The sequence below is a fragment of the Ochotona princeps genome, chromosome 6 (genome assembly GCF_030435755.1).
Source record: "Ochotona princeps isolate mOchPri1 chromosome 6, mOchPri1.hap1, whole genome shotgun sequence".
Classification (NCBI taxonomy): domain Eukaryota; kingdom Metazoa; phylum Chordata; class Mammalia; order Lagomorpha; family Ochotonidae; genus Ochotona; species Ochotona princeps.
Genome location: NC_080837.1, coordinates 86,364,758 through 86,435,135, shown reverse-complemented (window position 1 = coordinate 86,435,135; position 70,378 = coordinate 86,364,758). Strand labels below are relative to the sequence as shown.

Sequence of the window (70,378 nt, the reverse complement as noted above, 5' to 3'; positions counted from 1 at the left end):
CTCTGTCTCGGAGGTGTCACTGTGGCAATGGACAGCTGACATACGGTTGATCAGGACCAAGTGGTGAGGCAGCTGTGCAGGCTGCTGAATACATGTGAGGACTGTTAGTGGCTTCAACACTGAAAGCTGCCTCAGCTACAAGATCTAGTGAACACCACCACCACTGATGGCAACGACGACTGTTTTTTGTCCTAGTGCCACCTGTAGCTTGGTGTAAAGCCACGGTCAGGAGCCTGGCCCTCCAGCAGGCTGTTTCCCTTCCGGCAAGTGAGGATGCTGGACAGGAAGAAGGCTCCGCTCCCTCCCAGCTCCACAGAAAGTCACGGTGCTCTGTGTCTGGGGCCTGTCTTGGACCTGTGTTCATGAGCTCCCAGTTTGCAGTCTGCAGGGTCGCACCAGGAGCACAGGAGGCCCACATTGTCACCAGCAGCACCGGGCTGTGCTGACCAAGGCTGGGCAGGGGCCTGAGCCAGGGCAAGACAGGCAGCAAAGTGGCATCCTTCCTGCTGACCTGTTGGCTTTCCTTTCCTCTCTCGTCCACATGGAGACAATAAATTCATCCCCAGGACAGCAGCGACATGAAAGCGCCGCTAGGCTCACAGTTCAGGCAGCAGATGGCACAGGATCTGGTCTGTCAGTCCTCGCTGCTTACAGTTTCTGCTGGAACCCAAGTCGGTGACCGCTTTCCTGGCCCTGGCCCTTGGAGTCCGGCACCCCTGGTTCCTGGGGGTCTGGCTGGGGGTCCCCTTCACAGTGGGCAAGTGGCAGCAAGGAAGCCAAAAACTCTGAGCAATGCTTCGTCTTCAGTTGGAAAAGGTGAGACTTCTTATAGCAGCCATAGGAGCACTTGCCTGTCATTGGAGGGTGTTATAAACCGGGTTTTGATTACTTTACAAAAAGCAAACACTCGTAGAAATAGAATATTTCCAGATGTTTCAGCAAATAAAAAACATGGAGTTTACACTTCAATGTGCTGGGTCTGAACAATCCTGTTGAGTCAGAAACATTAGGACCTAAGTTCATGTACCTGAAGTGGGTGCTTCTACCACGTCAGGAAAAGCTGGCCAGCTCCCTGAGTCGAGTGTCAGCCATAACGCAAGAGTTCATCTTATATTACTTGCGTTTGTTTTCTCAAGAACCAAATAATTAGCCAACACAGGATTATTAATCAGGTGCCTTGGCATTGCTCCTACATGATGCTGACAATGATTAAAATTATAAACTTGTGTTTAGCCGAGTCATTATTCCAACAAACATTTCACAGCAACAGTAATTATATTTTAACATCTTTAGGTGAATTGAAATCTTTAACAGATATAAAGGTGATTAATTGATGGGTTTTAGATGTTTCTTAAGGAACGATGCCGAAGTGCTAATTACCAAGAGGAACGTGAGGTTTGTGTCGGGTTCTCCTTTGATAGCGTGCACACACTCATCTCTGGGCCCCGGGTCATGTTGACAAGCATATTCATTTTCACGTTAAAGTCACATCTGTGACAGGAAATCCCAGCTGGGCTGGTGACACACTCACTGCATTTGTCCGCTGCAAGGCTTGCGTGTGACCATTCTCGACTGTGGTCCCCAGTGGCCTCCATAAGTTTTTGGCACTATGTGGCTGAAATGTCAGAATTGGCAGGAGCTTCCGGCCTGTGTCAGGAGCCCCGGGAGCAGACGCCAGGCGGGCTGCAGCCTCCCTCCCGTGGTTCCGGGGTCTCATTCTGGCCAGCACGCAGGGAACCTGTCCGCATCTTGGCCCCGTCGTCCAGCCCTAAAGGGTCAGCCATCCGGGCTCCCTGACCCGCAGCCCAAAGGGCCATTCCTGCAGTAGGAGCCAAGACTCCGTGTCTCTCCAGAACAAATTTCTCAGATTTATGCTGACTGCATCACCTCCTTTGTTGTGAATTTTAATCATAAAAGCAGCACAAAGGTTTTTCGCAAGTCCTGTGATTTGAAGATGCTGTCTGCTGTGACGGCCAGGGAAGCCCAATGAGCAGGTGAAATGCGGAAGCAGGGGTCAGACACCGTCATCCCAGCCGCACAGCTGTCTACATCCTGCCTTAGACTAAATCCCAATTAGACAAACAAACAGAATACAATGTTTGATACGTGTTTTAAAAAAAAAATCCCCAATGTTTGAAAGTTCTCAGTAGACTTTTGGAAAAGACCATTGCAGGAATCTGCTCTTCCATTGTGGGAGAGAGATGTCCAGGCTGGACCGCGAGCCTCGAGGGCAGGCAGTGGTCCAGGGGAGAAGCTGCCACTCCAGGGGACCCAGACATGCGCGAGCCTGCAGTTCACGTCTGCCCGGTGAGCAGGCTCCAGCTCGGGGGCCACTGTTCTTGCTCACTGTGAGAAAGGCAGGCTCTGGGCTTCTCCCACGTCTCCAGGCCCACATCTGCTCCCACTGTGGGCTCCCCCCGCAGCCATCCCAGAGCTCCAGCACGTGGTCACCCCAGATCCCTCCGTTCCGTTCACTCCTCCTCTTGCCAGGGGACTCGGGTCCACTCACTCTGTGTCTGGCAAACAATCCCCCCGCAGCCCCCTGTGGTGGCATTTTGATCTACGAAACCAAGTGCGCAAGGTCTGTGCCCCCCTGGCCCTGCCATGGTGGGGCCAAGGAGGGAGGAGTGGGTGTGGCAGGACCTGGAGGAGCAGAGATGTGAGGTCAGAAGAACCCATGAGTCAACTCCCCGAAGTCCCCTCACTGTGAGAATATTCCACAGCAGGAAACCCACGAGGCCACAACCCAGCAAGTCCAAGCCCCAGCTGAGACATGGCACGTGGTTGCTGAGAACACATGGGCCTTCAGCCTGCCAGGTGGGCTGCTCTGCACCTGCCGTGCGTGTCTGCAGCATCCCTGTCCTAGAAGACGGCCCCTAGCACAAGCTGGCATCCCCCAAGGCCCACCCAGGCCATCCCCCCAGGCCAGGAGCAGCTCAGACGTGACTGTGTGTGGCTACAGATTTCAATGAGTCCGCTGCTTCTGACCTGCGTAGGGAAAGCCAACAGTTTTTCTCAGTGGTGGCTTCTCCAAGCCTTCTCCTACCGCACGACCACGTGTGCATCCTGGCCGTGTGTGGTCACTACCAATACCTTGCCACGAACCTCCACAGATGGTGCCGGGGCTGGGACAGCAAATCCAAAGCCACCCTGCGAAGTGCTCCCTCCTGGGCTGTTGGCTGGACAGGGCTGGACCCCAGTGGCCTGGGCCTTTGTGACTGGCTGGTTTTGGGGAAACAACACCCCGATACCAGGTCCCTGCTGGCGGATGCTCACCCTGCCAGCCTCGCCAGCACCTTCAAGCCTAATTAAGCCTAGCATTATCCTTGTTTTTATCACATTAAATTCCCACTTGGCCCCCAGCCACAGAAACCACGAAGTCAGCACTGCATCTTTAAACAGAAACAACAGATTTCGGCTCAATTAAAAATTCATTAAAATGCAAATTCATTCGTCAATTTTCTTCCCTCCTCCTCAACAAGGGTTTTTCATCAAAGCTGCTGGCAGAGAGGGAGCTGGGAGCAGAGAAGGACAGGGTGAGAGTGGGCGTGGGCTCGGGGTCCCCTCCCGGCGCCCCACCCTGCTGAGTCCAGCCACGGCCCCTGTCGTCCCCCTTATTTAAAAGGGCTTGACTGACAGACCCACCACAGTTCCCACCTCCAGCTCACGGCTCCATGTGCGCATCAGGAAACACGCAGGGACAGAGGGACCCTGCGATGGGCCCAGTTATGTTCCCGGGCAGCAGGGGGGTCCCGCCCCTGCACTCAGCGGGGGATCTGCCTGGAGGCTTCATAGCAACTGCACATGATGGCAAACCCTGGAAGGGCTAGGCTGGGCGACCTCCGGCCAACTCTGCCAAAATCATCGGCCACACAGGAGCATCTGAAAGCACAGCCGAAGCTGCGGGGACAGAACCCCGAGGCCTGCCTGCCCTTCCCGCCAGCCTGCACGGCTGCACACGACTGGGAGCTGGGCAGCTGGGGCTGGGAATTCACTGACACAGCCTTGAACTACTGTGGCCTTCCTCACCTCCAGGGCCGAGATCCACATCCCTCCATTCTGTCCCAGGGTTTGGAAGCAGCACTACAGGTGCCTGGGTCAAGAGTGGCGGTTGAACTGTGGGTTACCATGGGAACAGCTTTGTTGGGAAAGAGAGCCCAGTGGAGGCCGGCTCCTGGGTGGTGAGCGGACCCTAGTGCAGAGGACTCTGGGACTTCGTGACAGCCTCGCAGGTGCAGCAGGAGCAGCCCCCAGCACATACCCCAACGCCCCTGGGCCCAGAGCTGAGCCTGCCATCCCCCAGGCATGTGTCTGCCAGCTGAGTCCCCGGCTGGGCTGAGCCTCCGGGACAAGTGGAAGGTATGCCTGTCCACGCTCTCTGGGGCCTTAGCCAAGATGGCTCAGCTGTCCACTTCCTGCAGAGGCTTGAGCGGCCGTGGGCAGGCACTGGGCACCCCTGACACGAGGGGTAAATGAGCTCACTGCAACTAATCAATTTGCCCTAGTTATCTCCTTCTGTGCCAGTTAAGTGTTAACCGCGCCTTTCTTCTCAGGGAAAAAATGATAATATTAGTGTGGAAACAATGGTATTACCCATTTTCACCCTGTAGCCCTTGACCCTTTGTACCTTGATCAACTAAGTAAGATTAATAAAAAAAAAAAAAAAGGATGTTTAAAAAGCAGCGATGCGCCTGAACCCCAGCCTGGCCTCGGTGCCGCCTCCAGGCTGGGCGAGCAGAGGGCAGGGCAAGCCTTGCCTTCCAGAGGCTGCTACTGCTGTGGAGCTGAGGGCACCCGCCAGCAGCATCCCACATCCATCCCAGGGACCAGGAAGTGGGCCTGTCCTGCACTGCCCAGCCCTGCTTACTCTTCTGCAGGCTTCCCAGAGGCAACGCCTTCAGTTTCCACCTGTGCTGCTCAGGGCTGAGGGACCAAGGACTGCACCCAGCGGTGGCACCCCACTTCGCAGTGGCCACCCCGCTCCAGCTCTGTCTCAGCTGTACCCCATGCCAGGCAGGGTCCTCCCTGCGCACCCAGGGGTCCAGCCCTGAAGGCGGGGCAGGGCGGGGCTGGCTTCTGCCAGGCACAAGTCCTAGGGCCCTGGGGGGAGCGGCTCCACATGCTGACCCTCCACTCCACCGAGGGCTTTCACCCCAGGGCTCTGAGGGCGCTAGACTACGGGGGCCTTTCTGCTGTTGTTGCAGGCTCCCCAGGAGAGCCCGGCCAGACCGCGCAGAGTGATGTTTGGGCCAGAGCAGAGTCTGTAAGCAAAGCAGAGGTTTACATTGGGGCAGCAAGTACTGACCTGGGCGCAAAGGGCCAGCAGTCCCGAGCTCAAGGCACAGTGGCAACGGAGCCCGGGGCAAGCTACAGCACCTCAGACCTGAACCTGAAGAGCCCAGAGAGACTACCATGAGGACAGAGTGACCTCCACGGGGGCCCAGAGTGACCACCACGAGGACCCAGAGTGACCTCCACAGGGGCCCAGAGTGACCTCCACGAGGGCTCAGACCACCCCTTGTGCCCTGGCTCTGCTCTTTCCTCAAGCCCAAGTTCCTATTCACTGCCAGCTCAGGGGCAGTGCACCTGCTTGACCACCCTTCTCCTGTGAGATCACCTCTGCCACCTTGAAGTCCTTCTCATTCTATTCTCATCTGGAGAGGGTAGAGCCGACCTTGGCGACACAGGTGTAAAAGTGGCCCCTGGTGCAGCAGACCCTGTGGGAGCCCGAGGACAGCCCAGACACACCTGTTCCCAGCAGGTAAGATGCCCAGCCTCCAGCACAGCCCCCACCCGACACCAGTCCCTCCACAGCTGCATGCTGGCTGCCCGTCCCTCTGCCTGGCTCTATCCTGAGTTTGCACCGAGTGTCCCAAGTCCCAGGAAACCCCCATTCCCTGGGCAGTGGAGGCCACTGTGTCCCTCATGCTCCTACAACCGGCTCCCACATCTCTGTCCCTGCCCTGGTGTGCCCCTGGTATGCTCCCTGACGCCTGCTGCCAGCGTCTTCTCAGCTTCATCACTGACCAAAGGCACAACTGACCGAAAACAGGGCCCTGGGCGGGCTCCCCACGCCAAGGGTGGCCCTGGGCGGGCTCCCCACTCCAAGGGTGGCCCTGGGGGCTCCCCACTCCAAGGGTGGCCTAGAACGGGGAGGCTTTACCTATTCCCTGACAGGCTGGCTTTAGGTCTGACCCTCCTGCTGCGTTTGTGGGGCTGACTGGTAGGAGGCTGGGACTGAAGCAGATCCAGGACCTGAACTTGGGCACTGTGCTGCAGACGCAGGCACCCTAAGCAGTGGGAACCGCCGCCCCCGTGTGCACTATACAGTGACATTTCCCAAAAAGCCAGGCCGCACAGGGGCTGCCCCACAGAGCCCAAGAGGAGCTCACCATGCACGCACCATGCTGACCGCACAGCATCCCTAAGAGGTGGGTGACGTCACAGCCAGTAGAAGCAAGGAAAGCGAGGCACAAAGAACACAGCAAGTCACTCAGCTGCTGGGGTGGCTCTGTCCCTGCACCCCATCTTCCCTCCTGGCCAAACAGCCTGGCTCCACCGCCTCGCGGGGATCACAAATACACAGTGACGTCTCAGAAAGGGCGGCTGGACTCCAGGCAGCACCGCTTCCGGAAAGCGGGGCTACATGTGACTGTTGCTGTCATTATTCCCATTTTCAGGTCTTACAGAAGACGAAGCATCCACCTGCAGGGTGTGGAATGATTGGGCCGCTGGCAGCGAAAGCCCCCAAGGCCACCAGGCCGGCCCTGCCAGGCTGCTTCTGAAGCTGACAATTGTGTGTCCCCTGGGTATGATGCTAGAAACATCCAAACAGCCTAGAGACGAGAACCCCCCCGCCCCAAACCAACGTGCACTCAGAGAAACATTGTGAAGGAACTTTAAAAATACTTTGTCAAAAGCTGGCCCACAGCCCGCCCCATGTGCATGCTCAGCTCCAGCGCCAGTGGTGGGAGAGGGACTCCTCGCCAGGAGGCAGCTCCCACCACTGGGACTTTGAGAAGCAGCGTTTCCCCGACCCGGGAGCAGGGCTGCATTGAGGGTCGCAGGTAGCATGGGCACTGCTCTCCGATGGAGGCGGTGAGGCAGCCAGGGCTCCAGCGGCCAGCTTAGATCATCATGGGTCCTGGGGCTGTGCTTTCTCACAGCCTGGATGTGAGGGCCCACTTCAGGCGCCCTGAGGTCTGCCCCCTCCTGACTTCGCCCACACCTAGCCAGCAACCCCCACCTCCCAGCTCCTTCCTCGGAGAGTGAGCGACACAATTGTGTCCATGCTCTTGCATAGAACACAACATTGCTAAGTCTCAGCTGTGTCATTTGTAAAACTGGGAGACTTACTGAGCGGCTCCCAGAGTTCCATGGGCCACGCGGGCCATGCCTCAGAGCCATCCCACATATGACCCACAGGGGGCAAGAGCGGGGCTCTGCCAGGCAGCTCTTCCTCAGGGTGTCACACTCCTCTGGAATCTCACGCCAGGAGCCAGGACCTCACAGGGCCCTCCCCAAAACCACCACTGGAACAACACCGCTGCCCCTGCTGCAGATGTTTCACTGCACCTGCTGGAGTCCCAGGGGAAAGGCACACATCCAGTCACCCAGGAAGGAGCCTCGGGTCACCTCCACCTCCTCTGAACTAATCGCCACTGCCCTACACTGACCCCAGCACCCCAAGGGCAAGTCAACACTGCCTCTCCAAGCGGGGGTCCGAGCGACCCTCATGTCCCCCTCACAGGATCCAAGCTTAGAGGAGGAAGATGAGACTTCAGAGCAACATTGTGTGCATGTGTACATGTGTGCACACGTGTGTGTATGCAAGGGGTTTGTGTGTACATACATTGTGTATTTGGATTGTGTGCTATGTGTGTGTGTGCATATAACTGTGTGTGTCATGTGTTGTCATGTGTTGTGTGTGGCTCCATGTACACAGATGTGCATGTGTGGCTGTGCATGTTGTGTGCATGTGTGTGTCTGTGTTCATGTGAGTCTCTGAGTGTACATGTGTACGGCTGAACATGCATGTGAGCATTTGTGTGCACATATGTGTCTTAGTGTCTGTGCTGGTGTTGTATGTATAGATATGTGCACCTGTGTGTGTCTTGTGTACATGTGTGTGCATTGTGTACGTGTGCATATTTAGATGTGTGTACATTGGGTTAGTGTGTGTCCATGTTGTGTGTGCCTGTACATGTGACCTGTGTATATGTAGGAGCACACTCCTGCGTCCCAGCACCATGCATCTCGGGTGACAAGCTCACTGGACACAGGGGGCTGCTGTTCCGAGGAGCTGGACATTGGGTTGTGGAGCGCACAGCTCACAAGCTTGGCCTGCATCCGGTCACTCCTGGGTAGGCCTCCGGGACACAGTCCCACCGAGCCTGAGACAAGAGGCTTGGCATTCTCGTTTCCCATGTATTCATCACTTTTCCTTCCCATTTCGTGTTTCTCTAAGTTTGCATCATGGGAACAATTTTGCTGATGATCAAGCAAACAAGAGTTCAGGGCAGAGGCTTGGGGACCTGGGACCAGGTGCCCTGGGGTGGACCTGTCACCGGGGTGGGGGGGCTGAGGACAGTCCCAACAAGGACAGCCAGCCTGTCTCCAGAAACTCCCACTCGTGACGTGCAAATTGGACGATCCCTGGCCCCAGCACTGGAGGCTAGGCCCAAAATGGAGCAGGGTGACCGACCCTCCCTCGGCCAGGGTCCCAGGGACACAGACTTACAGAGAGGGGAGGCAGGGGAGTGCCAGCAGGGTGGCCAGGGCGGAGAGAAACTAGACCCAAATCTATGATCTCAGGCATCAAATAACCAAAGAAAGAATGGGTCACCTGAATGGAATTTCACCCTGAAATTTAAAGAAAACTTTTTCTTTTGCTCATTAGAAAAATCAAGCATGGACATTGTGGGAACAACAAGAGCTTGCATGTGACCCCGCGGTGGGATGGCAGAGCGCACCAGGCCACACCTGCACCACCTCTCCGTGCTCTCCTGCAGCCACAAGGAAATGTTGGTGGCTGGCATGTCTACAAACAAGGCAGATCAGCTGGGCTCACGTTGCCGGAGGCTCTAGAACAGGTGCCAGTGAGGAAATGCTGGTGGGAACATAATGAGAGGAACTGAGAGGCAGCAGCGAGGCCCGCTTGCCTCAGAGCAGCCTGTTCCCCTGCAGCAACTCACTTCACGGCAACTTGCTTTGCAACGACTGTCCGACAAAACCCTCTGTCACAACCTGCTTTACAACCACACCCCTTGCAAAAACAGCTTGTGAGAGCAACCTCTGGGACAGCAGGTGCTCACCTCTGGGAAATGGGGCGGACTCCTCTGGATGCTCTCACCCCTGCTAACGCCACTTCCCTCCCAACACTGCCTCTCTGCCAGTCACAGTACCAACCAGGGAAGCAGAAGGTAAGATGGGCTCAGGAGCCAAGCTGCGGAATCTGCAGAGATGCTCCCCGGCAGGGCTCCCAGCCTATGAAGCCAACTCTGAGGACACGTGAGCTACATAGACCCAGGGCTGTTGAGAAAAGCTACAGTACAGGGCCACCAAAATGGACGCTGGGACAGGGACAGGTGGCCTTGAACAGAGGCCAGCAGCATTACCCACAGAGTCCTCCTGGGGAGTGTGGACTCCTCCTGGGGAGTGTAGACTCCTCCTGGGGAAGGCAGAGTCTTCTTGGAGAGTATGGAGTGTTCAGGCCAGAGCACTGCCCACAGACAGTCATTCCATGCCCAACAGGCCCTCTCCAAGAGGACTCTTCCCTCCCCAGGAGGACTCCACACACTCCTCAGGAGGACTCTGCCCTCTCCAGGAGGACTCCACACACCCCAGGAGGACCTTGTGCTCCAAGGCTGGGGCGGGAGACCAGCCCCACTACAGCAGCAGGAGACAGTACCCTCCTCTCTCTGTAGAGTGGCAGGGCTGACGTCAGCACGCGCAGCAGATGGACAGTGAGTGCTGTGGGCAGAGTTTGGGGTGGCATCCAGGGAGGCCTTCTGTATCTAGAGGCAACATTCTATGATGTGGGCTTGTGCTCCTCTCACTAACCTGCCTTTTCTTTTTTTTTTTTAAGAGTTTTTTTTTTTTTAAAGATTTATTCATTTTATTACAGCCAGATATACAGAGGAGGAGAGACAGAGAGGAAGATCTTCCGTCCGATGATTCACTCTCCAAGTGAGCCACAACGGGCCGATGCGCGCCGATCTGAAGCCGGGAACCTGGAACCTCTTCCGGGTCTCCCACGCGGGTGCAGGATCCCAATGCATTGGGCCGTCCTCAACTGCTTTCCCAGGCCACAAGCAGGGAGCTGGATGGGAAGTGGAGCTGCCGGGATTAGAACCGGCGCCCATATGGGATCCCGGGGCCTTCAAGGCGAGGACTTTAGCCGCTAGGCCACGCCGCCGGGCCCAAGAGTTATTTATTTTTATTGGAAAGGCAGGTATACAGAGAGAAGGCAATACAGACAGGAAGATCTTCTGTCTGTTGATTCACTCCCCAACCGGCCACAATGGCTGGAGCTGAGCCGGTCCAAAACCAAGAGCCAGGAGTTTCCTCCGGGTCTCCTACATGAGTGCAGGTCCCAAGGCTTTAGGCCATCGTCCACTGCTTTCCCAGGCCACAAGCAGGGATCTGGATGGGAAGTGGAGTAGCCGGGATTAGAACCAGTGCCCATCCAGGCCAGCACCCCTAAGAACATGGGGCCTCCAAACGCCAGATGACAACCCTGTTCCCAGAACGCTGCAGACTCAACCACTGTTCCCTCGGGAGTCACGGGGGCCTGATGCCAGGAACCTGAGGAATGCCAAATCCTCTTGGCTAAGTCCCCCCATCACACGGCACAGCACTCACACGCGACCCATTTCTCCCTCCCACGTGCTATGCTGGGTGCCTTCTTCCCACTGGGGCCACGTGTCACACAAAATTACCAACTCAAAATTAGCCTGCTGCGGCCACAGTTGTGGCATAACCGGTGAGGCCACTAGCTGTAAACCACAAGGGCATCGGTTGGAGTCTGGGCTGCAGCACTTCCAACACAGCTCCTGCACTTCCAACACAGCTCCTGCCAATGCGCCTGGAGGAGCCAAGTGCCTGGGCCCCTGCACCCACAGGGGAGACCTGGAAGACTCTCCTGGCTCTGGCCTGGCCCAGCCCTGGCTGCTGTGGCCGTCTGGGGAGCAAACCAGCAAAGATATTCTCTCTCTCTTTCTCTAGCTCTGCCTTTCACATAAATCAATAAATCTTAAAAAAAAGAAAAAGAGCCAGGTCTGGCTTGATCGCATTTCCCATCCTGCCTGCAGTTACCATGGCAGGACTGGACCACGTGACTTCAAGGACCCCACTGGCCCAGTAGGCCAGCACAGGCACCCACCCTGGGATGGACCACACGTGGCCAAAGCCACCAAGCAGACACAGTGCATGCAGTGGTCACCCATGGAGTCAGGAGGCCTGCACATGCCCAGTATAGCACGTGTCTGATCCAAGGTGGCTGCACCCGCAGATGTGGCGGCCACAACATGAGGCCAGCGTTTGTCATGAGACCGTCTACCCAGAGGGCTGGTCAGGGCAGGCCAGGCTTGTGTGGCTCTGTGCATGCAAATCTGTGGCTGTGGGGCCCGGCAGGCTTTTCCCTGGGCAGCCAAAACCCCAACCTGTGCTGGGGAGCTCAGTCCACATCCTTATGGGGGCCTGAGCCAGAGGACCCGCAGCCCACCCCTCCACCAGAGGACTCATGGTCCAGCCGGGCACCAGCCCCTCGCAGAACCTGCTAAGCTGATCCTGGCCCCTCCCCACATACGTCTGGATGACTTCAACTCTGGAACAGCCCAGTTGTTGCTGGGGTGACAACACGTGGCCTGAGGCCAGTCGGAAACTGCCTTCCCACAGGGAGTGACCCTGCTGCCTCCTGTCACCTCAGTGCATCGGTTGGAGTCTGGGCTGCCCAGCTAAAGGAATCGTGCCCACTCCATGGGAACCTGGCAGGTGCCAGCCACATGCTGGCCCAGTGTGCCCATCACAGCCATTACGACACTTGACCACAGACAGACACCAGCAGTTCTGAGAGTAGCCCACCTTGTCTCCATGCAGATAACACTCACCCTCTGCATGCCTGCCACTCAGGGTCCCGCGGCACCCACAGCAAAAGCTGGCCCAGCAGCAAGTGGGCACTGTCCTCCCTCCAAGTTCACACTGCCAGCGTGACACATGGGCATCCCTCCCTGAGGCCCACAGGGCTTCGCGTCACCTTGCGTTTGGCCCATCCCTGCAAAGCCACCCAGAACCACATGACCGACTTTTTCGTCTGCAAGCTTCTTGCTCCTGCAGCTGGCTGTGAACCCCACTGCTTATGAGCCCCACTAACCACTTCCCAGAGCCTGGCTGGGGCCCAACCTCCCAGCACATGACACCTGTTGGGACATACTGCACCCCAAACCCAGCACTCACAGCCACTCGTCTCTCTAGGCCTGCCCAGTCACCAGCACTGGAGTGCGAGGCAGCCAGCAACACCACCCACTGTGGTGCTGGGTGACCTGGGCTCTTCTCCTTGACTGCCCCCCAGCCCCGGCTCAGAAGGCTGGGCTTCAGGACACCCCACAGAGGACTCCAGGGGTTACACGCAAGGACAGCTCCAAAGGCTACAGCAAAGGTAGGCACTGGAGGCTGTGACAGCAAAGCCACGCAGGTGCTGAGGGAGCATCAATGGGAAGGTTAAAGTTTGCAGAGAAAACAGACATGATCCATTTAAGTAATTCATGGTAGTTGTGGGGAAGTTGTAACACTGGAAGATGCAAAGAAAAATCAAGAGCAACCCAAATTTCGCTAGCCTTAGGAAGAGGCACAGTGAGCATTTGCCCCAACACCCTTTCTCTCTGAAGCCTGCTGTGGATGAACAGAGCTCCGTAGAGTTCGCACTTGATGTCAACATTCCACATTGGCTAAGTTCTTTGGCCAAGACCATGAGTTCTGTGGTGTTGTCCCCACGTAATATCAAGAAAGATCAAGGTCCCACAAATAGCAAGGGGTAAAGTGAGGTCCTGGGTCCTAAGGTGTGTGGGGTCAGACCCAGAGTTATTCAGAGAGCAGTCCTCAGCCCATGCCACATGAGTGGGCCAAGCACAACAGCCGGTGGGTGCCGTTCAAGAGGGGTCAGCCTGCCCAAGTCACAAGCTGCAGACAGGCTTCCTCCATCCTGCTGCTTGGAATCAGGCTGTGATAGGGTAGGGAAAGCAGGGAGGTCAGACTGGATCCCTAAGTGCCCAGGACACAATAAGCAACCAGGGGAGAGCCACATTGGGCACCTGCCCCTGAGAGACACGACCCTTACCTAAATCACCTGCACTCGGGTCTCCGGGCTCTGGCAGCCAAGCCTAATGTAAACTCCCAGACCCAGCGGCCAACCCTCCTGCCAGCTCCCCACTCTTGTTCTTCGTTTGGCTTTGCGCAGTCAGCTTGGGGGAGAATGGGAAGAAAGGAAGCTGTCTAGGTGGACCCACCTGAGCAGAGGGGACAGACAAGGAGCCCTAAAGGGACCTGCCTCAGCAGCCACCCTCCTCCCCAGGGCTCCGTGCTACATCCAGTATGTTGACTCCTGGTAGAAGCTGACATACCCCTGGGGGCTACCCTGCCCAGAGCGTCCGTAAGGAATGGTGTTCCCAAAGCAGGTGTCTGACTCAGCAATCCCTTGTTCAACTCACAGTGCCAGCTCCTGGACCCGGCTTCCTACAGTGATGGCTTATCTCGTTGCATGTCTGCCACGTTCGTGGCGTCCCTGCATTGTTCCCAGCTCCCAGCTCCTGGCTATGTCCTGGCCCAACCCCAGCCACTGCAAGCATTTGTGGAGTGAACCAATGGAGAATTCTCATTCTTCCTTGGGGAAAAAAAAATTAAAGTTTTTAGAAAAAGAAAGGAGAGAGAACCACATGCCACGAGCATCGTCAGCAAGCCTCAGAACGGGACGGCCTCCTGACGCTGCTGCTCACGGTGCGCGAGAGGTGGCTCAGGCCAGATGGGCCAGGGGTGTGATCAAAAATTAAAACAAACTTACAGCCCAATAGACTGTGTCCTAAACAAAGCGCAGGTCAGGAAACATGAAGATGCTGGGAGAATGGCCTGGTGGCACAGCAGCTGGAGCCACTGTTGCAACGCTGGCATCATACATGAGCCAGGTCGGAGACTCAGCTCTCATTCAAGTTTAAGGGAACAGCCTTGGCCACTGGTTCTGCAGTCCCTAAGGGTCCCTCACCCCCAGATGGGCTCTGAATTCTGCAGGGACAAGCAGAGCAGAGACATATTGGAGTCATCACATAAACATAATGATAGCGCTTGGCCTCATCAAGTACTCTACGACTTGTCGAGGAGTTTGCTGTGAGGCAGGTGGCATAGTGTTTGCCACTAAAACAAGAAACTTGGGCTCTGGGGCCACCATATGGATACCAGCTTGAGCCGTGGCTGCTCCACTTACAATCCAGATCCCTGCCAATGGCCCGAGTCTGAATCCCTGTAGCGACATGGGTAACCCAGACGAAGCTCCTGACTCCTGGCTTCAGCCTGGCGCAGCCCCAGCCAGTTGTGGCTATTTGAGGGATGAACCAGCAGATGGAAGCTTAATCTCTCTTCCCTGCTGCCCAACTCTGACTTTTAGATAAATACATGAATCCCAGTCTAAAACTTGAGTGCATGTGGCAAAACCAGCAAAACACATGTTCCTGGCCTTGAAACAAGTTGGGGAGACTCAAGGTAAACTTTGCAGCTCTGGGTCACCCCACCTGACACCCCACTCCAGGCCATTGCTCCAGAGGCAGAGCAGCCCAGGAGGTAGTGCCCATCCATCAAGCGAATGGCCAAGCTGCCAGGGCTGTACCCTGGGCACATGCAGGTCCAGCACCCAGGCAGACACTGGGCTGAGCTGGGATGCCAGGCCAAAGAGTGGCACCGAGCTGCACTCTTTCGGCCCCCGAGCCAGTGAGTGGGGCTCCCAGCCCTTATTCTTGGCCAACAGCATGGTGGTAAGGGCAGAGGGAATCAGTGGCCGGATTCGAACTCGGATGGGTCCCAGCTGTGCCCTCCCAAGGTTCAGTGACAGCTGGGCTAGTGGAAGGAGCAGTTGCTCGTCCTCAGATGAACGAACGGGGCGCAGTGAGAGGCGGATGCCACATAGTTCAGGCCCACACAGAACCCCAGCCAGGAAGGACGTGGGGGATGACTGAGTTACACCCCGCTCACTACTGCGGTGGGCCATGTGCAGCCTCATGTCCTGGGGTGTGACACGGAGACAGTGTCATCTCTCTGATGGAGTCTCAGTGAGGACTCAGAGGGGTAAAGTGCCTAGGCCACCGGTACACACCGGCTCCCCTTCACCCTGCAAGTAGCCACGGTCAGGAGACCCAGGCTCCCATCCCAGCCACGGGACCTTGGGTGGCCTCCGGGCAATGTATAGATGGCATCTGAGTCAGGGTGGGTGCCTGTGGGAAAGTCCCACCCATGCAGGTTGGTAGGGGCTCCACCAAGCCTGGGGCCCTCTGTTCCTGCAGGCCTGGGGCGAGGGAGTGGGGGTCAGGATGGAAATGGTAGCTCAGTTTGGGGGCTCTGCAGGGAGGGGCCATCCCCCTGCAGCGCATGACTCCTGGGCTCCTCCTGCCCCCCACCCTCGTTAATACTAACTTGCTAGGCGCTCAGCAATGGCCTGACACACTCGGGCAGGGTAAACTGAACTGTTAGCAGTGGACGCTGGCTTCTCCTCTTTGAAAGGCAGCTGGACTGGGCAGGGGGAGTTAGAGAGCGCATGTCAGTGGCCGACTTCCCCAATGCCTACCCGTGAAGGCTGCGTCCAGAGCAGGGAGTCCATCCTTACTCCCCATGGGCAGCAAGGACCCAGCTACTGGGGACAGCATGTCTGCCTCCCAAAGCATGCTCACAGATGGGGCCCCAGGGCCTGTCATCACGAGGGCCCCTCGCCTTGCAGCGGCTCTCCCTGCGAGGGTGGGCTCTGGACCTCCTCGCCAGCTCCTTTCTCCGCACCTCCACTCGGACACTGCTATGCAAGGGCGGGTGCTGCTTCCTGGCCACCCAGACTCCTGCACCCTCAGAGCCTGGGATGCCAGTGAGGGCCACCTGGTAGGAACTGGAGATGGCCATTGCTACAGTCATGCCTGTCACCTGACCTGTCGGCTGGGGTGGCGGCATCGCCTCATGGTGCTCTGTGCAGCAATACTGTCTCTTCTCGCCCTTTCTGGTGAGAGACCCAGTTCAGCTGCAGCTCACAACGGACTACGAGAGTGCAGGACACGGAGCTGTCTCTACGGGGCTCTCCAGCCCCAGCACAGGGTCGGGTACCAATGAGGCATGGACACATCACAGGGCCACGCCGAGGACAGGGGTGCAAGAAGGACTACGTGAAACAGCAGGTGTACCTGTCCCCCCGGCCCCTTGCAGGTGCCACTAATATCCCAGAAAAACAAGACACTCACCAAGCCAGTTAGACCACAGGGCTGGATGCACTGGGGGGAACTGCCCTGCTCCTTAGGGACTGCCAGGACAGAACCCAGTGCCAACCTGCTCACACCACGAAGATCCCTGATGTACTCAGAGAGCCAGACAGGGGTGCTAGAACCGTTTCCCTGGGGAGACTTGGTCCAGTCCTGCTCCCCAGGCAGCCTGGCTCCCCTGCAGGGCAGAGCCTGAGAGTTCCCCAGCCCCACCCAGGCAGCGTCCACCCTGCATCCCCTCACACCCGGGTCCCCACGGTGCTTTGACAGTGCCTCCCTAGGGACTAGGCTGCAAGCAGCCCCTCCTCAAGCTGCTCTGAGGCCACGGACGGGTTCTGTGCTGTCCAACCGGCGTCCACGGTGGGGACAGTCCCCCACGGCCTCTCCAGCGGGACTCCTACCACACTCAGACCTGAGGACCCTTCCACAAAGTGGAAGAGTACGACAAGAATTGTTACAATTAGTGCACAGGGTGGAGCTGCAATTCTCCAACTGCAGTAAAACTTAGCGGGCCCTTCCCATCCCAGGCTACTGCAAGCAACAGGTGTCCGGGCATCTGGGGCACGACTATGCCAGTCGTCATTGGTCTAGATTGTTCCATCAAGATGGGACGGGTCGGGCCCGGCGGCGTGGTCTAGCGGTTAAAGTCCTCACCTTGAAAGCCCCGGGATCCCATATGGGCGCCGTTCTAATCCCGGCAGCTCCACTTCCCATCCAGCTCCCTGCTTGTGGCCTGGGAAAGCAGTCAAGGACGGCCCAAAGCTTTGGGACACTGCACCCACGTGGGAGACCCGAAAGAGGTTCCAGGTTCCCTGCATCGGATCGGCGCGCACCGGCCCGTTGCGGCTCACTTGGGGAGTCAATCATCGGACGGAAGATCTTCCTCTCTGTCTCTCCTCCTCTGTGTATATCTGGCTGTAATAAAATAAATAAATCTTTAAAAAAGAAAAAAAAAAAAAAGATGGGACGGGTCCAGGAGTTCTGACGTTGCTGGTTGGGGCAGGGGAGAGGCCCAGGCAGGGAGGGCGGGAGCTGAGGCTGCGCTACAGGGCGCAGCAGCACTCCAGCAAGGGTGGGTAAGGCATGGCCTGCCCAGCGGGGTAGACCGAACCCTGCCCACAAAGGCGGCCAAAGTTAGCCAGACCCTGGAGCTGCCATCCCATGTCCCTTGAGTCGCGCCTGCAGGGGCCGGCTGCCCCGGGTTGTCCCCAGGTGGCGGCCTTTGTTCAGGCGAAACTTTGTAAGGACATGAAGGTGGCTGCTTGCCTGGGGGGAAGCACGCTCGAGCCAGAGGTGCGGGACTCAGGGGTGGCAGGGCGCGGAGCGAAGAGAGCTGACAAACCCGGCGTGGGGCCGGGCGCTGGGCGGGGCGGGGGCGGGGCGGGGCGGCCGCACGGGAGGAGTGGGCTCGGCGCCGGAGCAGCCCGCGCCTGTCGCCGTCAGCCCGACTCGGGGAGCACAGGGTCCGCCCGGTGGCGCCCAGGCCCCTGCGCCCCGGTGGGCGCACACCAGCATGCAGCTGCAGTGCCGGAGCGGGGTGCTGGCTGCCTTCGCGCTGCTGGTCCTGCTCCTCATCTTTGCTGACATCTCGGAGATCGAGGAAGACCTCGGGTAAATCGCCGCGCCGCCGAGGGCCCCACGCGACCCGCTTTGTGTGCGCCGCGCCCCTTCACTCCTCTGGAGAGGTGGGGGCGGCGGCGCGAGGGGAGGTTGTCCGGACGGTTCAGGGGACACAGGGCTGGGGAGGCGCGGCCCCGGGGCGGCCCCTCAAGTGCCCTGAGCAGAGACTGACTTGTCCACCCGGCCTCTTCCGTGATGGGGTCCGCGCGTGGTGGCGCCGGGGTCGAGGGAGGGCGCCCGGGAGTGTCTCGGGCGGGCAGCAGGGCCGAGAGTGGAGGGAGGTAGGAGTTTCTTTGTCTCCGGCTCGGTCGGTTTCTCGCCTTGGCAAAGTGGGCAGGGGGCGCGCGGGGACCTCGGAGCGGGGGGCGGGGATCCCCAAGCCAGGGCTGAGGGCAGGGGCTCTGCTCAAACCCTGGGGGAGGGGGAGTGTTCCTTGTACCACCCTAACCCGGGATACACACGCTCGCACCTCCCGCCGGTCCGGGAGCCCTGCGCGGGCGCTGGCAGCGCTGGAGGCTGGGTGCACGAGGCTGAGATTGGGTGCGCGGGGCTGGAGCTGGGACTGAGCTGGGCTGCACCGTCCCTGTCCCGGTCCTTGCGTGCCTTCAGACGCTCCCTGCGCCCCCCGGGGTGCTGTGCTCTGAGACCAAGGCGGGTGGCTGGGCGGGGTTTCTGGGCCCCCAGGGGCACTCTCTGTCCTCGCTTTCTCCGATCCCTCCCGAGCGGGCAGGAACACTAGTCCCTTGCAATCCACCGGCCCGGGACTCCCTGGAGCGCGCGCAGGCGGTGCCGGACGCCGGTGCTGTGGCCACAGAGCTGGGACTAGCGCCCCACCCTTCCCCGCAGGGCCCGGCCCCTGTCCTGGGCTCGCGGCCTGAGCAGGGCTGGCGCGAGGGCAGCTGCGCGCTCCGGGAAGGGAGGAGAGCCCTGGGGAAGCTGGGCGGCCTCTGCCTCAGTGGAACCGCGGTGAGCCGGCGCCCTGCGCGAGTCCCGCGCCTCGTGCACTACTCCTTTGTCCCAGTAGTTGCTCCACTCTTTGTCAGCGCAAGGGGAGGTTCTGCCACGCTGCCAGCTCCCTGGCAGGCAGCTACGGGGCCTGGGTCCCGGATGCCCACGCCCCAGACCTGGAGTAGGCGCTGCTGGCCGCCCTGTGCAGCTCTGCCACCCCAGCCTTCCTCCGTGGGCTCCGTGGTGCTACTGCGATGCCTCCTTCCCAGCCTTCTCCCCACCCTCAGCTTCCGGCCTAGCTCCAAAAACTTTTGCGAAGGACTGTTCCCATGCAAGGACACTAAACGGAGCTGTTTCCTCACCACTCGCCCCCAAAGCCTGAGTGGGGAAGCAAACCAGGCTTCTGAGTCTTAGGGTGGCCGAAGCGGGGCACCCTGCCTCCCGACCCTTGCTGACCTTTGAGGAGTGAGAAGGAGGGTCTGGTGCTGCTGGTGGGTGTCCTGCCCCCACATTCCTCCACCATTCCTGAAGTCCCACCTGACACCTTTTGCACCAGAGATTTTAAATTTTAAACAGCCAAGGAGATCACTTTGCACACAGTGTTGGCGCTTTCCAGCACCTTCCGTACAGCCAGCCAGAAAGCCCCTAGGCCTGCGCAGGCACTGTACGTTGGAGGTTCTGGTGCTGTATGCCTGACCTGGCTCCTTGGGAGTCCCTGTTGCTTCCTGCCCTTCGCCTTGCTAGGCTGTTCCTAGAGCAAGTAGCCAACAAGTCAGGGTGTGCCCAGTGTCCACCGCCATCTTCTGCAGCCCTGCTCTCACCCCCATGGACCCTGGCTTGACCAGTCCTGCCCCTCCCTTCCCATCTGATGAAGCTGTCCTGGCCAGTGTGGTACCTACTGCTGGCGAGGGCCAGCGTCCCAGCCGCACCCTGCGCTGTCCTGGCCAGCACTGCACCCATTGCTGGCGAGGGCCAGTGTCCCAGCCGCACCCTGCACTGTCCTGACCAGCACTGCACCCACTGCTGGCAAGAGCCAGCGTCCCAGCCGCACCCTGCGCTGTTCCATGTGGACTCAATGTAGAGCAGCAGAGGCCACATGCAGGAGTCAGGTGTGGGGCAGCAGGCAGGAATCCCAGCAGCATCTTCTGGCTGCTTCTGAACACAGGTGTGACACGCACATCGTCTTTGTCACTGCTGTGCAGTCGGGCTCAGCACCCATGAGGGGGCTGGGGGGCTTCCCTCCCTGACCCCGTGCCTCTCCCAGAGGCCTCGAAGACGCTTCGAATCCCCAGCCTGCAGCTCCTGTCATGCTCTGGAGCTGCTTCTCCGGCAGTGCTGGGCTGGCTGGGCAGACCCAGGGACAGAGCACTTGTCCCTGGAAGGCCGGTGAGCAGAGAGCAGGGCTGCCTGCCTGGGGCCCTGCCTGCCTTCCTCCAAAGAAGGGAGGGCCAGGGTTGCCTTGGAGGGACTTCCCTGAGACACGCAGCTCTTGAGTGCCCTCTCTGATGCTACCCGGCAGCTGGGGCTGTGTGAGCAGAGGAAGCATGCAGAGTTCAGCTCTTGCCCAGGTACCTGCTGTCCTGCCTGGTGGCCCAGGCATGCCCCGAGATCGTGAGCTTTACCAAAATGGCCCTGAGCAACCCAGGCAGCCTCCATCCATCTCCGCTCTGACGGCCCCAGCAGGTGTCTGTCACACCTGTTGCTGCACCTGCCACAGGGTCTCCGAAGTCTGGTCCTGAGAAAGTGCACACACAGGGTCTGCTGGGTGAAGCTTCTCTTTCACCAGGCACCCTGCCCGGCACACACAGCCACCTGGAGCACGGCAGAGCCTCGGAGCCACGGCCCAGGCAAGGAGTACGGCAGAGCCTCGGAGCCATGGCCCTGGCAGGGAACATGGCAGAGCCTCGGAGCCATGGCCCAGGCAGGGAACACGGCAGAGCCTCAGAGCCACGGCCCTGGCAGGGAGTACAGCTCCCTGTGGAACCTCCCCCATGGCCCAAGATCAGTTAGGGTGACTTCAGCCCTGAGAAATGGCACCTCTGTCCAGGTCCATGCCCAAGCAGGGCAGGGCATCCTCCTCTCCTGGGACTAATGTCCCCACTCCCAGGCAAGCTGCTGTCATTGTCAGGGGGTAGTTGAGCTCTGGTGGTCGTGATGGTGGGGATGGTGACCATAGGTAGCATTGCTGAGTGCCTGCCATGTGCCAAGAGCTGTCCAGGGTGCTTAGCCAACATAGTCCATCCTCAAGGCAACCCAGTGATACCTGCCAGTGGCCCCAGGAGCCCTGGGTGCCAGGCCCCTCTGAGCCCCTCTAAGCTACTTGCTGTTGCTCTGCCATTTACTGAGAGGCTGAGTCAAATGTGAGGCCCTCACCCTACAGTAGGACAGAGCCCAGGGTCCTGACTACTATGTGAGACGCCGGGTCCTCTGAATCAGGGAACAGGTGGTAGACTCCTCTTCCTGACCCCACGGGCTGTTCCCGATGCGCCGGGCTCTCCTGACTTCCCTGCCAGTAGTTCAGGAAGAAAGAAGTGGGATGAGAGATACTAGAAGGGGTAGATGCATCGGGTCCAGGTGAGCCCAGTGGCTCAGGTGGGCAGGAGCTCCCAGACCCCCCAGATGGGTCCAGAGGTGGGCAGTGCCTGTGTCATGGTATACCTGCTTCTCATACCACCTGCCAGGCAGGAACCAGCGGGCCCCATGTGTACCAGCCTGTCAGGGTGACATCTACCTGGAGCTGATGCCACCCAGAACATGCCAGCCCAACTCCAGGCCCTGTCTGGAAAGTAACACATGTAAGACGCCAGCCCTGACCCCAGACAGACCGGACGGTGTGTGGGGAGCGGCTCGGCTGTCAGCTGAAGGGAGGCAGGTGCACGACCTGTGCCGCGTCCAGATGGATGGCAAGGGCGTGGCCTGGCCCGGCTGCCCCGCAGGTACACGTGATACTCAAGGCATGGAAGCCGGAACACCGCCTTGTTCCCGGCCACGCGTGCACACTCACGCAGGAATGGGACTGGCGACAAAATGAGAGAGCAAGGCAGTCTGGTTCTAACAGTCCTGTTGCCAACTGTTCCGAACATTACATTTAAATTGTAAATAGAGACCCATCTTAGAAACAGCCCACACGCATAGGGCCGCCCTCCCCTGGCACAACAGGGTTGCTAGGTTTTTTAATTGTTTAGGTTTTTCAAATTGGTGATGTTGGAAACTTGCAAGTTATAAATACTCCGAAAGAGTGGGGCCTTACAAAGGCACCTGTTGCTTTTGTACTTCATTTTTAAGATTTATTTTTTACTTTTATTGGAAAGTCAGATATACAGAGAGGAGAGACAGAGAGGACGATCTTCCATCCACTGATTTACTTCCCAAGCAGCCGCAATGGCTGGAGCTGCATCAATCCAAAGCCAGGAGCCTGGAGCCTCTTCTGGGACTCCCACGCAGGTGCAAAGTCCAAGGCTTTGGGCTGTCCTTGACTGCTTTCCCAGGCCACAAACAGGGAGCTGGATGGGAAGCAGGGCCGCCGGGATTAGACTCGGCGCCCATATGGGACCCTGGTGCGTTCAAGCTGAGGACTTTAGCTGCTAGGCCACTGCGCCAGGCCCTGTTGTATTTCTAATGGTTGCATTTTCTTCATTCATTTCATTTGAAAGAGGCAAACAGCCCGACTAGCAGAGAGCCCTCCTGCCTGCAGGGTCACTTTCTGGAGGCCCGTAACTGTGGGCACTGGTAATTCAATGCAAGTCTCCCAGGTGGGTGTGGGAATCCACCTGCTGCAGCCCCCACTGCTGCCCCCTGGGGCGCAGGGCGCTGGGGGTAGAGTCCTGGACATGAGGTGTGGGCGTCTCAGCCAGCCGCTGAACTGCTGTGCAAAGTACCCACCAGCCCCTGATGCTTTCACAGGGCAGACAGAGCCTCACAGGGCCTGGCGCCTCTCCCGGTCTCCCCAGGCTGCAGCCATTCCCTGGGGCCCTCAGTTCTCCAGAATATTCCATGTCTTCATGTGTGCCATCCCCCTTTCTGTATCTCCCGCCCCTTCTGCTGCATTGAAGTCCTTGCTTCCCTGGGACAGCTGGACCCCTACCCAGCTAGGAAGCCCCCTTGCCTCCCGACGAGACCCCTTCATCCCAGCACTTCCCCCACTGACCCCATGGTGGTACAGAGGGCAAAAGCAGTGGCCAGGTACCCCACTGTGTGCTGAGCACCCCGAGGCCCTGCAACGAGGACGCTCTGGCTCAGCCAGGCTTTTCCCCAACTCCCTGTTCTTGGGGAACCCAGAACTCAGGCCACCCCACTGCTCCTCTTCCTGCAGCTGGACGGAGGATGCCACAGTCTGCAGGTGGAGGAGGATGGAAACAGGACAGCAACATAGACATCCAGCTGTCTGAGGAACACCCCGACTCTGAGACGAGGGTTAGCCCCATGATCCTAGCCTTCATTTCCTGGACTCACACTCCAGCAGCCAGGGTGTGCAGGCTCACCGAGGGGCCAGCATCACAGGGTCCCCCTGGCAGAGGACAGCCAGGCCGTTTGTGTTGCGGTCTGCTGGGCGCCAATGCGGTGCTGAGCCTAGAGTTCCGCTCCCACCCGGGACCCTCCCCAGTCAAGACCATCATCACCCCCATTTTACAGATGGGAGCACCAAGTACAGGGCAGCTGAGGAGCTGCTGGCTCCAGGGAGTCCGGGAGCTCCTGAGCATGACAGCCCATGGGGGTCCTGTGCAGGCTCTTATTTCCATGGTGTGCACCGTGCACCCACTCAGGGAGGCCGTGAGTGCCCAGGCCACAGTGGGAGATGCAACCATGAAGAACAGTGCCACAGAGGTGAGCCAGCTCGGAGGCATCCCCTGACCCCATGCAGCGGCCCGGTCTGCACCTGCCACCTGATCCCTCCTGCCCCGGCACCAGGCTCATCAGAATGGTGCTGGAGCATGGCATCTGTTTGGCCATCTCATTACCAGGAGGGAGCTGCACACTGAGAAGACACGAGCAACACAGTGGATGAGGGCCCGGAGGAGACTCATGGAGGGCTGCCTGGTGCCATCGGCTGCCCTGGGCCTGGGACAGGCTGTGGGCAATGACGCCCCCTGGGAGGGCCTACATGTCCTCGCAGGAGAGGGCATATCCAGGAGCCCGACACTGCTGCCCTTCTCACAGACCACCCACCCACCCCGTCACAGAGCCACAGCTCAGTATATCCCGGGCGTGCTGGAGCCATGCAGTGAGCAAGCACAGAGCCGCGGTCCCCACCAGCCCACTCGCTCTGAGCCACCCTTGGTTCTGAAGTCACTCAGCTGCCCACGATCGCGCCTCCCACCTCATGCAACCTGTGCATGCGGAGTTCGTCAGAGCTGCTTCAGCACCCAAGACCACAGGAGATGGTGCTGATAGGCCTCCCAGTCGCCAGTGCTGCCTTTACTGGGTGCCAAGGGAGGGGTGGGCATGCCAAGGCTCTGCCTGGCAGCTGGGAGCTTCCCCGACCCTAACATGCAGAAGCAGGGCCAGGGCTGAGCTCAGAGGGGTGCCACCTGCGTAAGGAGGGCAGGGCCAGGGCTGAGCTCAGAGGGGTGCCACCTGAGTAAGGAGGGCAGGGCCAGGGCTGAGCTCGGAGAGGTGCCACCCTGAGTAAGGAGGGCAGAGCCAGGGCTGAGCTCAGAGGGGTGCCACCTGCGTAAGGAGGGCAGAGCAGGATCGTGCCTAGGAAGGTGCTGTGTGGGTGGCTGGCCATGCCATCTAACTGGAAGCCGAAAAGCCCTCCCACTGGCCCTGGGGCTCCGTCCATCACACTCTGACTGGACCCGGGAAAACAGAGGTACATGGAGCAGAGCTCCCAGAGTAGCCTGTCCTGAGCAAGAAGCCTCAGCCAGGCTGAGGCGCAGGGAGCAGCAGCGTGCTCACTGGCGCCACCAAGAGGTAGGCTGTGATGGCCCAGCCTCAGAGTGCCCCGCTGTGGCTGTTACCCCAGCCACGTCAGTCCTGGACATCAGGCCGTATTGTGGGCCACCTGGGAGCCACTGGCGGGGAAGCTCGAGTCGGTGGGCCTGAGGCCAGCGGGCTTCCTCAGCTGGGCCTCAGCTTCTTGGTCTGTACAGCAAGATCAAGAGTACACCTCTCACGGTGCTCTGAGGAAGGTGTAACACACAGTCCAGCTGCGAAAAAAAGCGCAGCCGCTAGGGGCAGCTGCTCGGTAGCCTCAGGACCTACCGTGGAGTCACCAGTGACCCAGAAAACCCACTTCTGGGTGCAAACGCCAAAGAAACAAAAACAGGGTGTCCCCGAGGCATTTACACATCATGCCCACGGCAGCAAAGAGCCAGAGCCCCCAGGTGTCCCTCCCAGAGGGACGAACAGGCAACAGGTGGTAACACGAAGGATGTTATCGGCCGTACGGGAGGCGGCAGGCATCGCCTTGCCTAAGGTGCCCACACCCCATGGCCCAGTGCCTCGGCTGGTGTCCAGATTCCATTAGTGAGCCAGGTCCTGGGAGGCGGCAGCTCATGTCCTGTGCACCTGCCACCTGTGTAGAAGGCCTGGACTGAACTCCCGGCTCCCAGCTCTGGTCTGGCCCAGTCCTGGTTATTACAGGCATTTGGGTACTGGACCAATTCTCTCTCCCTCTCTCTACTTTTCAAATAAATTTTAAAATCCTCTGTTTATAGGAAAGAAGCCTGCTAAGCCCCATAGTGATTTTACATGCGATCCCTGGAGACAGACAGCGGATGCCAAGGGCCAGGGGAGTGGGCACTGGCTGAGTTTGGTAGAGGAAGCGATCTGGACACGGAGGTGTGAGGGCTGCCCATGGTGGAGGTGGTCAGCACCACTGGGCACGTAGCTGGGTGTGTGCTGGGATGGACAGATGGGGCAGTTTGCACTTGACCAGTCCAGCACAGCCGTGGAAGTGTCCGGAGGCGGCCCTGGCAGGTGCACACAGTGCTACAATGTATCCTAAGAGCATTTGTGGTTTCCACAAAGCCACACCTATGTGGTTATTGTTTAATTAAAAATAATAGCACAGTGCTAGCAGGGAAGGAAAGAAGGAGGGCAGGAGGGAGGCAGACAGGGCCCCCTCTTGGCTCGGGGCACGCTGGATGCCCTCGGAGGGAGGAGGGAGTTGGGAGAACAGGCAGGGTACACACACATGTGTGTTTGTGGCCAGCCTACCTGTTCTGTGGGGTTACCTGGCAGGGCTCCTAAGATCCTAAGCTGCTTGGAAGGCATGTGTACCCACACACATGCACACCCATGCCACTGCACATGCGCATACATTCATGCACACACGTGTGCCCACCTGATCCAGCTTCCTGGCCAGCCCTCATTACACCCAGAGGGCTGGCTGACAGGTGAACCTGGAAGAGTCCAGATGCTGAGCCGGACACCTGGCGCCCACAGGGCTGCTTTCCTCTTGGGCCAGGGGCAGGAAGGGCCAGGTGAGATGGGCACATGGCAGCCCAGCCTCCCAGCCCCAGCGGGTACCGGACCGCCTCAAGAGCTTGCTAGGCAGACTGCTGGGTCTCACCCAGAACCCACACTGTGGGCAAGTCACAAGCATGCTGGGCCAGGCTCCTTCCCAGAGCCACACGCTAAGAGCACCCGGCTAAGCACCTGCAGGGCCATGTGCTCAGGCTCCCTGCAGTCCCCAGGGCCTGAGGGGGGCTCGGGGAGGGGTTCACAGCTCTGCATTATCGTCTGCTCACAGTGAGTCCACTAAGCGGTGTGTGGCTCCCACATGGAATCCCTGCCTTGAGGAAAGCAGCCAGGCCTGGCCCAGGCACGGCCTCACACACAGAAGCCAAGGGCTGGAGGGATGCAGCCAGAATCAGGAGTCGGAGAAGGCTATTCAGGAGGGTCTGCAGCCTGGGGCGAGGCGGCTTACTAAAGCACACACAGAAAGCATCAGATCCACGACAGGGTGGAGCATACCTGCCTGGGGGTGCTCCATCCTCATCAGGGTCCAGCTTGGGAAGGCCAGTGGGCAGCTGCTGGAGGGCGGGGTCTACCTGGAATGAGCAGTGGTGCTGTGGCCTCTACTCGCAGGGCGCCTGCCCCGACAGTCCAGGCAAGATGAGCCGATGGGCTGCTGCCATGCTGCGTCTCTGTGTGGTTAACGCAGGGCAGGAGCCCAGACCAGCATGCTGGGAAAACCAGGCTGTCCCAGCTGGGTGTGGACACAGCAGCCTTGTGAGGGGCTCTCCGTTCCCCTAGAGAAAGGCGGGAGGATGCTCCCATGAGCCTGTGCCCAATCACAAAGCGAGGAGCAGCAAAGGACACCTGGCATGCTGTGCCCGGGGCTGACCAAGCCACCCAGAGCTGAGAGCGGCAGGACAAGCTGCTCAGGGTGGGCCAGGGGGTGCCCAGGAGCTGCCAGGGGCAGTCTGAGCCTTCACCATCAGGGCAGGCCCTGCCTTCTCCCCATCGGGAACAGGGGGCCAGATGAACTCACAGATGTCCTTCAGTTCCCTGGTGACTTGTGAACTGCCTGCTGGGTGGAGCAGAGGCCCCGGAAATGAGGCCCCTCCTGCAGCCGTGCCTCTGGCTGCGTCCCTGAGCACTGAGGAGAGGCAGGTGCATCTCCGTGCAGCCCCAGCATGAGCGAGACAGGGCCATTCAGGGCTCAAGAAAGTGACGCTGGACAGAGTCCTGTCAGGTGGGCAGGCGGCTGGAGCACGCCGTCCGGGCAGCATGGGCACTGGTCAGTGACACACTGGGAACCATGGGCTTCCTGAAGCAGAAGGGGCCCAGCGAGGGCTCTGGCCCACCCCTTCACTTCACCCTCCTCTGGTCTCTGCCTAGCAGCCGCTTCCTCCAGGGAAGTGCCCAGAGAGAAGCCAGGACCCAGCTTCCCCACCCAGGGGCTGCCCTGGATAAAGCGGGTGGACACAGGAAAGGACATGAGAGGAGCCACTGCCGGTGGTGTCAGTCAGCTTCCCATCACCATGACAACAGACCCGGGCCAGGGCATTTCATAAGGCAAAGGAGCTTGCTCAGGCTCCTGTCTCCAAACAGCAAGGGGTAAGCTCCTCAGGCTGAAAGTACAACTGTGCCTATGCTCGCTTGCTCGCTCTCTCTCTCTCTCTCCCCGCCCCCACCTCCGAGTGCCATGAACCCATGGCTTTGGGCTGCTTAGTCCAAGAGTCAGATGAAAGCTGTTTGGGTCAAACCAGGGAGGTCCAGAGCAGAACTGGGGTGCAGTGGGGCAAGAGGCAGCCACAGAACCAGTGCTGGAAAATGTTTGCATTGTGCTGGTGAGAGAGGAGGAAACAAACCCGCTTCATAGCGACTGAGTGTGAGCCAGGGGCATGGCTGACCATCAGGTGCCCACCGGGCTCCAGCCCAGCATGCCCAGCAGAAGCCAGGCAGCTCTAGGCATGTGCCCACCTCCCACAAACCTTGCTTTCTCCTGTTTAGGGTATAATCCTGCCTGGTAGAGCCATTGTGCCACCTAACGGGCACAACACACAGGGCCCAGCCCACCTGGTCTTAGGCCCAGCCGCAGGGCTGCCTGGAGACCTGAGAAACAGGGCTGGACAGCCATCTGGCTCTGTTGTGGGAGCAAGATACGGGTGAGTACTGACCGCCCCCACCAACAATGGCCAGGTGCTGTCCCAGTCGTGGGACTGCACCCGCTATTGCTATGGAACCTCCACACCAGCCACGGAGCTGGCACCACAGTGCCTGAACACGGAGCCAGAAGAACTTGACAGGGGAGAGGGGTGTGGCGGGATGCACCGCTGTGAGCGCCTCTCCAGAGGACAGTGCCAGAGAGTCAGGTGCAGCTACAGACCAGATCTTCCCTCCGGCCCCCAGGGAGCACATACAGGAATGGCGGCCAGTCCCGCACAGTGCAGACATGAGCTGGGCTCCAGGCCGCCACGGCTGTGCTCAACATGCTACTGGTGATTTGGGGGCAAGGGACAGTGGTTGCTGGAGAGGGCAAGGCCTGGAAGGAGCTTCCTGCCAAGGGTGCGGTCTGGGTGCTGAGGCAGAAGCAGCCCTGGCAGAGGTCTGGCGTTGACATGCAGAGTCTTGCACCACAGCCAGATCTTTGCTGTCCATGTTCCCTAAGGTGGCACAGAGGAGGGCATGTCTCTGGGCACTGGTGTCTCTGCCCACTCTGAAAGTATGGCCCGCCCAGATGATGGCCTACGTTCTTCCCCGTGATGGATGAGAAAGGGCGCTTGTCCTCAGACAAACTCATGGTGAGGCTGTCCGCAGCCAGCCCTGAGGCCTCCTCTGTACCTGCCAAGCACAGCCGGTGGCCCGATGACAACCCATGGCTGCAAAACCCTCTGCCCTGGAGACAAGTTCAGAAGCCTCCCGGCTGCATGTGCAGTGGGCAGAAGCCCTGAGCTGTGCGGGTGTGGTCAGCTGGCGCCACCTCTGCCATGGTCACCATGTGGGGTTTTCTTTGGCCATTAGTCTTGCCCACAATTTTTCAAAGCCATGTGCAAACCCCAGAGTGGATACCAAGCACACCTGTGTCCATGCACCACAGCCTGAGAAGACGATGGTGCAGGTGGAACCATGCAGCCAAACAACAGGTTTCATAGAACTGAACAGAGCCGATCACCAGAGGAAGGGGCCAGGGACCCCAAACTGACTCATGTGAAGGCATACGATAAGTTGTGGCAGAAAAGGTGCTGACTCACACTGGGGTAGATGCTGAGTTATGTTATGCCATGGCGTTCCTCAGGGGGGGCGGGGATTACCCACAAGGTTGTCTGCCATGGGCACGCTGGTGCTAGCTGAAGCAGGGGTCAGAGCAGAGCCCGGAAGGCCCACAGCCCTGACTCATGCGCAAATTGCAGCGGGGAGCCCGTCTTCGCTGTGCAGTTCTTGGGGGGTGCGTGGGGTCTCCTGGCACTGGAGGGGGCCCGACTGAGAGAAATCCCTTCTGTAAACACACATTTCCTTTGTCCCGCAGGGACTCTGGGGGCAGAGGTGCCATCCGACCAGCCGTGAGCAGCTTCCACAGCAAGCCCAACAGGTCTGTAACTGAGACGGTGTGCCCGTGGCTGCCCACCAGGGAGCTGTGGAGCCACGTCCCTGTGTGCTGGATGCCACTTCTGACTTCAGGAGGAGAGTGTTGCGTTTCACTTTGGCTTTGCGTTTCCCTAATTGCTCTTGGGGGAGCCGTGGATGGGAGGTCTTTAGGCTGCAAAACTGGAGCATGCAGGGCCTAAGTGTGGGGAGAGACCCCCTACACTCAGTCATGCCCAGGAACACGCAGAGGGCGCGTGTTGGGAGAGGACCCCCACTCGGCCGAGCCGGGTGCTTCCCCATGGCTTGTGTTCGGGCTCAGCAGCCAAGGCCCTGGAGCCGACGTGTAAGTCTGTCGAAGCAAGTGTCATGTCCAGGAGACAAACATGGAAGGCAAGGCATTCAGGGACCCCACGAGACCTCCTAAAATGTGCAGGAGCCAACTAAGTGAGGCACACACTCTGACAGCGGCCAGCACTGGACCAGACGGCTTCTTAACAGCGGGATATGGGCCATGCCAGTGCTGAGGCAACAGACCAGGCTTGCCTTGGCCATGGCCATGCCTTGCTCGGAGACCTGTGGCTCAGGGTAGAGGTGTGGCAGAGGCACACACCCAGCGAGATGGCGTAGGCAAAGGCCACCTCTCAGCCCACCCTGCCTGGGGCCAGCCTGGCAAGGAGGTGCCATGCAGAAAGGCATGTTCCCCTGCCTTCTGGCCTCTGCCACCTGCCACACAGGTCTAACTCCTCAGAAACTACTCCTCAGCCCCTAACATCCTTGCTTCCAGGTTGTCGGCTATTGAGTCACCACAGAGCTGTGAGCGAAGCAGCAACAAAGCAGAGGCCCTGTGTCCCCAAGCCCCTCCCGTGGAAGGATGTCCCCTTTGGGGAGCAATCCCACCCTGCTACCCAGCCGCAGGCTCTGGCAGGTGCAGCCTCCCTGGCTGGAATAGCCTGGGGCCAGCCAGGCAGCCCGAGAGGTCCAGCTGGCGAAACACTTCCTCCAGAGCTTTCTCGCTTAGTTGGAGCAGGAGCCAGGAGGCCACACCAGGCTGGAGACGAGGGTGGGGAGGGCAGGGTGTCCCAGAGGGCTTGCCACTCGGGCAGAAGAGGTGAAGCTCAGGACGCAGCATGTGCAACCCAAGGCAGGGTAGGGAGGTGGGGACAGAGCACTTGTGGGCTGGGGACAGCAGGTGTCCCTCTCAGCCACACGGAGCATGGAAACCTGCCGTGGCCCCAGGGTTCCCCACCTGGCCCCTGCAGAGGGGCCCCCGGCAAGCAAAGCCAGGGTGGAGTACTTCACTGCCCAGAAGGCCATGCAGGGGACCCAGGCTCAGAACTGCTGGCAACAGAGTGGAGCTGGCCACCTCCCACACAGGAAGCAGTCACTTCCCAGCACCCGGGAGAGATCTAGAAACTGCTTCTGGGGTGTACCCAGAAGGTGCCTAATGCAAGCATCCACGTGGCATCTCTGTGGGTGCTTTCTTGGGAGCATTTGCCACGTGTGACCAGGGTCCAAGGCAGACTCCACAGGAGCTCCAAGTGCCAGCCCCAGGCCCTGTGAGTGCCTCAGTGAGTTGCTCAATGTGGCAGCTCTCATCACAGCCATCTGTTGCTCCCTGCCCAGCGTCTGCTGTCTGCTACAATGGCGGGGTTCGGTGCTTGGCCCAGAGCCTACAGGACACACAGGGCCAGTTTAAGACGGTGACCCCCTGGGCCAGAGGCATGAGCCACCACACCCCTTCCTACAAGCAGGGCAATGTGGCTTGAACAGGTGTGTCCTTACACGTTCTTGCCCAGCCTAGGAAACCCTTCCACTCGGCCCTCGGACTCCTTTCACAAACAACGCAGAAATGTTGGAGAGAGAGGGCTTCCTCCGCCTCCCTCTTGTCCTTTCATCCTCCAGCCTCGACAAAGCGGCATTTATCTGAATCTGAGACAGAGCGGTGGCCCCAGGGGGACATGGAGGACCGAGGCAGGTGGCTAGGAGACAAGGGGTATGTTCACTAAGGGAATTCAGAGAGCCGTGTGTCTGGCTCTCACTGAAGGACCCTGTCGTGTTTAAACCCTGGCTGCACAGCAGTAGACAACAAGTGTGGGGCTCTTTGCCTTGAACTCTTGAAAGCGTCACATGTCCACTTAGTGCACTTGCACAGCGCTTAGAGGCCGCCGTACGCACAGACAAAAGGGACTTGGATGTGACCCATGTGCTTCTGCAAGCAGCGACAGAAGGCGGCCTGGCTCCCGCCTCACTAGACACACAGCACCACTGCTTGCTTTCTAGGGAACCTCCTGGGACAGATGGTCAGCCTCAGGCTCAAGAGGGCTTCTGACACCTGCTGTTCCCAGTATCCCCATACACACTCCACCCCAAGCAAGCCAGCTCCTGCAGCCTCTCCCTGGATGGAACTTCCATTCAAATGCAACAGACACTTAGCTGAGCACCAGGGATGTGGGAATGAGTGTTTGTGGGGCTGGGGACCCCTGCTCGTGGCCCAGTGGGGGTGACACAGCAGGTGCTTCCTGCGGCAGGGCTGGGACTGAGGGGGAAGCCGCAGGCTGCCATTCTGTGTTGGGGTATGGTTTGCCTCCGTGCAGAGGTGGGCTCCCAGTGCGGAAGCCCCAGTGGGTGGGAAAGGCTGGAGAAAGCTTTTCACATCCCTCTCTTCCTCCCTGCCCCACTATCTCCAAGCATGAACACTGGGTATTCCTGAGGGAAAGAATTTGTGCATCCTACCAGACACACTGGCTCCTGTGCGTTTACAATCGAGCCTGCGCTCACATTGTCAGCGTGCAGGCTGATCTGTCTCCTGTCCCCTCCAGTTCTTCCAGCGCCCACGTGGGCGTCAACAGCTCCTCCTGGCCGGCCGCTGTGGACAAGAGCAATGACAGAGCGAGGCCCAGCGCCCAGCCTGCCGCGGCCAAGTGGAGGCACAACCAGACAGTATCTCTGCGGATCAGGTACTTGCCGGCATGCCGGCCCTCCGCCGTCTGGGCAGTGAGCAGAGCAGGTGGCACCCCCGCTGCAAGGCGTCCTCCAGCAGAACCAGCCACACCACGCTGGTGCAGAGCCCACATGCAGCCACTCCAGGCAGGGGAAGCTCCCAGGCTCAGGATGGGCACACAGAGAGCAGAGAGCAGCCTCTTTCTTACAGAGAGCAGCCCCTTTCTTACAGGGTGTCCGCTTCCTGAAACATGCCAAGGACGACTTCCCATGGGCCAGCAGGAGCCTGGAGCTGGCCCCTGGCCCTGGAGAAGGAGGCAGGGTGCCAGGCAATAACTGGTCCTGACCTTTGCATGGTTATGTGGGCACTCAGACAGGCAGGCGCAAGTGGCCCATGGAGAAAGAAGTCCAACTCCTACGTTGGAAGCACTTGGCCATGACATAGTCAGCTGGCCGGTCTCTGCCCAAGCCTCATGCTGGGGTCCCAGGGTGCTGGCATGAACCCCAACAGGTCAGCCTGGGAGGCACCAATGCCAGCAAGGGCAGGAGGGGCACGAGCCACACGTGCGGGATCAGTGCCTCTTGCAAGTAGACAAGAACAGAGGTGACAACCGTCCCTTGGTAAGGACACCGAGGTAGTCAGCAGTGGCTGCCCAAGGGTTGGGTTTTGCAGGGTGGCTAGGAGCCCACCAGGTATGCCCACCAGATGATCAGAAGTCTGGTGTTGGATTCCAGAGAGTTAGGGAGTTGGGGGAGGGGCTAGCCAGGTCCCGAGGGTCTGCACTTGGTGATTGTCCCTGGCCATCAGTGTGAGGGAGGAGCCCACAGCCCCCAGTGGAGTCTGCGCAGTGGGCGGGATCCCAGCAGTGTGTAAGTGCACAGCTGTGTTCCTGAGACTAACCTGCCATGTGCAAGGTTCAGGGACAAGGGAGCTGAGAGCTGGGGACAGGGCAGCTAAGGAAGCCCCCAAGGGGGTGGGGAACCCACCGCAGGCCAATCGTCACCATGTCCTGGATCCTCTTGTAGGAGAACCCAGGGTTGGGGGAAAAATAGCTACCAGCTGGGGCTCCAAACAGCCACTGCCCTCACCCAAGAACTCCTAGGCTGGGCCCTGGAAGAGGCACACATGGTTAAGGGCACCATGCACCCCCACACCATCTGGGCCTGGAACCCTCCCACCCGAACCATGCCCTGCAGCCCCCACTGGCTCACCCCTTCTCGCTGAGGGGCCAGGTCATTACTGAGGCAAGAAGCGGGGCACATGCCGTGTGAGGGTCCTAGGAGCCCCCCAGCCTGACTCACTAGGCATATCCCGATGCCAGGGAAGCTTCTGCCTGCTTCATGCCCCACAGCAACTTAGGGGCACCTCCCAGACAGTCCAAGTCCAGGAGTGAGGAGGGCAGAGTGCGGCCACCTCCTGGCGCCTCAGCACGGCCACCTTGACCTTTCTGGCTATGCACCTGCTCCCCGCAGGCGGGGCAGGCTGACTGGGACGGGTGAGGCGGGGGGCACAGGGGCGCCTGGCTCAAGTGTGCCTGCCTCCCCAGGAAGCAGATCCTGAAGTTCCTGGATGCCGAGAAGGACATCTCGGTCCTGAAGGGGAGCCTGAAGCCCGGCGATGTCATACACTACATCTTCGACCGCGACAGCACCATGAACGTGTCCCGCAACCTCTACGAGCTGCTGCCACGCACCTCGCCACTCAAGAGCCAGCGCTTCCGCACCTGCGCCATCGTGGGCAACTCAGGGGTCCTGCTCAACAGTGGCTGTGGCCCCGAGATCGACACACACAGCTTTGTCATCAGGTGGGCCGAGTGCTGCCCTCCCGGCTTCAGCAATGCACCTGACTCCCCAGGGAGCTGAGGGCCTCCTCGGGGCATGGCTATGGGGGAGAGGACAGACCAGCAGAGCCTCAAGTTGGGCCCCAGTGTACAACGGCCAGAGGCCCCCGAAAGCTCAGGACACGGGAGAGGCAGCGTGGGCACTGCTGTGACCCCAGGGTGGAGGAGCCAGGGCAGCGCCAGCCTGCGCTTGCTGTGGTCATCCCTGCCCAGGCCAGGCTACCCATTCCTGATGCACACAGCACTCAGTCTCCACTGTCCATAGCCCTGCAGCCTGCGGACTAAGTCCAGGGGCAGCAGCAAGAGCTGGCAGGGCCTTCCTGGTAGAGCCCTTACAAAGCGGTATGTGCTTCCTAAGGCCAGGTTGGCTCCCTAGCATGTCACACGCCCCCACCCTGCCCCAGCTTCATTTTTACCATCTGTGAAATGAGTGGGTGAGACAGGTGGCTTCAGGGTCCTTCTGTTTACAAATCAAGACTCAAGGCCAATGCTGGTGAGACGTGAGCATGTCCACAGGCTTGAGATAGTCAACTGGGCTGTCCCTCCTCCCTCCCAGAGCTCCAGCACACCCACCCATGCCCACGGTCTTGGGGTACCAAGAAGGGAGCAGCTGCCCTGCCAGCCTTCAGATCCCCACACACTCAGCTCCCCGAAGTGCTGAGGGGGCCTGGGGACATCCTCCCACAGCCCTGGTATGACAAACCCCACACGTGACATCAGGGATGCCACATCAGCTGGGCCCTTTCAGTCAGTTCCTCCCCCACCTGGGGGACAGCTTGCGGCTGCAGAGCTGACCCAAGACCTCTGTCCACACTCCACTCCTGCCCTGCCATCACCATCCACCCCGGCCCTGGCCAGAACCTCTGGGCGCTCTGAACGTATGTGCCCCGGTGGCAACCCCTGCAGGAAGAACACAGCTGCACCTCCCAGACAGGGCAGGGAACCATGATGGAGGTGAGCAGCCGGGAGCAGACAGTCTGAGGAGGCAGGCAGCGAGCAGACCGCTGTGGCTGGATAGGCCGGCTGGGGCAGAGAGCCATGCTCCCTGCAGGGTCCGTGTGAGCTCACAGGCATGCACACGCCCACAACCCCCCCGTGGGGCACTCCTATGAGCTCACAGGCATGCACATGCCCACAGACCCGTGCACACCCCCTCCGTGGAACACTCCTGTGAGCTCACAGCCATGCACACGCCCACACCCCCTCTGTGGAACACTCTTGTGAGCTCACAGCCATGCACACGCCCACAGACCTGTTCACACCCCCTCTGTGGAGCACTCCTGTGACCCAGGGTCCCTTGCAGAGATGGCCATCACTGCCTGCGTGGCCCTGACCCAGTCTGCTTCTGCTGCCCCCTCCAGGCCCCCAGGGCTCCCACTGCCCTCGGATCCGAGTCTGTCCATGCCACCTTGCTTTGCTTGCCTGTCCCGGGCTGCACCCAGGAGGGTGCCAAGTCCCCACTGGAGGCGCTGCTGAGGGCAAGATCTCAGGAAGCATGGGAGGAGACCCCGGGGTGCTGGCTGGCATCCCCGGGGTGCTGACTGGCATCTCATGGGGTGCTGGCTGGCATCCCCGGGGTGCTGGCTGGCATCTCATGGGGTGCTGGCTGGCATCCCCCCAGGGTGCTGGCAGTGCTGTTGGGGTCCTGTGCTGAATGAGCAGGCCCACCTGCCTGCAGCCTCATCCTGGCTCAGGGCTCCCCTCCTGCAGGCACCACGCAGACCCAGGGCCCAGTGACGCAGGGAAGTCCTGTTGGGAGAAGCAGGAGGAGGGACGAGCTAGGCTGGGGGAAGTGGAGGAGAAAGCAGGCGAGGCCAGGGGCAAGGCGAGGTTCCAGGCCAGCGGCCTGCATTCCCTGAGGGTTATGGTGCATTGTCTCCGGCAGGTGCAACCTGGCTCCCGTGCAGGAGTACGCCCGGGACGTGGGGCTCAAGACCGACCTGGTGACCATGAACCCCTCGGTCGTGCAGAGGGCCTTTGAGGACCTGGTCAACGCCACCTGGCGAGAGAAGCTGCTACAGCGCCTGCGCAGCCTCAACGGCAGCATTCTATGGATCCCGGCCTTCATGGCGCGGGGCGGCAAGGAGCGTGTGGAGTGGGTTAACGCGCTCATCCTCAAGCACCACGTCAGCGTGCGCACTGCCTACCCCTCGCTGCGCCTGCTGCACGCCGTCCGCGGGTGAGCTGGCCACCTGTCCTTCCTGGGGAGGGGCGGGCTCACCCGGCAGTGCTGGCCCTGGCAGTTGGGTGCCTGTGTGAAGGCTGTAAGTCAGTGATACCGGGGCTGGATGGTGGCTTGCTGGGAGCAGATGCCATGGCCATGGGAAGGGCCACGGTGATGGATGGGGTGGCCATCTTGGCCAGCCCAGTGATTGGCATCTGAGATGCCAAGGCCCAGATGTGCAGCCTCACACACATGCCCTGTGTCTCTCAGAGCCACAGCTCCTGTGTCCGAACCACAGGGTGGAGTAGTGACCTTGGAGACATGGGCAATGCCTAGAAAATGAGTGAACTCCTGGGTCAGCCTGCAGCCCGGCACCCAGGGAGCCCCCGCTGTGACTCGAGGTTCAGTGGGGGTTTGGATCCTGGCACAGAACTCCTAGAGAGGTGTCCAGTCATGGGCAGGTGTGGCCAGGGACATGCTTATGTGGGCTCAGGGCTGGCTGGACCACAGCCCTTTCTCAAGGAAGGCGCCTCCCTCAATGTCTTTTCCTCCCATCATGGTGCACGACCCTCACCCTAGGGACCCAGGTTCTCACTGCACCCAGCTGGAAGTCCCAAGTTCTGGAAAGAGGGGATGCCCAAGATGGCTCCGGGTTCTGCAGGGGCCACAGGGCAGGATGAGTGCCAGTGGAGGGGACAGGCAACCACCTGGCAGAATCCAAGGCTGCCAGAGCTATTTCCAGCTCTAATTGACTCACTCTCTTCTGTCAAAATAGCATTAAGCACCAGTAACAAGCCGTTTAAACAAACAGGCTGTTAATCCTGCACTCACACCAGCAGGCTTTGCAGAAGCTCCCAGAGGGCAGGGAGGGGAAGGCAGCCTGGGCTGCTGGGACAGACTGCCTGCTCCTGGTGGGCAGAAGGGGCACAGGCCCTGGGAGAGGGCTCCTGCTGGCTGCAGGTCCTACGGGGCCTCGGGGCCAGGCCAGGTGGTGTGTGCCACAGATGGGAGGGTGCACCGAGGCAGAGGGGCCCCTCACCTGGGCTCACCCGGGAGCAGGGCTGGGCTGAGCACTGAGTACAGCACACGATGAGGAAGCCGCAGAGCCAGCCGAGGGGGTAGAGGAAGAGGCACTGCACCTGCGGCTGGCTTCAGAGCCCAGAGGGCTCCAGTCCCGGCCCTCGTCACCCTTAGCCGTGTGCCCGCAGCCCTCTCGTGCAGGCCCTGCCTGCCTGGGGAGGCATAGTCTGAGCCACATCAGCGGGGTGGTGCTGAGCCGTGGCTCCTGCTGTGGTGGCACAGTCACCAGCACTTGAACAACTGCCCAGGGTGGGGGCTGTCAGGGTGGGATTTGATGTGCCCCATGGACTCTGAGATGGAGCTCAGGTCAGGAGTGCAACCACAAGGCAGAAGCTGCTGGAAGCCCATGAGGCTGAGCAGCAGAGCCTGCCACATGATCCAGCCACATCTCCCCCCACAGTCCCATCAGCAGGCTGCAGATGAGCCATGGCACCTGCTACCTGGTAAAACCCCTCCTTGGCTATGGGAATTCCATACTCACACACAGAGGTCACATTTGTTACATGTACTTTTCCTGCAGAGGAGTTCACCCTTCGAGCAGGAAAGCCGTCATCACTTCCTGATGTGGTGACAGCCTTAGGTCTGACACCCAAAGCACAGACCAGGAAACAAGCTGGTGTTGGGGTGCACTGGGCTGAGACGCTGCTTGCAACACCAGCACTCCCTATCAGAGCACCAGTTTGAATCCCAGCGGCTCTGCTTCTCACCCAGCTCCCTGCTAATTCACCCAGGAAAGCCAAAGATGAGCCCAGTGCTTGGACCCTGCATCCAGGTAGGAGACAGGTTGAGCTCCTGGCCCAGTCCTGGCTGTTGTGAGGCTCCCCTTCCTTCCCGGGGGTGCAGCAGCTGGGCACTCGGAACAGCTCAGAAGACCCCCAACACCCGCAGCACGTCGGGCATGCACTGCCCGGCAGAGCCTCAAGGCAGGCTCCCATGGTCACAACCAAGGCACCCGAGAAGACCAGGCATCCCCAGGGAGCCACTGCAATGCCACTTCCTGACCATGCCTGCTGGAAACAGCCTGCGCAAAGACTGTGGCCACGGCGGTACACAGGAGGACATGACGGATGACCGAGATGGCCAAAGCCAGGCTGAGCTCTGAGCTCCGGCAAGGAGGACTCGAAGGACAGGGTAGGTGGCAGCAAGGCTGTGGGACACAGTGGTGGACAGAGGCCTCACATTCTATGCAAGGTCTGCCAAGGAGCCATTCTCATGCCCAGCGTGCACCTCGGGAGCGACAACCAGTGAGCTGCCCAAAACTGAGAGTCATGCCCTCGCCACCCGAAGCTGAGAGCCATGCCCCTCGGCACCCGAAGCCAAGAGACCCGAAGCCGAGAGCCGTGCCCCTCAGCACACTGTTGCCTAGGACCATCTGTGAGAGAGTGGATAAGGCCCCTGGACAACCAAGGGGACATGTGGGACCCCAGGGAGCCTGACCATAGCTCCAGCAGGGCTGCCGGAAGAGCAAGACAGTGCTTGGAAATGCAGGGCCCTGTCCCAGCTCCTCGCAAGCGCGACGCAGGCAGATGGGCGGGGAGCTGGCTCGTATCTGGGCATCCATCAGCTAGCAGGGCAGAGATTTTCTCTTTTTTTAAAGATTTTTTTATTTTTATTGGAAAGTCAGATATACAGAGAGGAGGAGAGACAGAGGAAGAGCTTCCATCCAATGGTTCACTCTCCAAGCAGCCGCAACAGCTGGAGCTGAGCCAATCCGAAGTCAGGAGCCTCCTCTGGACCTCCCACTCGGGTGCAGGGTCCCAAGGCTTTGGGCTGTCCTTGACTGCTTTCTCAGGCCACAGGCAGGGAGCTGGATGGGAAGCAGGGCTGCTGGGATTAGAACCGGTGCCCATATGGGATCCTGGTGCATGCAAGGCGAGGAGAACCACTATGCTATTGTGCCGGGCCCCAGAGCTTCTCTTGGGCAACATGGAGAGCTGTGGCCCAGCTGCCGTCACGTACGTGCCACAGTGGGGCTTGGAGATGTTAGTGACCACATGCCTGGCTACCTGGATAAGGGGGGAACTGGGACCAGAACCCATATATGTGAGGGGACTCCCAAAAGGCCCTGAAAATGGAGTCAAGGTTTTACTTTGCCACAGAAGTTTCCAAATCCACACGGCTTTCTCATCAGCCACACACATTCGTCAAATACATCCATGAGCTTCCTCGGCACCTGCTCTAAGAGCAGGCATCTGCAGAGGGCCACCTGCGAGGGACATTAAGGGAGGCGCATCAGTCCACATGCCCTCTTGCAGCTCCTGTGAGTCAGCCACCAGGCCTGGCCGGAGCCCCACGGTGACCAGGAACCCTACTGGCAGCCCTGAATGGTCTCAGTGAGTCAAATCCAAAGTCGAAGCCATCTGGGCAACAGCAGCTGGTCCTGGGGCACTGAGCAGGGAGCTCATGTGGTGGACACACTTGTTCATGAGGGCTGCTGCGACGCAGGCCCCTGTGCCCTGAGGCTGGTCTTGTGCACCTGCCATGCCTCGCAGGGCTCAGGCTCAGGCCCAGAACACAGGGGCGCAGGGCCGGTGCCTCCTGAAGGCTGTGGGAAAGGCTTCGGCTGGACATTACTCTCCACAGGGAAGCAGCTGAGGCCTCCCCCCCATGAGACCTCTGGGTGACAAGCCTGCCACCCTCTGTGGCCCCAGCGTAGCCAGCTTCTCCTTCTAGTATCTTGCCATTCTGTTCTGTGTGAACTAGACGCATGCCAGCTGCAGCCGGCTCAGGACATGGATTCTGGCCATGCTACCATCACACTGCCATGCGCCAGCACAGCGGGGCTCTTCCTCACTCCCACAGGCAGCTCTCACTCACCAAGGACTCTGGTGACCAGGGGCAAGGAGAGAACCTACCACCATCACAGCCCGCCAGCCAGATGACCTGGCCTGGCCCAGCCTCAAGGGATGCTGGGAACACGGGAGACACTTGGAGGCTTGACCAGCACTTCCGAGAGCTGCCTGCCACAGAGTCCCCTGAGAATTGGGCAGCAGGCTTGCTTGCTACTCTCAAGGAGGTGGATGGACAGGTCAAGCGTGAGAGGGCCCTGGGCAGTGAGGGATCTCGAGCCCCGACCGCTTGTGATGGTCAGCCGAGGGCCTGACCCACTGAGGGGCAAAGGGGGTGACAGGTAGGCTATCCCCAGACGTGAGACCAAAAACAAACTCACCAGAGGGACTTAGGGGCAGGGCCTAGGGGAGGGGGGCAGCAGCTGCATGACCCCAGGCCCACTGAGAGCTGCTTGACCAGCTCACCGTGGCTTGAATCCCGCTCTGCGGGATGGAGTGTGGACAGCATGCTTGGGAGCTGGACTCACACATCTCGCCTCCTGCCAGCAGGGGTGGCTGGTTTGAGCTCAGGCCCCAACTGTGGTGTGCACACCCTGGGGAGGGCCAGAGCTCCACACTGACTGAGGGCTGCTGGGACAGGGCCAGAAGGGACTGTGCCCAGAATTGGTCAAAGGAAGGCAGGAAGTGCCTAGGATGGCATGGTGAAGGGGGTTGGTCTCAGGAGGGGCGGAGCCCAACCACAGCAGCCAGTGCCCATGGGGTGGCTGCTGTCAGAAGTGCGCCACTGGGTGGGGACCTGTTTCTGCAGTCTGGCCCTTCAGAGAACATTCAGTCTTCTGTCAGCTTGAGCTGGGATCATGGGGCTGGCCCTTCCCACCTGAGCGGCCTCATGTCATTGGCTTTTCTGAGTCCCCTTTTCGGCAGCTGCATTCCCAGATATGCCTGTTCTGAGCATGCTCTGAGGGTGCCTCTGGAAAGGGTGCGGGCACGCACAGCTCGCTCTGTCCTTGGAGTGGCCAGAGGGAGCAATGGGACAGATCAATGTCCACATCTCCCTCAACGTGGTACTGCCCAGACTCACCCAATTTCTCCTCCGGTTTTATTTTCCAGATACTGGCTGACCAACAAAGTGCACATCAAGAGGCCCACCACCGGCCTACTGATGTACACGCTGGCCACGCGCTTCTGCGGCCAGATCTATCTGTACGGTTTCTGGCCCTTCCCGCTCGACCACAACCAGAACCCCGTCAAGTACCACTACTACGATAGCCTCAAGTATGGCTACACCTCGCACACCAGCCCCCACACCATGCCCCTCGAGTTCAAGGCCCTCAAAAGCCTGCACGAGCAAGGGGCACTGAAACTGACTGTGGGCCAGTGCGATGGTGCCACGTAAGTCAGGCGCCCATGGGCTTGGTGGTCACATCTGCCGGAGACACCACGGGCAGACAGAGCCAGGGTGGCACAAACAACAGGGCGAGCAGGCCAGCGGATTTCTTTGTGAAAGCGAGACAGTGACCAGAGTCTATGTATTCCCAACCTGCATATCAATATTGACCTAAGTGTGCGGTGTTCACCTAGTGTAGGTAGACACAGGAGCAGCGTGGATGCCCAGCCAGAGGAGACTCGGCCTGCGTGCTGGGGCGGAAGGACACAACCCGGGCTTTCCAAGACTGCATCCTTGTTGGAAGGACAAGTGGGGAGCCACACGCTGTGGGTGCCTCAAGCCACTGGGGTGTGGACTAGGAGTGGCCAAGACCCAGCATGGCAAGAGCCTCCCCCCTCCGTTGGAAGCGCTGCTGGCTCAGCGAGGAAGAGGAGGGGGAGGCTGGGTGGGTGGCAGAGCACAGACCCTGGCCCGGGGCCCAGCAGGGCTGGGGACCCTGTCGTGCAAACTTAGCAATGTCACTGGCCAGGGGCTGGATCATGGTGCCAGACTGTCACACGGTGGAAGGGTGGGAGACTCGACTTCAGAATCAAGTGGATTGGCCAACACCAGAATCCAGAACGTTCCATCTTGAGTCCCAAGGAGAGCCCAGACATTGACCTGGGATTTCACCAGCCTCCAGCCCTCGCTGAAGGGTGCCGGCACAAGGCTCCCGGGGATCTTGCTGCCCCATTTCCTAGCTGTCACCAGCCGGCAGCTATCTGCGCACTCCCCAGCCACACAGGGTCACCCTGGGCTCAGCAGGTCCTGTGCTGCCAGAACCCGACCTGGCGGGAGCGTTGGACACCCTGGACACCAGGGCAGGAAGCCACTCCAAGAGCAGGCCCTCTGTCCAGCAACACCCTCTCTGTGGGTCTCCCACTTGCTGCCCCCACTCCTCCTGTTTCAGGATGTTCCTCGTTCGGCTGCTTCTCCCTGTCCTTGCTTATGTATTTATGAGTTATTTATTGCACCTCTGCCCTGGTAGAAGCAGGAGGCACCGCGGCTCTGACCCTCACCTCCCAGACAGCACCCTCTGCTCCCCACCACAGCAGCCCCACATCCCAGCTCCAGGCCTGCAGGCACCCTGCATGTGGGCACTTGCCCTGCCTGCCCTGGTGGCAGAGCCAGAAACAGGCCTTCTGAGGCCGGCAGCCCCTCCCCGACCTGTTCCTGTGAGGACACCCCGTGATGTCTCTAGGCCTGAGCCTGAGACACCATCGTCATGAAGTCCTGCCGGCTCTCTTCCACGCCCTCATCCTCCCGCTCCCAGCGCCATGCACACCTCTGCTGGTGGCCAAGGCACCGCCTGGCTCCTCCATGCATGTGCACACTGCCCAGCCCAACACGGCCATGGCACCTCCAGCCACTCACCAATCCCTGCCCATCCCCAGCCCACCATCCTGGCATCACAGACCACAGGTAACATCTTTTCCCTCCACACTGTGCACTGCCAGCCAAGAGGCCTGCAACCTCCAGTGCCCTCGGCCACCCGCTTCTCAAGGCCTAGCACAAAGTCCCCTCTGCCCATGCTGTGGCACTCACCACACTGCCTCGTGTGAGACGTCTGTGCACTAGTCCTGTGACTGTCCTTGTTTGTGAGCTCGCCCCGGGCAGGGCTGGTCTCGCCCCGTGTCCATCCCAGCCCCGGGCAGGGGCGAGCACACAGCTCCCACTCAGTAAATGTGTTGGATTAAACCCGGCCTCCTGCGGTGCTTCTGTAAGCCCCAAGTGGCTCCCCACGCACAGGGTCCTGGGCTCCGAGTCCTGCGGCTTGGGTCAAAGCAGAGGTCATTGCTGCTGCTGGCCTTGCAGGTGTCAGGGCCCTGGGTGCATCTGGTCACCTTCAAGAGCCAGCAGAGAGGGGGCGTCATGATGGCGGGAATCGAGGCACGCTCCCCAGTGCCCAGGCAGCACGCCCTCCTCTATCAGTGCTGCCAAGGTCCTCACTGCCCAGCCCTGTCCCCCATCTGTCATCAGTGCTGCCAGGTGCCCCTCTCCCTTCTTCACCCACTCACTCCTGAGCACCCCCATCTACCACGAACAGGCAGGGCCTGGGAGCCGAGTGCTGGCTCTTGCTGGGTGGTGGGCGAGGAGGGACAGGGCTTCATGCCACCCTTTAGGGAAGCAAAACCCACTGGCTGGTGTCCAGGTGACGGCCAGGAGCAGTGTCCATGCAGCATGAGTCTGGCTGCTTTTAGGTTCTTTGATGGTGCCATCGCCTTCCCAGGCCCAGCAGCTCAGGTGCCAGGTACTCAGAGCCCTAGGCCCCGCTCACAGAGCCCATCCCTGGGGCCTGCAGTGAAAGTCCCACAGGAGAAAACATAAGGGCCCTGCAGCCTCCTTCCTCTTCCTCAGGCCTCCCTCCTTCCCGTAAAGCCAGACATGAGAATGGGGGCCCATAAGGAGTTCCACATATGGGGTAAAAGACCCCCTGGGCACCCTTCACGGTGGTGCCCAGTGCCCGCTTCCCAGCCTGAGACAGGCGGTGCGGCCACGGCTGGGAGGGACGATGCACTGTGCCATGACCACCATGGAACAGACAGGGTGTGAGTTCCAGGGCAGGCACCACAGACTCAGGGGCCCAGGGGATACCAGGGCCCAGGTTCTGTGCCAACACAGGGAAAGCTGCGGGGGTGGGAGGAAGGTGCTGTGGGCACTGAGTTTACAGCTGGTCCAACCTTAGAGCTCTGCCCTGCCCTGCTCAACATACCCTAGCAAGTCCTCACCCGTGGGAAAAAACGCCAAGCCTCCATTACGACTCGCTCGATCCTCAGCCCTCCTCCCCTCACAGTACTCCAACCACATGCCTGCTCGCTTCTTTCTAGAACTTTCCAGAATTCTTTCATTCCCAGGACTTCGCACTTCCTGTCCTGTAAAGCTACTTCCCCCTCTCCTCACATGGAACTGCTGCCTCATCTTTCAACATCAAGTCCAGTGTCCAGCACCAAGGGATCCCTTCCTGCTCTCAGTCCACTAACCCCTCTCTGCAAGGTGATCCAGTCAACCCTCACCATCTCCCAACTCCGCAAGTGACAAGGGACACATAACAGGACCAGCAGTGCACGCCTGCAGCAACAGCAAACTGTTTTCTCCAACAGCCACGGGTCTGGGTTAATATCCAGCTTACAGAAGGCACACAGCAAGGGAGCAACACAAAAAACAACAAAATACCTTTGTAACAATGGATGAAAATATCAGCTGGCACTTTGGGTCACTGCAAAGTAAAACAATGCTCTTGTGGGAGTGAAGCAACAGAGGAGATGTTTTTCTCTGCCTCTCCCTTTCCCTCTGTCCATAACTGCCTTTCCAAGGATGGGAGGAAGAGAGGAAGAGCGAGAGATTGCTCCCAGGAAACTCTGGATAGGAAGAGAGGGGTCTTCCAGTCTCACACCAGAGCTGGCCCCCAGCACTTGCCCATGAAGAGGAGAGGGCATCAAAGACCCGGAGGCAGAGAGGAATCGCCAAGCAGACAGCACAGGTGCTGCTGGCCCACCTCTCAACGCAACTGTGTAGAACCAACACATAAGGGAAAACACAAACAGCGATACGTCCCCAAGGCTTCTCAGCTTGGCTGCCCTGTCGGGCTCAGCAAGTTTCCTTTGTTACCCAACGTGTTCCAGAACAGCACCAAAGGGCCGAACACCAGCAGCACACAGGACACAGCTCCAGGTGTCCACTGAACATCAGAGGGACACAGCCATGGCCTCAGTATACCTGGTGCCCAATGACCATCACAGAGGGACACGACCACAGGCATGGTACACCTGGTGGACATAGTCACGGCCTCGGTATACCTGCTGCCCACTGAATGTCACAGAGGGACAGGGCCATAGCCTCAGTACACCTGCTGACCACTGAACATCACAGAGGGACACTGCCATGACCTCAGTGTACCTGCTGCCCACTGAACGTCACAGAGGGACACAGCCGTGGCCTCGGTACACCTGCTGCCGACTGAACGTCACAGAGGGGCATGGCCATGGCCTTGGTACACCTGCTGCCCACTGAATGTCACAGAGGGACAGGGCCATAGCCTCAGTACACCTGCTGCCCACTGAACATCACAGAGGGGCATGACCACAGCCTCGATTTACCTGCTGCTCACTGAACATCATAGAGGGATACAGCCACAGCCTTGGTACAACTGGTGGACATAGTCACGGCGTAGGTACACCTGCTGCCCACTTGGACATCACAGAGGGACACTGCCATGACCTCAGTATACCTGCTGCCCACTGAACATCACAAAAGGGACACAGTCTCATGGTTGATGTCCTGGTGGTCATCAGCCATTCCTACTTCCAATGCCGTGGTGCAGACCACCCAGCATGCCATTTAGCAGCAGGTTGGAAGGAAGCCATGGGGCCCATCCCATCTGTCCACCACTGTGTACCCTGCTGCTGTGGTGGCCCCAGCCTGGGTGCCCCAGGGATCCCTGTTGGCTCCCTGGGCTGCAGGCAAGCCTGTGTTGCTGTCTTTGGGCTGCTCCCCCTCCCCACAGCTGCACCTGAATCCTGGGACTGCCAGAGGTGGCTGGGCAGCTGCCATCTGGCTCTTGTTGCCAGTTCTCAGCCCTGGCATGTACTACCTGCCCGCCCCCTCCCCAGGCTCTGGCCTGCCCCAGGGCCAAACTAAAGGATGTATACTCCATGCTCCCTTACAGTCCCCCAGCCTCCACCCTGTCTACCTCCGGGTCTCCTGCCCCCACCCCCCAGGCACCGACAGAGTCCAGGCAGGACCCCTCCCATCATCTCCGGATTGCTGGGCCTGGAGGCTGGGAGACCACTTGCTCAAATGGGAGGCAGGGTGGCTTGGGGGATACAAAGGCAGGAAACCCCAAGAGACAAACCAAGTGACAAGTGATAGCTTTGAAATCTAACACAACACTCTCCTGAGACTGTCAGGAGCCGTGTACTATAGCCACACTGAAGCCATTTTGAATATAGGACTACAGGCCATTGGAAAACCCCAGGTTGGCTAGATGCTTGGGAAAGAGGTTATGAAACTGATCACACGCCTAGTTTCGATTATTTCTAGCAACTGTTTCAGAATGTGATTTATGCTGTACCTGCCGACATCTTGTTACTGGTTACCTACACTATTGTTGATATTGTGGCTGCTCAAGAACAATGGTCTTGAGACCATGGCTTGTGTCCCAGTTTCTCCTTCCCTCCCCAAGCTTTGGTTACTGAAAATATAAAAACCCTCAGTCGAAATCAATAAAGTGACAGCTTGATCAGACTTACTGTCTTGCTGTCCATTCTTTGTGTCTCTTGTCCCCCATTCTCTCCTAGGTTGGCTGCGACCCCCGTTGACTGTCCTGCTGGACGGGACATGAGAAGGTGGCCTTGGCCCCAGCAGCTTGTGGGCAAGGAAGTTAAAGCCATATTGAAGACAGCCTGGGGGAGAATCAAGATGGCGGAATAGGGTAAGGACACGTTTAAATGGATGGAGAAACATTGAATCAGGATGAAGCAGAGAGGACATATTCCAGGAAATAGGAAAGGACAGAACAACACGAGAGGGGTACCTGGAGACTGACAGACACAGGAAAGCAGCAGGCACAGCAGTGTGGTGTTGCAGTGACTGATACTCCAGCATGGCGATCTGAACTCTACCAGCAGCCGGAACTCCACCAGCAACCAGGTGGGAAGGGACTTTCACTGGGAGCTCGGGAGGTGAACCCAGACAAAGACCTGTCCATCCTGCTGGTCCGTTTGATTTGACCAGGAGCAGAGACAGAGCAGCAGATCTCAGATGGGCAGTATGAGAACAGGATAGATTTCACAGTCCAGTCAGCCTCCTAGAGCTGAATTGGGCGCCATTTTTGCGTAAGGAGGAAAGGGCAAGGGAAAGGACAGAGCATGCGCTGAGCTGGGAGTGAGCTCATTTCTGACTCAGTGAACTGCAGCAACGTGGCATTGTATGGATTCCAACCAGGGCAGGTCTGGGGAGCCCTCGGATCTGACGGCCAGCAAATCAAGAACCTTAGTGGTTGTATGGCAGGCGCCATTTTGGGCACTGTGGCAATAACTTTGGGACTGCAGGGAACAACAGTGAACTGCACATGTGCTGAGCTTGCAAGAACTCGCTGAGGTCCTTGGAATGCACTGGTCTCGCAGGAAAATAATACCGACTGTGGCATCGTACCAATCAAAATAGGTCCGTGTGGCACCCAGACCTAACGTCCAACAGGTTCCAGCAAAATCAGTGCCACCAACAATCTAATTATATAGGACACCTGGTATCTCCCTAATCCTGGGACCTGCTCCAACCGGAAGTGGGAGAAAGGTTGCAGAGACAACGGTGAAGCCTCAGCACCGTATCACAGGAGGTAGAGAGTGGTGAGCCAAGAGCTGGGGCTGTGGAGACCACAGTGGAAATCTGACATAAGAACTCAGACCTGGAACTTGCTGGAGGTTGTAGCACAAGTGGCTGCAAGCAAAAAGTTGTGTACCAACTGCAATAAGTAAAATTGCATTGTAGACCTGTGGGTAACAGAGCTTAGAAACCTGCCCCAAGGAGAAGACTCTGCTAACCAGACATACAATGATCAAGAGCAAAAGAAGAGACAAAGGCACAATGAATATTACCGAAAACTCCCCTGCAAAAGAGCAAAACCCTATGCCAATCTCAGAGTTAACTAAGGAAGACATCAAGAAAATGGGGCATACAGAATTCATAAAACTCATTTTAAAGATTCTGATCAACAGGGCCCGGCGGCGTGGCCTAGTGGCTAAAGTCCTCACCTTGAAAGCCCCGGGATCCCATATGGGTGCCGGTTCTAATCCCGGCAGCTCCACTTCCCATCCAGCTCCCTGCTTGTGGCCTGGGAAAGCAGTTGAGGACGGCCCAATGCATTGGGACACTGCATTCGCGTGGGAGACCCGGAAGAATTTCCTGGTCCCGGCTTCGGATCTGCGGGTACCGGCCCGTTGCGGCTCACTTGGGGAGTGAAACATCGGATGGAAGATCTTCCTCTCTGTCTCTCCTCCTCTCTGTATATCCGGCTTTCCAATAACAATAAAAAAATCTTAAAAAAAAAAAAAGATTCTGATCAACAATGAGAAGCACATATAAGAGTCCAAAGAATTTAAGGAAGCAATAAAGCAAATCAAGGCTGGTATATCAGAAATTAACAACACAGTAGAGCAAAACAGAAGTACAATGGAGAGTCTCCAAAATAGAATGAAGCAAGCAGAAGAAAGAATCTCAGAATTGGAAGATATTTCCTGACACCAAGGGGAAGCAAACAAAAAGCTGGAAGCAGAGCTGGATCAGGCCAAAAAAAGTATTCAAGAATTGAAAGACACTATTAAGAGGTCAAATATAAGAGTTATGGGAGTCCCAGAAGGTGCAGAAAGAGAAGCTGAGTTTGCAAATGTATTGAAAGAAATAATAAAGGAAAATTTCCCTAATCTGGAGAAAGAATTGGGAAACAATATCCTGGAGGGACACAGAACTCCCAACAGGCTTGATCAAAAGCGATCTTCACCACGACATATGATAATTAAGCTCTCTTTAATTGAACATAAGGAAAAGATCCTTAAATGTGCACGTGAAAAAAATCAATTGACATATAGAGGAATGCCAATTAAGCTCACAGGAGATCTCTCACAGGAAACTCTACAGGCAAGAAGAGAATGGAGTGACATATTCCAGATTCTAAAAGCAAAAAATTGTTGGCCTAGGATAACATATCCAGCAAAGCTTTCTTTCGTCTTTGAAAATAAAATAAAATTCTCCCACAGTAAAGAAAAGCTAAAAGAATTTGTCTCTTTCAAACCTGCCCTACAAATGATACTTCAAGATGTTCTCTTCACAGAGAAGAGAAATAGCACCTACCAAAACCAAAGGCAAACGGGAAGAACATCCCAGTAAAATGACAACAGAAGACGAAACCAATGAACAAACCATTCCTAAAATGACAGGACCAAAGTCACACCCATATATATTAAACTCTGAATGTAAATGGCTTAAGCTCAATTAAATGTCATAGATTATTAGACTGGATTAAAAAAACAAACCCCATCTGTTTATTGTGTGGAGGAGACACACTTCAACAAAGATCAGCAGAAACTATATCACATGGGTTTTGTTCTTTTCTGTTGGTTTCATCTCTTCAAAACACTTTCTTCTGATTAAATCACCCAATGACTCATAGATCACGCAGTGGCATCATTTTCTTCAAGAAGGTTCTTGATTTTCGTTTCTTCAGCTACACATTAGTCATTTAGTAGCATGTTTTTTAACTTCTTGGTGTTGTTAATTTCTTTTTTCTCCCGGATGTTGATTTTGTTTTGTGGTTCTTCATTTAACGGGATGTATAGTAACTGTGTAATGGAGACTGTCATATCTAGTAACATGTCATTTAACTTCAGGGCATTGTAAATTTCTATTTTTCTTTCTATTGCTGATTTTGTATCATGACTTTTCATTTGAGGGGATGTACAGTAGCTGTGAAATGGAGACTAACATCCAGATGTGAGGATGCAGTGTGGTATGCACCTCTATTTCCAGACAAAGATGGACTTACAATGAAACTGTTTACTATATCTTGACAATAGGATTCTGGACTCTCTGCCATTGTCCATGCCCACAATGATGGACATATGACTGTGTATGAAGAACTATACATTAGTAATGATACAGAGGAACTGGGGGGAGGGAATTGGGGAGGGGATAAGGGAATATGGAACTGTATCATAAAATGATAGCAATAATAATAAAATGTTTTAAAAAAAAAAGAAGACAGCCTGGGAGCCCAGGCAGTGCAGGGGCCAGGTGTAAAGACATCTAGGGGCAGACACCCCCGTCCCGCATGAGAGCTGGCCATCCCCTCAGCACAGGGTGGGAAGCAGGGGGCTGTCAGCCCTTGGGTAGCTGGACTTATGCTACTGTCCCCAGAAACCCTTTTATGTTTTGTTCTTTAAGAAAAATATTTATTTTTATCGGGAAGAGAGATTTACAGAGAGAAGGAGAGACAGACAGAAAGGTCTTCCAACTGCTGGTTCACTCCCCAAATGGCCACAACAGCTGGAGCTGAGCTAATCTGAAGTCAGGAACCAGGAGTTTCTTCCAGGTCTCCCACACGATACAGGGTCCCAAGGCTTTGGGCCGTCCTCCTCTGCTTTGGGAGAGCATGGGAAGTGGAGCAGAGAGGACATGAACTGGCACCCGTATGGGATCCCAGTGCTTACAGGGGAGGAATGGCCAACTAAGCCATCGCCCCGGACCCACCTTCTATGTTTTCCAGTGCTGCCCTCTCAGGTATGAACATCAGAAGAGTGTGGGGACCCAGGACCAGCCTCCTGGGGAGGCGGGCATTGTCACAGATACCCACCTGCCAGGCGCAGTCTGGGCCTCATGGAAGCTCTGGGCCTGTATGGAGCACCGGGTGTCCCAGGGATGAGAGGAGGCCACCATGTGTTCATGGGTGAAGCTGTGGGCCTTATGGAGCATCAGGCATCCCAAGGGCAGAAGGAATGTTCATGGTGGAAACTCCTGGGCCTGTTTGAGCACACAGGTGCCTACAGGGATGGGAGGAGGGTACTGTGTGTTCATGTAGGACACAAAAGCATGGCTTCTGGCATATTATGACAGGCAAGGACAGAGCTGGTTAACTGTACCCAAGGCACCTCACCCTGCCCTTCCCACAGCCATCTCCTGGAAGGCACAGGAGCAGAGGGAGGTCTTGTCAAGGCACCTTCCCCTCCTCTGAAGACACAGTAACAGGCTCTACCAGCCTGGGCCTGGGCAGCCTCTGATGCAGCTCCAAGCTTGTAGGGCAGAGGGGGGAATAGGACCAAGCCCAGACCTGGCCCTGGGGTTGCCTCCCTCCTGTGGCCTTCACTGCCCGGGCCGTGTGTCCTGGGTTCACGCACATAAGCCTTAAGTACAAAGACAACACCATCTTTGTGGCCCTCATGGCCTTTACTATCCACTGAACCTTTCAGAAAAGCCATCCTGCTGCTCGCTAAGGCCTCAGAGCACCGCCCTGCTCGGGGTCCCCATCAGGCACCCCCTGAGGCTGGAAGCCAGAGCCTGGACCACATCCTGCCGGGACCACTGCTCCTGTGGATGCAGGCCCGCAGGCACACGTGGAGAGCAGCCCGGGGAATGGTGCAGGTACCAAGATCCTAGCCAGAATATGGACCTCAGGATGTCACCACATCACAGCCAGCCATCACTGGAGGGGCTGGGTGATCTCTCCTGCCAACCACAAACCTGTGCTGGCTCCAGCCTGGCTGAGACCCAGGGTGTGAGAGCTGCGGGGTGCAGGTGCAGCGGGACCCAGGGTGTGAGAGCTGCGGGGTGCAGGTGCAGCGGGCTGAGGGTGTGAGAGCTGTGGGATGCAGGTGCAGCGGGCTGAGGGCTTGGGAACACAAGGCCTGCTGACCAGAACCTGGGCTGGTGGTGACAGGCTTGGCGGCAGGTAAGGCCACAGGGCCAGTCCCAGGTCCAACCTTCTTTCACACTATGGGGTGGGACAGGTTCTAAGGGCATCCTTGTTTGTGCTGCCTCCAGGAGACAGATGGCAGGTGCAGTGTGAGCTACAGACAGTGGGGTATAGAGGGCCCACCGCGATGGGACTGGACTTGAACCCAAACATCCCGTGCAGAGGCCATGCAGTGGCAACCAACAATGCTGGCTGCAGGTGGGAGCGAACCCACAGCCTCCTGGCTTCTTCAACACATCCCATTTTCTCATCTGTTAGTAGATCTGGCTGCCCTTTCAGAATGCCCTAACCCCACAGGGCTGGTGAGTACCCCTCCTAACTGCAGGAGGACCTGGGGACCAGGCAGCAGAGCCTTGGTCCCTGTCTGCTGGGAGTACCAAGCCTGCAGGAGCTCAGGGTCCTGGGAGAGGAGGCAATGCCAGGACAGAAATGAAGGGACCACACCTTACACATTTCCTCCGGGCTCGCTGGGGCCAGGCCTGAGCTGTGAGCAGGGCTTGAAGGACAGATGGGCATTTGCCATAATCCCATCCCTGTCCTCATCTGTTGTCTGAGCATTGCCCCAACAGGCCAACGTGGGGAGGGAGCAACACCCTACTAATTTGGGAGGGTGCAGGGCAGGGTTCCACAGAGCCCTCCTGCTCGTGTGGGTGACCTCCAGTTCCCATGAGTTCTCCTGTTCCGGGAATGCTTAATGCAACAAGATTCGGGAGCAGGATGTAGGATCGCCATGGCAACCTTGCCCAGGGAGGCAGGCTGAGTCAGATAATAACAGCAGAGCAGAGAGGTCACCCTGCTGTGCCCAGTGGGCAAGGACTGGGTCTTTAACAAGATCCAGAGGAGCCGGCATTTCAGCACTGTCTACAGAGTGGCAGCTGAGTACTGGGGACTGGCGGCAACAGATAGCCTTGGCAGGACTAACCCAGGGGACTGATTCCAGCACAGCCTCTGCACTGTGGGCCTGAGCCACCAACAGCCCATCTTCGGAGTGCCATGACCCCAGGCCTCTGAGGTGTTCCACACAGAAGAAGCAGACTGTGGCCCCGACAGCCGAGAGGGCATCCCCAAGACAGTCCCAAGACAGGGGGACCGGCCCCCTCCCTTCACTGCAGGAGACGTCCTGCCACCTCTCTTGTGCACAGTGCCCTGCAGAAAGCTCAGGGTTGGAAAGGCCTCACGTTGCAAGGCGCTGGAGCTGGCAACCCTGGGAAACGCCAAACCAGAGGACACCTGACGGGGGCCATCCCTAGAAAGCCAGCCAAGTGGATTCCATGCACAAGTCAACAGGAACAAGCGCCCTGCCTTCCTCGTGAATAAGCAAACGTCACTATCAATAATGGATGAAGGGATGTACATTAGATTAGCACAGACCCAGCACAGTGAGGGGTGCAGTATGGGGAGACAGAGTTCTCATCCCCTCCTGGCGGGTGTGTATGCTGGCATCAGGCCCCTGCTGCGCAACCTGCTGCAAACATCTACCAGGTTTCAACAGGAACTGACCTTGACCTTGTCCATTCTGCCACACCTGCTCACTGTGGTGTGGGTTCTCCCACTCACACATGAAGGCTCACTGTGGTGTGGGCTCACCCACTCACACATTCAGGCTCACTGTGGTGTGGGTTCTCCCACTCACACATTCAGGCTCACTGTGGTGTGGGTTCTGCTGATAAAGCATTGGAAGCAGGCGTGCTGGCTTCGGGGTCGTGTAGGTGAGGCCGTGATCCACAATGCTGCTATCCTGCATGGGCACCAGGTTCCAGTCTTGGCTGCTCCACTTGCCATCCAGCTCCCCGTTTACAGCCTGGGAAAGCAGCGGCAGATGGCTCTAGTGTGTGGGCTCCTGTCTCCTGGAAGCTCCTGGATTCAGCCTGGCTGTGCAGCCATCGGTGCAGTAACCCAGCAGATGGACAGATCTCGCTCTGACTCGGACTCAAATAAACAAAATCTTTTTAAAATCCATCAGTGGGACACAGAGTCAGTTTTGGAACATTTGTGAAGCAGAGCTGACTTAGGGCTGCAGGGTTTCAAAAACTGCAAGCCAAGCAACCCCTGCCATGCCATCCGCCAGGACTGACGACCCGGCCCAAGCGCCCCTGCCATGCCACCCACCAGGACTGGTGTTCCGGCCATACAAACAGCTGCTATCACCCAGACAGACAGGCACACTGAGGCGGGTTGGCCTCACAAGGGATACAGTGGGCGGAAATGAAAGCCACACCTCAGCCTGTGGACGAGTAGACATGGAATTAACTTAATTTTGGCCACTGCTGGCTGGGTCTCCAGCCACACGCACCAGGCAGTGGTTGCAGAACAAGGCGCTGTCTCCCCCAGTCTACAATCCACGCACATTCACCCCTGTACACCTGCTCTGGGTGACTGCCAAGTGACACTCAGCTGAGAGACTCAGATGGGAGCAAGATATGGTGATGTGCTCAATCACACATGGCGGCAACAGGGGTGTAAGTGATGCTTGGGGAGGGAAGGGGGGGAGACACGGCTCCTCCCGATCCAGAGCCATGCTGGATCGCCCTAGGCTCCCCCCACATGGTGACACACACACAGGCGCCCCAGGCAGTGCTGGGGACTACTGCAAGCCCACAGCTACAGATCCAAGGCAACGCCTTAGCCAGGCTGGTCTGTGGGCATGCAGAGTAGAACCAGAGCCCACCACAGACAGAGGCAAGTGGCAAATGCCAGGAGGAGACCCACCCCCAGTGAGAGGTGGGACAGAGCAGGACCCCTCCCAGGACCAGGCGCCGCCCTCAGCGCTCTGCCCTGCACCCAAACACCATCTTCAAAGAGCAGAGAGACTGGGCCGGAGAGCCAGGATGCTGAGCTGGGCTGGGTGTTTATGGATCAGGCTAGGAAGGGATTCTGAGAACTCTGGGCAAGATCACCGAGTGTTGCAGGAACAACTGTCTTCCCTCGTACACAGCACTGGCTGCCGAAGACAGGCAAGAGACCCCACACTGCTGCTAAGAGGAGCAGAAGCCAATCCTCTGCTAACAATGCCACCGCTCCCTGCCACCCGGGCCTTTGCTGCCTGCCATTCACACCCAGATGTTCCTCACATGGAAAGTGAGAGACACAGACGCGCATGTGCAGACTCCGTCTTGGCCGGGGCAGGAGCAGGTGCCGACTGAGTCAGAGGGTTCCGCTTTGCACCTGCTGAGTGGCGCAAACAGGCACAGATTACAGCAGGTGTGCACCAGTCACATCCCACAAGTGTGCTCAAGGAACGTTTCTCCAAGGAGGCACCCACGGATGAAGCTACAGGCCAGGAGGACACGTGGGCCCCCGAGTTGGCTGGCGTGGGTCTCCAGGGTTTGCTCCTGAGCCATCATGCCCGCTCAGCCTGGGGTGGCATTCACAGCCATCACGGGAACCCACCTCAGCATTCAGCGGGACGGACAGCTCAGCCACCTCAGTTTCCATCCTGCCCCATCATCCCAGGATCCCCCAACATGATAGCTTGAGAGGTAGGGGTTAGAAGGAACCCCACTTCCCAGCAGGGTGCTGAGGAAAGGGAAAAGCTGCTCACTGGAGAGGCTGTTGTCTCGTGTGAGAGCCACGTAAGTGCACAGGGAAAGTCAGAACCCTCCAAGTAGGCACCCCGGGCAGCATGCCCAGCTGGCAGTCCCCACAGGCTGACAGACACCTCCCTTTGGAAGGAGGCCACCTGCATCCCCACCCACAGGACCAGCTGGGCACTCCCGTGTGGGACAGAGTGCACTGGGCACACAGGAATCAGCTCCCCACCCGGCAGGCCTGAGCCTTCTCCAAGACAACACCGATGCCCACAGGGGTCGGAGCCAGCCTGCCCAGGGCGGCAGCTGGACCTGTGTCCTGAGAGGTCTCAGATGGGCAGGCAGGTACTGGGGCCAGGCAGGAGCTATCCTGGGGGAGAGCCAGAGGTCAGGGCACTGTAAGAGGCAGCTTCCTGCCCTGGGGGGAAGCATGGAGGAGAAACCTCTGAGAGTAAAAATTAAAGGCTGAGAAAATGCAGCCTCCGGGGCAGAAGCAGACAGTCCTGGGTCAGCCTTGGGGCACTCCCTGAGCTAGGGCAGCCTTCAGACAGGGCAGCCGGCTCTTCCCAGGGAGGACAGGCACAAAGACTCAGCTGCCCTTCTCTTCACAGACGCTGTGGACACAGACGGGGAGAGTTAACATGAGCTCCATGAGCCCCAGCAGGTGCTTATAAACCCTGCTCCCCACTCCCCTCCTGCTCTGCACCAAGGACTTCCTAGGTGCAAAGGACAACAGCAGAGCAAGGCCAGGAGACAGGTGTCATTCACCGCGTGGCCAGGTCCAGAGCCACTGGACACAGGAGGCAGGCGGGCAGAGACCTGGCCCAGCCTTGCGGGGCACCACTTCTCTGAGCAGGACTGCTCGCCAGCAGAGTGAGGTGGGCACAACCTCAGCTCCTGCTGCCTGATTCTGCAGGGTGGGCTCGGCAGGCCCCCTCAGCATCTGCTCCCTGGTGATCTGCAGCCAGTCCCTGCTTCGGCCATAGACAGCAGGACCAGGGCTTCCCCAGGACCACTGGAGGTGAGACTGAGCCTCTGGCAAGGCACAGCAGAGACGCAGCAGGACATACAGCTGAGCATGCCACTGCCCCCATGCAGAATTCACTCAGAGGTGGGCGAGAGCCAGAGCATAAAACCAGCCCACACTGGGACTGGAGGCTCAGTCATGCTCTGCTCCCCACACCCAGCAGGGCAGGGAACCCTGCCCTGGCCCCAAGCCACACCAGGCAAGGCCGGGCACGGCCGGGCACAGGCTTCCTCCTCACTCAGCAGGTAAAGATGCTGAGGTTTCTGGGATCCACACAGGCGCCCAACCACACTGACAACAGTGCCGTGTGTGTGTGTGTGTGTGTGTGTGTGTGTGTGTGTGTGTGTGTGTGTGTGTGTTTACATACAGAATTATTTTGAGAGGCACAGAGCGAGAGCACAGTGCAGTCTGCTGGCCCACTGTCCCCAGGAGCCTGACACGGGCTGCAGGCAGGAAGGGGGCCATCAGTGGCACCTGGCCCTTCAGCATGGCATGCAGCATCTGAACTGCCAGGCAAGACCCTGGCTGCAAGCAGGATGTCTTAACATGTGCAGCAGGAGTAGCAGGGCGCACAGGCCTCACACAAGCCAGCCAAGGGAATGAGCTGAACCCAGCTCGCTGTGTCAAGATGGCTGCCAGGAGTGCCCGGCGGGTCCTAACGACCCTGCAGGGCAGCTGCGGTTTTCAGTTTCCAAGTGAGGTCTCAAGGATATTGAGCCACTTGCCTGCAGTTCAGCTCCAGAACCAGGGTTCTCCACTCACCTACCTCACTGCTTCCCATAGGACCTCACATTACAAAACCCATTCATTCCTCCATGGCCCTGGCACTGAGGTGCCAACAGCTGCCCAACAGAGCTGGTGCTGCAGAGGAGGGTCTGAAGGGAAGCCAGACAGATGGCACAGTGCCTGGGCAGGGCTTGAGTTTTCAGCAGGCACAGGGGCCAGTCACAGCAGTCTCGGGTGGAGAGACTGAGACAGGACAACGCCTGGTGGGGTGCCTGCATGGCTGGACGGGGAGCCCCTGACTGCAGCCAGAGCCAAGCCAGACACTGGGCACCTGACATGCAGGATTAGGCTGGCATGCCCAGGGGAATAATTGTGGCCAGCGGTGCCAACCCACAGCTGGGCCGTGAGCAAGGACAGGCACTGGGTGCTCATCAGCAAAGCCCAGGTGCCTTCACCATCCCGTCAGCACAGCCACGGCCTGCACACGGTCTGCTACACATCCAGCATAGCCTGCACCTGGGCCTCCTTGCTCACTGCTGGCTCCTTCCTCCAGGCCGTGGCCAGCCGTGCGTCTGTGTGGAGGAAGAGCCTGGCATGCATGTGAACCCGACACCACATGGAAGCACTGGGCAAGTGACCATGCTGAAAATGTCACCTGAACTCAACACTCCCATCCCCAGGCACGCAGCCGCACTGGCAGGTGTTACAACAGGAGGACGAGGGAGTGTGCAGGATGAGGAATCTATTCCCCAGTGGATAATGGTGGGAGGGAAGGGTCTGACCTTAAAGGTGGGAGGAGCCCAGCAAGCTGGAGCCACCACTGGCCAGGAAGCCACAGTGACTGGGAGCAGTTAGGAGTGACAATGTGAGGATGGCCACAGGGCACAGAGCCACACATGCTGCTGGGACTGGCTCCTACCAACACCTGCTGTGGCCACAGGGCAGACTGGCCTCCTCGTGGAGTTTGGTGGCATGTTCACATTGGACAAGAAGTCAGGACAGTCAAAGCCTCATGGGGAAGCAGCCCAGCAGTTGTCTGCCCCTCTGGGCAGTGTGCCCAGTCACCTGGCTGGGAAACAGAAGCAACTGTTGCCGGCCACACAGGGGTCCCCATCTGCCCACAGGCCACAGTGAGGTTCTCAGCTCCTTGGAAGGAGCCTGACCCTACTGACCAGCCCCACCACCTCCCACACCCAGGTGTCATTTGGTCCCCATTCCTGGTCTAGTTGTCCTTCCTGGGAACCCAGAAACCAGGATGCTGCCTCGGCCAGGGGCACCAGGCACATCCCAGGCAGACACAGGCAGCCTCAGCTGGCTGCTGTCCCAACCAGCAGCCACAGACGGCACAGTACTCCTGGCCATCACTGCATGCGTTCAGAGATCCTAAAAACTAAATTCATAAACTGCACAGTTATGTGACAGCACGCGCTTGGCTGGTTCCAGTTGCACAGGATTTGTGAGTCCAGCTGCGAGATTTTAACAAGCCTTCTAGCCCTACAGTCCTGTAAGCCCCAAATAGTCTCCTCTTTCTATTGTTCATTCATTCCACAACTGCCTCTGCCAACTCAGTGCCAGGCATTGCTTTAGAAAGTTCTAGAAATCACAGCAATGAAAACCAGCAATCTCTTACCCATTGTGGCGTACGTTATAAGGGGCAACAGAGGCAGAGGAGAGATTAAATACGTGGAATGTTGACTAGGACACACAGGCTAACGCAAGGGAAGCAAGGCAAGAGGGGAACAGCACGCCACGGGGGCGGAGGACGGCAAGCGCCAGATCCGAGAGAAGTTCTGCTGAGACAGGAGCTCGGGGGAAAGGCCTGAAGGAAGGGAGGATGCCCATAGCCAGCATCCGGGGAACCACTGCTGACCCAGGACACGCCCAGGCAGGACCCCCAGCCCAGCAGAGAGAAAGGGGAGGTGCCTACATGGACAGACACATGCTAAGGTCACCACAACAGCCTAGAGTATTCTAGGACCATGACTTCCTAGTTGGGATCACTCCTCTGCAGTAGAGCTTTGGCAAAGTTTTATTCATAATTGTGCTCAAATATAGCACTTTTAAAGATACAGAAAACAGCAGCACGAGATATGGCGGGAGGGTCCAACACAACAGCTCAATTAGCAAGTGCCAGGATCCCATATGGGCACTAATTAGTGTCCCGGCATGCTCCTAAGAGAAGGTGTGTTTAGCCCCAAGATTCTGGAGGTTCACAGCCCCCAGGCTGTGCAGGCCAGAGGTGGGCCAGAGGGAGGCAATGTCAGGTGGGCTCAGAGGCACCACCCATGCTGAAGCAGAGGGGTTGCAGGTGGAGTCCAGGCGGGGCTGCACTGTTACAGCAGATGTCACCCAGCACCCACCTCCCTGATGCCGTGGAAACCCCACTTACGGCTTCGGGGTGAGGTCGGTGTCCAGGCCTGGGCTCCAGGCCACAGCGTTCCGCCCAGCTCCCTGAAGCTCAGGTGCACCTCACAGGCAGCGGATGACCATTCCGGCCCCAAGTGCCAATGTCCTGACTCCATCTGACAGGAGACACAGACTCCCCGGCTCCCTGGTGCTCCTGTCCGACCCACGGCAGGCAGCAAGGCAGGCCCTGGGGGGGCCGGCACCCAGCAGCATGCCCAGTTCCACTCACGGACTCTGTGCAGCTCCACCCTGGGAGCTGTCTCTGCCTGGATACCCCTAGGTTGCCGAGCTGGGGGTTCCTGCCTTCATGGTTCTGGCGGTATGCGGCCACGGGGCTGCTCTCACGCGGACAACTGTGGCACCCTCAGACTTGGCTCGCTCTCTGCTCTGCAGCGTTTCCCAGGACTGAGTCCCATGCCCCTGGGGCCTCCCCTTGGAGCTCACCAGCAGAACTCCACCCCTGCAGCACACACCACCTGCCCTCCCCCGCTCCACGCTTCCCCGTGCAAGCTCGGAAAACACCATGACCTCTCACCATCAGGTGCACCAAGCCACACCTGGGACCTCTCAAGCCTCAACTATTGCCCAAGGCGGCCTGGGCCTTCACGGCCACTGTGCCTGTGATGGAGGCAGTGCTGTCCTCCACGCCCGCCCTCTCCTGAGCGCCCATGTGAGCCTCTCCGAGGCCTTGAGTGACACAGGATCCACTCACACTCGCTGGCTAAGGCTCACCCACAAGTCCAGTCTGAGTTAAGCACCCACAAAGACCAAAAAGGAAAAAAAAGGAAAGAAAAAACACCTCTCCGGAAAGAAAGGGCTTCACTGGCCACCCGGTGGCGCTCCAGAGTCCACATGGTGGACACGCTCAGGGAGGGCTCCCACATGCAGCTGAGCCTGAGGCCAGCTAAGGTGCCGGAGGTCCAGACAGCACACCGGGTGGCCAGGGGCACACGTGCAGAGCAGGGATAAGGCCTTACGGGGGCTTGGGAGGCCACACCTGCTCAGCGGGAAGACCAAAATCTATAGAGTTTTCACTACGAGGCAAATGACCTCTTATGGGTCACAAATCTGCCAAGCACTGAGTGCACTAACTCCCTCATTTGATGGGATGAAAACCCACTTGGGCACCAGGTAAGGGGGCACCCCGGGGCCAAGCGGGGGGAGGGCCAGGAGGGAGAAGCACTGGTGCTGAAGAAGGCGGCACGGAGACCCACGCGACACCTGCTGTCAGCTCCCGGCAGCCCCTCGGGGGCACGGCCAGGACGACGGCAGAACCAGGATGGGAATGCAGCCACAGGAGGCTCTGCCAACAGAGGCTCTGCCAACTGAGCCACAGCACTCTAGGAGCTTTAGGAACAGGCCCTGTGTAATCTCCTGACCACAGTGTGTGTGGGGGAGCGGGGTACGTGGTGTGTGTGTGTGAGTGTTCATGGTGGTGTGTGTACACGTGTGTGCTGTGCGTGTACATGTGTGTATATACAATGTTACTGCAGCTGCTGAGTTCTTTCCTTAGCTTACAAGTAAAAACCCAGGAAACAATACAAGCACAACAGAATCTTTATTCAAAGCCAAGTGACAGGCACGCTCTGCCCCACAGAGAACGAGGGAAGTGCCATGGCCTCCTGACACTGGCTTACAGCAAAGGGCTTGGGCTGAAGTGGGTTTTTTCCCCTTTCTTTGAACATAGGAAGGGGCACAGCAGGTGTCTGGGGTGATAAGGAGGTGAAGTGACCATCTTGTCCTGTTCTGGAGCATGGCCTGCACATGCCCGGCCCCAGGTCTGGCAGGGGGGCAGAGGGAAACCCCCCGCCTCGCTTGTCTGAGCCACGGCAAGGCCTTGCTTCACACGGCCAGCCCTTCTAGCACGTGCAGACGGGCCACTCTGAGGTGGGGTCCAAGTATTGGGCACCCTCCTCCTCCTCCAATGCCCTGGACCCAGCTCATGCATGTATGCGTGTGGTGTGCATGTCCTTGTATATGTGTGGTGTGTGTGCATGGTGAGTACACCAGCCGTTCTCTACAGCCAAGAACTGAGAGGGGCGGCTCAGCAAGGGGGGACCTTGCCCATTTCAGCCAGACACCACAGGAGGAAAATACCTCAGGTCACCTAGGCAGCCCGGACCACACAAGGAGCCCAGGCGTCCACCCTGGAGAACTGCAAGGGTGCCCCCAGCCCCTACTGCTGTGTTCGCTCTAAAGAGGCCAGTACAGAAACGGGAGGCCACCAGGCTGCAGCTGAACACAAAGGTCCTGGACAGTGCAGACAGAGAGGAGACTGCACAATCACACACAACTCAAGAGTATTGACAACCACATACATGCCACAGGAAGTAGCAGCAGCCCGTCCAGGGCTGGCAGAGGTTGCCTCTAGTCCCCACACTGTAGCTTTCCTAACGCCCACTCTTCAACAAAGAGGGAGGTAGATGCATATGAAAAAAGGAAACCGAAAGAAACTGTATGATGTCACACACTGAGGGAGACCCAGACGGTGCACACAGAAATGGGGAGCCAGGGACCTGCACCTGCACACGGCAGTGATCCCCAAGTGGGTTTAACAGCAGATCTGAGCACACAGGAGAGGCAGAAAGGAAAACCAATGGAGTGAAACAGACACAGCCCAGGGGCTGGCGAGACATGGCAGAGCCCATGGACACAGCCCAGGGGCTGGCGGGACATGGCAGAGCCTACAGACACAGCCCAGGGGCTGGCAAGACATGGCAGAGCCCATGGACACAGCCCAGGGGCTGGCGGGACATGGCAGAGCCTACAGACACAGCCCAGGGGCTGGCGAGACATGGCAGAGCCCACGGACACAGGCACAGCAGGAATTCTGGAGGTAATGGGAAGATGGGAGGAACAGGACGGATATTTACAAAATACTTTACAATGGCCAAAAACTTAGGCGGGTTGGTGAATGACACCCATCTGCCGCTGAGATGCACAGTGAGCGCCAAGTGGGGGAGAACCAGACAGCCACACAGAGACGCGGGCCAGCCAAATGGTCTCAGTGGCGCATCTTGAAGGCCAACAGTGACCGTGTACATCTCACTGGAGAGAGACCAGGTAGACCAGAAGGTTCTTTAAGATTGCTAACTGAAGGGGCCCAGCGGCGTGGCCTAGCGGCTAAAGTCCTCGCCTTGAACACGCCGGGATCCCATATGGGTGCCGGTTCTAATCCCAGCTGCTCCACTTCCCATCCAGCTCCCTGCTTGTGGCCTGGGAAAGCAGTCGAGGACGGCCCAAGGCTTTGGGACACTGCACCCGTGTGGGAGACCTGGAAGAGGTTCCAGGTTCCCGGCTTCGGATCAGCGCACACCGGCCCGTTGCGGCTCACTTGGGGAGTGAATCATCGGATGGAGGATCTTCCTCTCTGTCTCTCCTCCTCTCTGTATATCCGGCTTTCCAATAATAATAAAATCTTTAAAAAAAAAAAAGATTGCTAACTGAAAATGCTGCTGGTCAAGAACTATCAATGGTCATTAAGAGAAACAAAAGCCTTCCCACACCAAATGTGAGGGTCAGGGGTGGGGGGTCACAGGTGGACCCACCAAGGGACGCCGAAGACACGGGGACTCAGCCAAACCAACACAGGCTGCCAGTGAGACGGGTCAGCCCCACACAGGGAACCAGCAAAGTCAGCTTCACACATGATTTCAAAGGCAGATTTGAGAAATGCCAGTTATGGGTGCATGTTAACAGGCATGCCTACTATATAAGAAGATGAAATCCATGGTCACCACAGCCATCATGGGGGAGGGGAGAGGACATGATGGCCGCGGTGCTCTTGTCCTCTCCCCCTCCCCCGACCGTGCTCATCTTGACCACCATGGCCGTCGGGGGGGGAGGAGAGCAGTACAGGAGCAGGTGTGCACAGTGAAGAGACCAAGCTGGCGCTGACCCCAACGAGGCGGACCAAAACACAAGGCGCCCAGGGTGGCATTAATAACTAGAGGAACTCAGCGGGGAAACAAAGCAGGAAAAGCAATGACGCAAAAAAGCAGATTCTAAGCGAAAAGGCGGGGGCGGGGAAGGTGCGAGAGTTACGGAAGGGAGAGCTTGGAGGTGGTGGCACTGAGTGCCCAGACAGGAAACATCACCCCCTGCCACGTGGCTCCCTCCCAGGGGAGACCGCAGAAGTGGGCGTCCGGCCTGGCCACGGCCTTCATCCGCCTGTCACTAGGACCTGGAGACATGTGAGTGCGAGCTGACCAAGGGCAGATCTGTGGTGGTGAACGCTGGAGGACAACACAGCCAGCCAGGCCACAGTCACAGATACTCCAGATGCTTCTATGGCGGTGTGGTTGTAGATGACTGACATCGAATCAGTGGACTTTAAGCAGATTATGCAATGTATGAAGTAACATCGGAGGGAGACCTCACACACACAGCGCAGGTGGGAGACCTCACACACGGACATGCACACACACTGTGCAGGTGGGAGACCTCACACACGGACACGCACACACACAGACATGCACACACACAGCGCAGGCGGGAGACCTCACACACGGACACGCACACACACAGCGTAGGCGGGAGACCTCACACACGGACACGCACACACACAGTGCAGGTGGGAGACCTCACACACGGACACGCACACACACTGTGCAGGTGGGAGACCTCACACACGGACACGCACACACACAGTGCAGGTGGGAGACCTCACACACGGACATGCACACACACAGACATGCACACACACAGCGCAGGTGGGAGACCTCACACACGGACACGCACACACACAGCGCAGGTGGGAGACCTCACACACGGACACGCACACACACAGCGCAGGCGGGAGACCTCACACACGGACACGCACACACACAGAGCAGGCGGGAGACCTCACACACGGACACGCACACACACAGCGCAGGCGGGAGACCTCACACACGGACACGCACACACACAGCGCAGGCGGGAGACCTCACACACGGACACGCACACACACAGCGCAGGCGGGAGACCTCACACACGGACACGCACACACACAGCGCAGGTGGGAGACCTCACACACGGTCACGCACACACACAGCGCAGGTGGGAGACCTCACACACGGATACGCACACAGACAGCGCAGGTGGGAGACCTCACACACGGATACGTACACACACAGCGCAGGTGGGAGACCTCACACAGACACACACACACACAGCGCAGGTGGGAGACCTCACACATGGATACGCACACACACAGCGCAGGTGGGAGACCTCACACACACACACGCACACGCACAGAACCTGCTTCTCTGCTGAATATTCACACACTCTCCAGTCAAAAGGCAAATTTGAGAAAACTTATTTTTAAAAAGGGGGCCAGTGAGCAGCTCAGTGAACTAAGCCACTGCTTGTGTTGCTGGCATCCCATTTCAGAGTGCTCCTTCAAGTCCTGGCTGCTCCCTTCCAAACCGACTTCCTGCTAATGTGCCTGGCCCCCATCACCCATGCGGGAGACCTGGACGGTCTGCTGACAGTCTGACCTGTCCCAGACACTGCAGCCAGCCAGAGAGGGAGGCAGCGGACGCGTGGGCTGTTCCTCTCTCTGCCTCTCCCTCCCCCTCCCTAAGCCTTTCAAATAAATAGAAATCATTTTTAAGAGAAGGATGTAACTATGCAGATGCTGCCTACAAAAGACTTCAAATCCAAAGATGAATTGCAGGGGTCAGCGCTGCAACTCAGTCCTCCGTTCCTTGGCACCAGCATCCCATGTGGGCACTGGTGAAAGTAGCACTGCTCCACTTCCAGCCCAGCTTCCTGCCAATGGGCCTGGGAGAGTAGCGGAGGATGGGGGTCCCTGCTGCAGCCGCGTGGGAGACCCTGGTGCGGATATGCGCAGCTCTGGCTGTTGCGATCATTTGGAAAGTGAACCAGCAAATGGAAGATCTCTCTCCCTCTTTCAAGTAAAAAAAAAAAAAGGAAAAGAAGAACAAGAAGAAGGAGAAGAGAAAGAGGACAGAAACAGCAAGCAAGCTCTCAGACCCACAGCCCGACTTAGAGTAGCTGGACCCAAAACCAGCAGCAGGGGAAAATGACACAGCGAGCATGACGACGAGTGCGCTCTGAGAGATGAAGCCACTGGGCACACCTGCAGCTGGGCTGGCCAGGGTGAAGGAACTAAAGACTGAGGCCCCCAACACTGGCAGCGGAAACAGGGACACAAACAGGCTTCGTAGAAACAAGGCAGAAAATGACACAGCAAGTTCCATCACCCAGGTACAAGGAGAAAACACCTAGAAACACAGGGCTCAGGAAGAGACAGAGCCAGGGCCCTCCGACAAGACCACACCAGTCGGCAGGGAGCGGCCTCTCGGATTCAGTCCAACACTTACGGTGAGGCACAGGCGTGGGGAACGCCAGACGAGCCACTGTTCGTAAGACCTCACTCCCTCTCCGAGCACCTGCTTTGGGTCGCAGCGTCTCCACTACTGATCCAGCTCCCTGAAAGTGCATATCCTGAAAGGCCCAGTGCTGGGTCCCTCCGTCCTCTGGGACGCCCGGAAGGAACTCCTTGCTCCTGGCTTCAGCTGGGATCAGCCCCAGTGGTTGTAAGCATTGGGGCAAAGAGCCATTTCTCTGTATTTCTCCCTCTCTCCCATCCTCCACCTTTCAAATAAATACAAATTTAAACCTCTTTTAAAAACAAAACTGAGGGCCTGGTGCTAGTGGCCTAACGGTTAAAGTCCTCACCTTGAATGTGCCAGGATCTCATGTGGTCACTGGCTCTACACCCAGCAGCCCCACTTCCCACCCAGCTCCCTGCTTGTGGCCTAGGAAAGCAGTTGAGGACGGCCCAAAGCCTTGGGACCCTGCACCCACATGGGAGACCTGGAAGAGGCTCCTGGCTCCTGGCTTCGGACCGGCGCAGCACCGGCCATTGCGGCCGCCTGGGGAGTAAACCATTGGATGAGAGATCTTCCTATCTGTATACCTGCCTTTCCAACAAAAATAAACAAATCTTTTTTAAAAAATAAAACGAAATTGAAAAGAATTAACACTAATCTTGCTTGAAAATCTCAAAAACTTAAGAGGAGAAAGTGCTTCCTCATTTCACGGTGAGTCAGACAAGACAACAAAAGCCAGCGAGCCACGGTGCCTCGGCAACATAGATGCAGAAAATCCTCCCCAAAATCACAGCAGTGAAACCCCGCCTCAATGTACCCGCTGCAGCAAGCGTCTGCAGCAGCAGGGAGCCCTCACGGAGGCGTCTGCAACCCACAGCACAGTGCCTGGGCTCGGGGCCCAGCTCCACCTCGATGGACTCTGGAAGGCAGCAGGTGTAGGTTCTACGAGCTGGGGCCCTGCCGCCCACGCGACAGGCTCAGATCCAATTCCTGACTCCTGGATTCAAGTTGGCCTACTCCCAGGTGTCAGTGCCATTTGAGCCATGAACCAGGAAGTGAAGACTATCTCACCTCCGTGTTCCTGGGAGTCGCAGCTGTGGTCCTCTGGACAGCACAAGGAAACTGCCTGACAAACAACGGACGAGCACACTATTGGGAGGAACAGCGGGATTTTCTGGGCACTCTTGGAACCCAGTGGTGCTGTTGGGCGTCCTGGTGCACTTTGTCGCTCATATTTCTCCACATGCCGGCGGACGCCCTGTCGCCCCGTGGAGGGAAGCAGCAGCAGCGCTTACGCCAAGCCAGCAAGGAGGCGGCCATTCTCCGCAGTTTCCTGCTGGGTCTCAGCGACAGCTGCTTCAACACCCAGCTGCTCAGCATCCTGGGCTTCCTGTACATGGAGGACAGCGCGCCCGCCTTCGCCATCTTCAGGTTTGTGCAGTCCATCTGCGCAGCCGTGGCGTTCTTCTAGAGCAACTGCCTGCTCCTGCCCTGGCAGCTGCTGGTCATGGTGACGTTCGGGTTCTTCGCCGTGGAGTGGGACGCTGCCGCCCTCGTGGCCTGCGGCTCTGACTACCGCAGCATCTGAGCAGCTGCTGCCCGGGGGAGACGGTGTCTTCACACATGCCAGCTGGCCACGGTGTTAGGTGGGGAAGCCGCCTTTTATCTGGAAAATCCAGGAATTAGACTGTTCAGCCTGCCAGAGGTGGTGTCAAGTTTACAGATGTTGCTATTTCAGACAAATCGAATAAGGGATGCTTGTTTCGCCAATGATTGTTCTGAGAGACTGGTTTTCAGTTCAGCTGTTCCAGGTCCCTACAATCGTGGTATAGGCCGCACATGTGGCTCCTCCCTGTCCTGTCAGTGGGAGCCCAAGAGGGCTGCAGGCAGGGGGTTCTGCTGGCCTGCAGGGCAGCCCGGGCACTCCAGGGGACTTTCAGGGAATGACCTTCCAATAAACGGCTAAGTGCAAAAAAAAAAACAACACTTCTCCCCTTCAAATAAAGGAAATACCTCGTTAAAACCTTAAGAGGATGAAAGATCTCCATCATGACCAAGTGGAATTAACCCGTCACAGGGGCTCAACACATAGTGAACACTCAGATGGTGTACACAGTGGGGTGCGAACAGAAGCAAAGAGCATGGCCATCTCATCCAACAACTCCCAGAAAACGCTAACTAGACCAACACTCCAACAGAGGCAGCCTGGGAACCCATGGCTGACGGGCCCTAGAAGGTGCAGACATGCCAGAAGGACCCCCCTCACCACTTCTCTCCTAACATGGGCACCAAGTTCAAGGCAAGCCATACAGAAGGCAAAGCTGCCACGGCTTCCATGCCCACACCAAGAGCCACACGGTGAGGCACAGAGAGTGTGGAAGTGCATCCAGCTGCGCTTGCAGCAGGCAGGGACCTGGGGAAGCAATGAAAGCCAACCAGGCCTTGAGAATGCAGGGTCTGGTCCAACAAGACCACAGCTTGCTAGAGTGGAGCCGTCTGGACGTGGGCATGCTGGGTCATCTCAGACTTCCCTGAGACGCAAGCTTCCTGCCAACAGCGTGGACCTTACCGCACACAACTGCCCACTCTGTAGCTTGCCAACCTTCAGAACCCTGAGTCAGGTGACACTCGTGCCCCGTCACTCACTCAGCCTGCATTTTCAGGTACTGCAACAGAAAACAGGCTAAGTATTCAAACGGGAAAAGGAGCAGTAGGACCCGCACGGTGCTGCAGTGCCAATTCTGATCTGGCTCCCTGCTAATGGCTGGCAGGCAGCAGAGAATGGCCCACGTCCCCTGGGCCCTTGCTGCCATGTGAGAGACTCGGAAGAGGCTCCTGGCTTCAACGAACTGGCAGCTAGCTATGGAGCCATTCGGATGAAGACTTTGTCTCCCAACTCCGGTAACTCAATTAGAAACAAATAAAGAGGTAAAACTTCTTCTATACCAAAAAGTGTGAAGAACTAGCACACACCGTGACGGCGGCGGCGGCGGGACAGCAGCAGCGAGCTGCAGCGGCAGAGTGCAGCAGCGGCGGGAACACTACAACAGAATCTGACACTGACATACCCTCTCCCGCACCCACACCCGCACCGCCGGCTTCCAGACACAAGCCCAAGTCCTAACCCGAGTCTGTTCCTTTCTTCATCCCTGCATCGGAAGCTGGCCTCCCAGGATGCGTCTTACTCCAGCAGCAACTTCAGCTGCTGCACGGGTCGCCCGGGAACACTCGTCTCCCGGGACGGCTGGAGGAGGAAAGAGAGGAAGGAAATATGCAGGAACAGTAGGAGAACTGAAAATGAAATACATTTTTTAATTAAAAAAATTCACATACACACAAATTCAGCAAAGCTACAGGATACAAGACCCATCCCCCCAAATCTGTTATATTTGTATATATCAGCAAGGTATGTTTGGAAAAGGAGAATAAGAAATCACTAGGCCTATCACAATGGCATCAAGAATAATGAAATATGAATAAATGTAACCAACTGGGTGAAGTCATACAAGAATTACACAGTGAAACCTACTAAACATTACCCAAAGATATTAGACAAAGCATATGCTTGGGCCCGGCAGCGTGGCCTAGCGGCTAAAGTCCCATAT

General features: G+C 58.1%; 1 protein-coding gene and 1 pseudogene across 1 annotated transcript; both read left to right on the top strand.

The window, feature by feature from the left end:
- The first annotated feature begins 17,954 nt into the window (after nt 1-17,954).
- ST8SIA2 (ST8 alpha-N-acetyl-neuraminide alpha-2,8-sialyltransferase 2) lies at nt 17,955-42,514 on the top strand. Its single transcript, XM_058665380.1, has 6 exons — nt 17,955-18,107; nt 29,986-30,048; nt 32,864-33,001; nt 34,532-34,789; nt 36,711-37,004; nt 41,969-42,514. Exons 1-6 carry the CDS (start codon nt 18,010-18,012, stop codon nt 42,252-42,254), a joined length of 1,137 nt encoding a protein of 378 aa, XP_058521363.1. The 5' UTR covers nt 17,955-18,009; the 3' UTR covers nt 42,255-42,514.
- Nucleotides 42,515-64,201: 21,687 nt separating this feature from the next.
- LOC118759221 (UNC93-like protein MFSD11) lies at nt 64,202-68,698 on the top strand (annotated as a pseudogene).
- The last annotated feature ends 1,680 nt before the right edge of the window (nt 68,699-70,378 follow it).

Bases quoted from the DNA above. Each gene is read 5' to 3' on its own strand.
- ST8SIA2 (XM_058665380.1), top strand. From the start codon at position 18,010: ATGCAGCTGCAGTGCCGGAGCGGGGTGCTGGCTGCCTTCGCGCTGCTG. The intron at 18,108-29,985 runs GTAAATCGCCGC...TTTGTCCCGCAG, and splicing joins GAGATCGAGGAAGACCTCGG to GGACTCTGGGGGCAGAGGTG. The intron at 33,002-34,531 runs GTACTTGCCGGC...CTGCCTCCCCAG, and splicing joins ACAGTATCTCTGCGGATCAG to GAAGCAGATCCTGAAGTTCC.